Below are 72,089 nucleotides of genomic sequence, written 5' to 3'. Positions count from 1 at the left end.
TGAAGGAAAGAATTGGAAACGGGGTAGAGAAAAAAGGTTCATTTTAAAGAAAAAGAGAGAACAAGATATTGAAGGAAATGAATGTGTTACAATTGTTCCTGAAAAATAGTGCCCAAATCTGTGCAGTATCACATGCTGTGAGCCCAACATACTGGGACTGCATCTTCATGATGTCATAGACTGGGGTGGCCAAACTTACTGTCCTCACAAGACCCTCTCTCCCTGCTGAGCAGAATCCTCTAGCCTCACCACCCTGCTGCAGGGCAGAAGCTTTGAGCCCCCCACCCCAGTCTGGTAGGTGGAGAATTGGGTAGGGTGGAGGGAGCTCCAAAAGATACACTTTAACTGTAAAAGAGCCATATATGGGTCAAAAGTCAGGGTTTGGCCTCCCCTTTGATAGATATTCTTACTCATTCTTCCTCTTGTTCTTTTATGGAAAGTGCTATGGTTTAGTTTAGTTATGTTTAATGTATGGTGCATTGGTTAACAGTTGCTAACTTTCACCCTCAAGGTGGATTAAGTGGTAAGTGGGAATGAAGTTTCAGTCATGGATAAAATGATTCCATATGAATCTTTCAGTTTCACGTCAAATTTGTCTAAGCTTATAAAGATCTCAGGGAGCATTTTGAATGAAAATCGTAAATGTAAGTTATAATAGGGATGTGTGACAAAATAATAACAAAATCACAATCTAAGTTCAAGGTATTTTTGCATTTCATTGCAAACTCAAAGTGGGCTTTGCTTTTTATAGAAAATTTTCATAAGATACATGAATATTTCAAGTAAAAACAAGCTCACTTTCCAGTGAAATTATGATGGGATGTTGTCAAAAACATAAATATTTCTGAGCAAATAAAAAAAGAAAGAAAAAAGAAAAAAAGAAATACTATTCTGGAAGATAGGAATGGCCAGGATGGATCAGACCCAAGGTGAATATGGTCCAGAGTCCTGTCACTGACAGTGGCTAGTATCAGATTTTTCAGAGAAAGGTGTAAGAACCCACACTAGGCACATGAGGGATAATCTGCCCCCATAATCTGTTTTATCCTGCTCTCCGATGGTTAGCAATGTCTTCAGCCCTGATATGCAAGGTTGAATTTCCACAATTTTTGTTGACATTAATTATAATTCTGGATGGTCTTCAAAATTATGGATTAAATCATGTAAAGTATCTAGTTGATATTATGATATAGGTACAGGGCCACCTGCACTTAGATTTAGGCAAAACGAAAGGAAAGCACTATGTACAAGTATATTCCTGTAATAGTTAGGCAGAGATCACAGCTTATCATGCTGATCAGTGTTGTCTCATTGTTTCCTTGTATTCCCCCATCTGTGTGTCTGTATCCATTTGTTTTCTTTTGTCTTATCCTTAAATTGTAAGCTCTGTGAGACAGAGACTGTTTTTATGTTGTGTTTGTGCAGTGCCTAGCACAATGGGATCATGGTCCATGAATAGGGATCCTAGAGGCTATGACAATACAAATAACAATAAATAATAGTTTATAATAAAAAGTCGTAAAAATGATGATTTTTCATGCAAAATTCTGTGAAACAATTTTTTTTAAACTTCTTCTAGGTCTAGTTATTACTTTCAAAGAATGCACAGAAAAACCACAGACCAAGGAAAGAAAATATGGCACTCAAAAATAGTTCTCTTTGCACATTATTTTCTCCATATTTAGCTTAAGTAACTTTTTTAATTGATGAAAATCCTGAACCTTAGTTAGCAGAACTGCCTACAGTTATATATACAATGTGTAACAAATTGCAGTTGCCTATTGTGCAGCATGCATTCAGTATAAGATTCAGCAATTAGAATTGTGAAAAGGAAAACTATGTTATACTGCCAACAGTTAAGCAATTAAAATAACACCTATGTAATGCAAATGGGAATATTTTACATAGGAATGCTCTGACTGGAATAACAAGCTTCCCAAGTAAAGTTCTACTGTACCCTATTGTATCTTAGATACAAAAAGCAGCTTGACGTAGCAGATAAATTGCTGCCACTGAAATAGCAAACTGAACACAATCAATGAACTGAAATGAAGCATTAACCACTATGGCCTACCTGCAAGTGGCCTGATACTAATGTGATATGGCAGCTGAGAGCAGCTTCATACAACTTTCTCAGCCTCCCTAAGTAATTGGTAATCTCTGACCCCATCTCACATGAGTAGCTGGGGAGAACTACTCCCAGTTAAGCAGATAGGTCAAGCCAAATCCTGATTGTCTGAACCTTCAAACATGTGACCTTCTTCCCCAAAACTTTCTTTCTCACACCTAAAGATCATGCCACTGGCCCCTGGCACTGCACTTTGATCAGTGCTCGGAGTCCTTTGTTTACCTTATATATTAGCCCAGTCATATGTGCTTGAACTGTACAGTATCAGTTTTTCACTGGTCCTTTAAGTTTGTGTAAAGAGAAACTAGCCTGATCTTGGCAAACTTCTATCTTGTTTAGCACTGATCTTGGATATATGCAAAACTGACAGCGTTACTAATACAATCCTGATGTTGGCATGTGAGGCGTTATAACGCTTGGAGCGTCCGAATGTAGTTTAACTAAAGTGATTCATTGAACTTTGGGTACCATGAAGAAAGGATTGCCCAGATTTGGGAAGCAGATTAGCTTCAGTGATTTGCTTAGCATATTCAGCCTCCAGATGGAATATGGCAGAATGTATGAGTCATACACTAGTTCTGTGAAAAGCAGAACTATAGTCTAATTAGCCAGTATTCGTTATTACACCATTCAATCACGCGCCCACTGAAGTTTTGCAACCGACTTCGATGAGATCAGGAGCAGGCCTTGGAATTTTAAAGAACACAAAAGGAACATCTACACTGCATCTGGGAGAATGCTTCCCAGCAAAGGTAGACATGGACTAGCTCTGCTCCAGCTTGCACACTAAAAAAAGAAGTGAAGCCATAGCAACACCTGGAGTTAGCTTCCCAAGGACATACCCAGGGGTTTGATGGGTTTATACTCTGGTGGCTAGCCGGAGCTGCTGCCCATGCTGCTGCAGCCAGTGTGTTAACTTGAGCAGAGCTAGCTTATATTTGTCTCCCTAGGATGGGAAGCAGGCTCCCAGTAGCAGTATAGACATACCCTCAAGGTTTTGAAAGATGCCAAGGAAAATGAAGTGCTCAACTCCCATTCAATTCCAAGGGCTCTGGGTGACTTTAGTCTCCTTTGCAAATCCCAGCCAAAAATTCTAGAAGTGATGCAAGAAAGTTTTGCATCTCTCCTCCTTTCGAACATCTCACTATACTTGTGGGTAAGTGCTGGGGAGGAATACTTTGTGAAAATATGATTTAGTCTCTGCTCATGTATCTGCATTTAAAATAAGCTTTCGTTCTGTGGTTTTCTAATGCACACACCCTCTCGTCACTGTGGCTCATATTAAAGAACTAATTTTCTTTAATAATTGAGCAGACATTTTGAAGGTAATTATATTTGCTTCATACCAATAAGAGAAATGGTATTCATCTGCTTTGCCATCATTTACTTCTGCCTTTTTTTCCCTTTTATAAATAGCTCTCAAAGCAGGCCAATGCATTATACTGTTTGCAACGGTGTTAATAATCATTTCTGTTGTTACACACTGGTGAATTTCACATAAGCATTCACTGGTGGGCCTTATCCTCCTACGTAACATACTGCTCCAGTTTAGCACAATTGCTATCATCCTGATTTTACCAGTAAATATGAAACTCAGGACTCCAAAAATTTGATACTCACTTCAACTAGTCAAATCCTTTCATAGTTTAGAAAGCCAGCTGCCTTGCAGAGACCGTCAATTTTATTGTACAAATCAATTTGTCTCCACTGACGGAAAATAATTGCAAAGTAAACAAATTATCCATGGTACATTGAACTCTATTCACTCGGGGACTCTGAGCTTCCAGCTTTAGAAGATTTTTCTCTGCATCTCTCAAAAAATGACCCCTCTATTTAAAAAAAAAATCAAAACTCTTACTTCTGGTAGAGACCCTCAAGATTTTTTATCCCTGCTTAGTTTTAGACTATTTGACTAGGTATAAAGGTACCATCCAATACAACTAATCTAGATATATTAGATCCCAAATCTGCAGCTTTGTCTACTAGAAGTTTAGTAAAAACAAAGAAAACTGTAGGTAGAAATGAAGAAGCCACATGAAGGGTGAATGTTTGAAAGGCCTCTCCCAACCTTATGGATAAATATGATCCACAGTCTACATATATAGTACCTAACCTTGATTGATATAGGTGCATAAATATGAGTTTAGGTACCTAACTTTATGGGCCTGGGTTTGAACATTTTGGTCTTATAACCTATCTTTGATTGCTGAGAAGCACCACTGCTCAAGGCACTTCAGTTTCCAGCATGAAGTCTTTAGCTCCACCACTCAGATTTCAATTGGTGGAGGTGAACTCATTCCTGGCTGAATGGGCAGGTCACTTCCTGATATCAGCTGTGGGGATCTGTTTACTTCTAACCAACACCAAATGGAGTGGTAGAGGGAAACATATGGCATGCAGGGTGCTCTCTGACATCAGTTAATTAGAAGAGAACGTTAAAGGGGCAGTGCCTTAAAATATATATATTTCAGAAAAGAAAAAAAATGCAAACACCATCTCTTCATTTCCTCTCTCTGCAATATACAGATCCAGTCCCGCCATTCCTTTATTACAGCAGCAGTCTTTACTATCTATTGTGAGACTTCTCCCCTGTGTAAGGACTACTCACAGGAGAGCTACAGAAAAACCTTTTCTTTTGTACTTAAAACTGAATTTTTGGGTGCAGCTTACTTTGAGCATCAGTGCTACTTTTAAAAAAAGTGGCTCCAAAAGCACCTTTAACCAGCTGTCTATTTAAAGTTACAAATAAAGTAACAGTATTTTATTTACCATTTCCCCTTTTATTGGAGGAAGTGTGGTCTAGTGAGTAGCATGCGAGCTTTGGAGCCAGGATTTCTAGACAGACTCCCATGGGCATGGGAGCCAGGGCCTGAATGCTATAACAGACTCTGTCACTGACTCTCTGTGTGACCTTAGGCTATTGGAAAATGGATACAATAATAGAGGTATTATGATGATGTTAATAATAATTAATACTTACCCATTTTGCTCTGCGTTGTCTTAATTTGGGCCAATTAATTACGGACACATTTTGTTCTCTGCTATATCAATGTGAATTGAGCATAATTCCATTGAAATCAGTAGAGCTACTCCAGATTTAGACTGATATAACTAAAAAGAGAAACAAAGTAGGTGAGGTAATACCTTTTACTGGACCAACTTATAAAAGATATTACATCACCTACTTTGTCTCTCTCATATCCTGGGACCAACAGGGCTACAACAACACTGAAAAGAAATTACAAGAGAGTTTGGTTCTTGCTGATTGTAAAGTGCTTTCAGATGCTGAAATGGAAGACACTGTAGAAATACAAAATATTAATAATAAACATCTTATTTCTAGTCATTCCCTAAATAACATGAAATATTGCTATAAACCTTCATAATATACTACTATTCACTTTCTCTTGATTTAAGTGATAACAATTAAGGTGCTGGGAATTTACTGGAAATTGGTGACTGGCATAGAAGAGTGGATGGACAAACAGGTAGCCAAAAGACATTAATTTCCTCCAGTCATTAATTCCAGGAGAGGCCATTCACTGACCTTATTCGTGTTGTAAATTGATAATACTAAATATAGATATATAGGTTTAAGAATATTTTAAGTGTAATGGAATTAACTCTGATCTATATGGAACATTTCTAAATAATGAATGGTCATATATTAGATTATTAGGCATTTTTATCCATCTTCCACCATTCAAATTAGCTGATAAACACTGAAAATGTTAATTATGTGATGATCATCACAGATAACCTGACACCATTATGTAAAGGAACCAAAAGGTGTCTACTTCTAAACTCAGATATGTATAAAGTGAATGAACCACAAACTGGCAGATGGTACATTAGGGACCTGATTCTCCTGTGTGTAATCATTTACTGCTTTAAGCCAAAAAAAAAAAAAAAAAAAGCCAATCTCCACCCAGCCTTTGTCACTGTCCTGGGTTAACTAAATCAGTTTAAAACAGCACCTTGATTTAAACAGGTATGAATACATGGTGATTGGCCTGCCTGTTGTGCTCTCATCAGAATGTGCTGGGCATGATTCTCCGCTGATTTACAGCAGATTAACATCAGCATAACACCATTAACTTCAGTGTAGTTACTCCTCATTTACACCTGCAAGAGTGAAAGGATAATGAAGCCCATTGCGCTCATTTGAAATTCATGTTTATTTTATGAATTGGAGTTTTTAAAAACTCATTGCAGAGGAAACACTTAATTAAGGTAGTTTTGACTCATTTAACCAGCACAAAATTAACAAGAGGTCACACAATTACAAAGTTAGTCAAAGTTAGTGCTAGAAACCACCAGTTCATGGCGGTTTATTGTGAATAGCCTACAGGCTACTCCAGGAATGACATTTAAATAGACTTGTCCATTGTTTAGTGTCATTGGTTTCCCTCGTATTGGTTTTTACCCTAGGCAATAATCATAATTAATTGGGCGTACCATTTATCATGGACTAATTAAATAGCTTCTACTGTATTTGTCATTGCCAGCAAACTAAAAGAGCTCATTTCAGCTTTGTAAATGTTTATCACGGGCAAGTAATTTAAAACAAATAGCTTCACAATATCGAGACAAAAGACATGTTAAACTCCCAGCAACAACCCATGCCAATAGCAGAGGATGATGGTTCATTCCGATGGTCTGGATCTGAGTTATTTGCATTGCAAACTCATTTTTACAGCAGCACAACTTTCTGCAGCAGAAGGATTCACTCACAGGGTGCTGCTGTTGGAATTTTTCCCTGAATTCTCTGGTGTCTCATAGTTGCAAAGTTACAGGAGGAGATAATAATAACTACATGAGAAATCCCTACAGGTGACCCAGACCCATGCCTTACAGCCATATCACTTAAACTCATGGAAGGCTAGTGGTAGCTGCTGCTACTGCTATTATTCCTTTGAAGTCATGACAAGGCAATGTTGTTTCTAAGGGCTTGTCTACACTAGAAAGTTTTATCCACAAAAGTTCTGCAAGCATACTGCTGTCGACGTGGCTATTTAACATTTTGCTGCCTTTGGCCATGCAGTATATACCTTCTCATAGCACTAGGTTGCATCAATGAAAGACACTGTGGGGAGACATCCCAGTGCTCCTAATGCACCATTTGATAACTACCTTTTGGGAAATGTTTGCAGTGTATTATGAGATAACATCACTCCTCTCAGGAACTGTGGGAGAGTGGAGTCAAAATTCCCGCAATTCTCTCTGTTCCCTACTCCTTTTTTACACTGTTTTTTAAAGATTCCCACATTTCCTTCCCATAAGCCACTTTTTTTTTTTTTTTTTTTTTATGTTTTCAACCTCTCTGGCATCTCACTGCCAAAGACTGGGTGCTGCCCAGATCAGAGGAGCTCTCTTGTCTATTTTAAGGCTCCGCCAAACGATTCTTTTTTATTTTCAGAACCACAGCAACTGTGGGCAAAGAAAATGAATCTTCATTTTCAGAAAATACAATATGATTATGCAATAATAAACAATAAACAGACTACTAATAAAGAGCGTGCAAGGTACCGGCTGCTCAGAGCTGCAGCACAGATCAGGGTAGATGTATTCAGATAGTTTTCCTTATTGTCATGGGGATTGAGTGGAAGGCACACTGCTGCAGGGTTCATTGGTGTCTTGAGCAGTGGAGGTGTCTGGCCTCGGGAAGAAGGAATGGTTGTTCATGCAGGGTGGGAGTTGCTAGGGGGTTGCCCTTTCAGAGCTAGCTCCATGGTGTGTTTGAGCATCTGTGTTTGTAGTTTGTGGAGCTGCAGAATGGCGTGGTGCACCTCTCAGTCCTTCTGCCTTTCACCTCAATTCTTTCGTCTTTCATCCAACATATGGTCCCATCTCTCCCATCTGGGTCTCATAGGCTCTGGACTTGGCAGTCTTGCCCAGTTCAGAAAACATGTCTTCCCTTTTCCATTTCTTTTTCCTCCTTATCATGGTTTGTTTCTCAGTAGGTGTAGAAGAGCCAGGCTTCAAGAATACCTCAGCCAAAGTAACTGATAAGCAGTACCATCCCCCTAGTGTGGACACAGTTATACTAGTATCAATGTACTCATACGGGTATATATTTTCCCAAGAGACATAGGAACATAGCAAAAGCCAGACTGGATAAGACAAGGGGTCCATCCAAGCCCGTACCCTTTCCCCTACAGTGGCCAGTACCAGATTCTTCAGAGGATGGTGCAAGGGCCCTGCCATAGGCAGATGTGGGATAATCTGCCGCCCACAGAGGTCTCATCCTGAGCTCTAATAGTCAGAAACTGGCTTAAATCCAGAAGTCTAACGCCAAGTATGTGACCCCATAGTAATATCTGAGCACCTCACAATCTACTGTGTATTTGTCCTCACAGCAGCCCTGAGAGGTAAGGAAGTGCTATTATCCCCATTGTACAGACAGTGAAATGAGGCACAAAGAAGCTCAGGCCTGGATTTTTAAAGGTATTTAGGTGCCTAACTCCTATCAAACTTAATGAGAGTTAGGTGCCTAAATGCCTTTAAAAACCTGGCCCTAAGTGACTTGCTCAAGTTCCCATAGGCCTCCCACATCCTAGGCTAATGGCCTAATTACTGATCCATCCTTCTTTATACAGGTTACTCTGACCTTTGATCTGGGAACATAGGGTGAAGTGAGCATTGGACAGGAAATGGGTGGAAGATTGCTGGGAGGCAGCAGATTGCTATCTGCTACAGAAAAAGGAAGAGCAGGGAAAGAAGTGTGGCTTTTGGAGCCATGGTCTCTTCTCTGCGATATTCTAAGGGAGACACAGCAATTTGCTGTCCCAAAGGGCTGTGTCCTTGTTGCAACGTTTAGCCCAATGGAACAATTCAGGGTGCAAGGGCCTACATAAGGTGAGTAAGAGTAGCAGAATTTGGGTATACATGATTAGTGGTCAAGTTTAATGGGTTGTCATTTGCTTGATGTGATTTGTTTGGTTTTTGGGCATTCTGGACGAGAAGAATTAGGTAGGTCAGATATTTTGGCCAATTTTTAATACATCTTGGAAGTATTTCTCAGTATTTTCCCACAACAGGGCTGGACAGTCTTTTCTCTTGTCCAAGTTTTTTCCATTTTAAATTTGGCTGCAGCTGTTCATGCAAGCGAGATCCATGGTATGTTCTCAGTGAGGAGCATTAACCATCTGATCTTCAGCTCCTCCCCCACCCCTACCCCATTTGATTTTCAGTGCTGTTCTCAGCAACTTAACCCCCATGTTTTGTTTTTATAAACTAGTTCTGGTGAAAATAAGCAGGACTGCACGGCTCTCTTGTGCTTTTTAATATGGACAAAATAGAGAAAGACCACACTATGCCAATTTCAAAACCCTGCATTTAACTGACTTACCCAGTGCTTCTCTCCCATTTAAAATGGATTTTTAATTATTATCAAAGCTGGCTGACTGACAGACTTAAAGACCCTTGTTCTCACTTTATCAGCAGGGCAGGAGCACCATGGGGAGCAGCAGCGTGGTGCTCCTCAGCTTATTTCATCTGTGGTGCCTCAAGATATGGCCTTAGAGTAACCACTTCTCACAGCAGAGGAACTTCTGAGCAATATATACAGTGGTCCTTCTGCTCCAATATTCTTTCCTTGGCCCATATTCAGTTATTCATTCTTATTCAGCAAAGCATTTAAGCACATGCTTAGTTTTAGGCACATGTTAAAATTCCACTGATTTCACTGCAACCTGCCAATTCCCAAAGGACAAATTGCTGAATCACAAAAACTGTGGCTCTCAGTAGTCTCAGTAGGGAGGCCAAGCACTGATTAGGCAGGTGTCTATGTTATGGTCTCACCCCAACAAGGTTAAAAGGAAATATGTTTTTATCAGTGCTTAATTAACTTGTGGAACTCATTGCCACAAGAGATAATTGAGTCAAAAAGCTTAATAAGATTAAAAAATAATTTAGTGGAATTAGACATTTATGTGGAGAGTGAAAATGTTCACAACTATATCAAATATGATTAAAAACAGTATAAATGTTATAAATCTTTATGATTCAGAAGATAATCCTATTACTAAAAAATAGAAATTAGGAAGAATCTTCTCCTAAAGGCTGTTATTCCATAATTGTCCATTACTGGATTTCTTGCACCTTCTGTTGAAACAACTGGGACTTGTCCCTGTAATGAACAATTAAAGAATACCCTCTTATTAGAAGTGTCTTTTTGTGTAAATGAGATCAGAATCAGGCTCCTAGTGTTTCAAGGAAAAGAGAAAGTAGAGGAGTTTGGTGAAAAAGCAGGGAAGTGGGGAATAAGACAAATGTGAAACAGGGTGATGTTCTATGTTCTGTGTTATGCAGGAGGTCAGAGTAGATAATCATAATTGTCCCTTCTGGTCTTAGAATTTTTGAAAAAGTGTTAGGCTGGACCAGATGGTCCTTTCTGTTCGCATTTTTTTTCCACAATCTGTGATGCCCATATTGATATTATAGAATAATGTTTAATAGCTAAACCTGTATTCTAAAGTGTGCTTAATACCTCCAAGAAGTGTAACTATAGCAACAACCCTACTCCAAATGAAATTAAAGTGCATGTTTATGTACATTGCTCAGAGTGAAAAGAACAATGCTCAAAGCTCCTTCCTTGTGTCTTCTCAGTATTCTCAGATTTGCCAGCAGTGAGAGCAAAGACCACTTGCAGCCTTTGCCAATGTGCTTCTTCAGTCCAGACAATCAGAGTATGCATGAGAAATTATTAAACACATTCTGTGACATGTAAAAAATTCTGGACTGTGGACTCTGATACTATGCCAATATGTGTTCATGGAAAATAGTGCACACACACATACACATATTTATGCAAACTAAAAGGGGTCTATCTAGTTTACATGTAGATATAGATGTAAAAATTTGATCAGCAGCAAACTAACCAATGCAAAGCATCTATCTATCTATCTAATTTAAAATAATGATCAAAATGTCTTTTTTTCCAGTTGATTATACATCCGTTGGGTACCACAAGAAAATTCGAGTATTATGCTTGCTGCAGAATAACGTCTCATTTCAGGTTACCACACCTTTTTTCTGACACAGCAACTCTGCCTACCCTGAACAGCCTCCTACACTGAAGAAATTTCTCAGTATAACTTAGGCCCTGTCATGTTATTTCTATGCTCTTATCATCCACGGTTACAATTCTAACTGCCTGGGATTATGAAGAACAATTCTTTAGGGATAGAATATTCCATATTTGTCCATTGTGAGGTTTCTCATTCCTTCCCCTGAAGCATCCAGTACTGGTTACTGTCAGTGACAAGGTGCTACTGGACCAGGTGGACCCCATGTCTGATCCAGCATAGCATTTCCTGTGTTCCTATGCTATTCCTTTCAAGTGCACACCCAGGCATAGTGATGACATCATAATAGCGGGCTATCTGCAATGTGCTTAGCATTCTCTGATGTTTAAATATCTGTTCCTAAAGCCTGGTCTACATTTGAAAGTTATACCAGTATCATTATTTCTTAGAGGTGTGATTTTTTAATGAAATAGTTATACCAGTGAATGTTCTAGTGTGGAAATAGCTATATCAGTATAAAGATGACTTATACTGGAATGTTATTGCTCTTCAGAAACAGGAATAGCTATACCAGTATAAAGCACCTTTATATTGATATAACTACCTCCACACTAGAGGGCTGGTGCAGTTTTAATTATATTTGTATAGTTAAAGTAGCAAAATTTTCTACTATTGACAAGGCCTCAATCACAGTTTCTTCAGTTCTCCTGTGCTGTATATTTAAGGCTAGAATAGCCATCCTTTACTCACCTTGGACTACTTGGGAGTGTATGTGTTCTCTATGGTGAATAATAGTTGCATATTCTGGTCCTTTAATAATTAACTCATGATTTAAAAAAAAACTTTTTTTCTCCATTTTTTTCATATACTACATGTGCCACCTGCAGTTCTTTCTTTGTGTGTGTTTGATTCTATTTATTAGCAATTTACTCTTCCAATAGATTCAAGATGTTATGTTTACAGACAAATTTTATGAATTATCCCTCAACTGGGTTTTGAATGTGTGACGTAAGAGGTGATTGAGCCAACCAAAATGCAATTTTAGAAAATTTATTTGAATATTGGACACTTTAATGTTAAAATAAATATTTTGTTTTAATATCATTACAGCCACCTTCTAGTAGCATAACCTCTACAGTATATGATTTTTGTTTTAGTTGGAGATACTTGCGGCTTGCTATATACTATGAAAATTTGATTGTGATTTTATCTAAGCAGTTTTATCTTCTGCTGACAAAAGTTATCTTTATTTCCAATTAAAGATGAATAAAGTAAACTGTGAGTACTGAAGTCATTTTTTATTACTCTAACTTATGTAGGTTTTATCAGTATCCTCCTCATCAATCATATATTATTGGGGTCGTCTGCAGTCACTGTTATACGTTTAGCTGGAATATAAATGATCATTTCTTAAATTACCTTAAAAATGTAATTATTGTTATTGGACCTAAATTTAATATTGTTTTGAACATTTGGGCATCAGTCTGAAGTAAACATTGGTTGCACTGGGCTAATTGCATCTTCTTTTCTCTATGCAGCAGAATGGAGATAAGCAGAAGGGTAACTTCTGGGCTGTGTTAGCTAACTAATCAGTTATCAGTTGGTTACCAGTTAGACAAAATCATTGATGGAAGTACCTAATGGGTGAAATCCGGGGTATTTTGCCATTTACATCAATAGGGCAAGAATTTCATCCAGTAAATTAGAACACAAACTCAGAGTTCATATAGTGGACTGAGCATGGAAAGAGATGCCAGAAACTCCCAAATTTTAATTCTGGCTCTAACACCGACTTACTATGTATGGCCTCAAACATGTCATTTAGATTTATCACAAGAAAACTCATTGGAAGGATTCCCACAAATCAGGGGAAGTAGTTTCAGCGTGTGACGCTGGCAGAGCAGGTGTCAGTTCATTATTGAGGTCCCCATTTCTCAAATGAACACTGACAACTACATAGCTGGAATTGGTCTAGCTCACCTGTGTGTTAGTAGAGTTAAACAGATACTAGAATTATAAGAATGTGTTTAGTGTTTGAATTCTATTGAACGCTTGTGAGTTGCTGCATGCATTAATCTCACTTATAATATCTGTATCTTGTATTGTAAGGTAATATTTGAGCGGTTGTATTGTGAACCTCTGTGACTATGTAAATCACCAGCCAGGAGAGAGACATTAATTAAGGGATGAGCTTCAACAAAAAGTGTGTTGCCCTTCCCAAAAGGAGGGGGTCTATCAATACCACATGGACTATTGTGGGATGTTACAACTGGAATTTCCTAGTTACAGTCAACCAGAGGACAAAAGTCTTTTTTTATTCTGCCCTCCTTCCTGTGAAGATGAGTCATGCAAGTGGATGCTTCCCATCAGCTGAGCTTGTAGCTCAGAGAACATGGCAGGAGGGGAATAAAACCCTAACAAGGCGGCACTGATTATCTCTATGCCGCTTGGCCTCAGGGGGCGAAGTGTTTCTAGGCAGGAAAGAGAGCTGGGTTAGTCCTAAAGGACATGTAGAGCTTGTTTATTATAGACACTTCTATTACCTTTTGAAATTTAAGATTATAGATCATTTGTATGTGTGTTTATCTGCTTTAACCGTGTAAATAGCTCTCTGGTGTTCTTTTACTATTTAATAAATCTTTATGTAGTTCATTATAAGATTGGCAACAAGCACTGTCTTTGGTGTGAAATCTAAGGTGAAATTGACCTGCGGTAAGTGACTGGTCCTTTGGAAGTGGGAGTAACCTGAATATTGCTGTGATTCTATCAAAAAGGTGTGCTCATCTGGGTGGTAACAGATCAGAGTACCCAAGGGGACTGTCTGTGATTCCATCTTAAGACTGTTATAGTACCTAAGGAGTTTCCCCTTGACAATTGATTTGGTGAAATCTAAGTATAGAACTCACAATAAATTTGGGGTTTGTGCTTTGGTTCCTACCAGTCTTCCCTGACACAGGTACTCATGCTGTTGAGTCACTGCAGGTAGCGATACGCAGGGCCTTAACTTCTCTCAGTTAAATACATGTATCAAATATGTATATGTTGACTAAGACTTCCCCTCTTTTGAAGTTAGGGCCCATACACCTAATTACAGTTGCCTTTCAAATATATACTGTGTTATGTTACATCCCCTTCAATAATTCATATTTTCAATCATATACTGCAGTGATGTGTGCCCATAAGTAAAATCAATAGTGTATCAGATTTTCTTTATTTCAAAATGTTGTTTCCCTGTTCAAATACTTTTGCATACATTTCTAATAACTGGCCTTTGCAAATTAACCCTTTGGGTACTTCCATGCTTTATGAAATTCAATATCTTTTAAAAGCCAAAGGTATGGCTGTGAAAAAGTCAGCCAGGCACAGGAAAATATGGAGATAATTCCTCTGTTTGCCTGCAGTCAGCAAGGAGATTTGTAAAAGAAAAAGATATTTTAAGCAATAAACAGCTCCCCCCTTCTCATCCCCCCCCCCCCCTCCGGCAAAGGAGGTAGAAAAGTGTTCTTTTTATCTTTCAGAACCACCGGAAAAGCTGGTGCCAGTGAAACAGCTAAAGAACAAAACCATGGATCTACTGTTACAACAAAGATTGCATTTTGTGTCTTATGTTTTGTGTTGTTTGTCTTGTTACTAACATTGTTATGTATGGTATTGGTTTAAAAAAAAAAAAATCAGGGGAGGTACTGCATGAAGCAGAAAAGAATCAAGAAGCATTGTAACTGTATTTACAAAAACATCCTCTATTAAGTAGAAAAAAGGAAAAATAAAGGGTAATCAAAATCAATAAATCTAGAAGGAAAAAGGGTCCTGAAAATAGATGTTTTGTAGTAATATAGTGATTGGGGGATGTGATTTTGAATTTCAAGTGTCTGAACTTAGATATAACCAGTTAAAAGTGATGTATACTTTTTATTCTGCTGTAAAACCTGTACTACTTGGAATGAATTTAACTCTTTTACAAAAGTGCTTGTACATCCTAATTTGTAGAACTAGCTGTACTGTCAAACAGGAAGGGCACAGAGTCATGGTTATTGTACCTCAGAATGTCAAAATAGGTATTTGCAAGAATTGCCCACCAGCAATCTATGGAGGTAAAATTATGGAAGGAAGCAAAAGTAACCCAGTTCCTGCGGCAAACAAAGCAAGATGCTGGAAAAAAGGACTATTCAAATTTCACATTCTAATGGGGAAATTATTAAAATTGCTAAAGCAGAAAAAAAAACTTACTGCAAATCATTGGTATGATGTTTTTGCTAGATGGTCCCCCACCTCTACAGGGATGTCTGTTATATTACACCCATTGTTAATTGTTTTAGTATTAAGTTGTATTTGTTTAATTAGTATGTGTGCCATGTGTTGTTGGATAAAAAGAATGCATGCTAAGTTAGGGCCACAATTCCACATTTCAACGTCAGTTAGCTAGCTTTTATAAGGAAATTCGTTATACATGTAATGAGCTTTGTTTTGATGGGAAAGCACATCCTTCATTAGCACAGGCAGAATCCTTACTTGTTCTTGTTTTTGTCAACTTCCACGATATGGAGTTCAATTGATAGATATGAGTATGACACCTATTGATTGCAATAATATGTATTGTGTTACGCCAAACACCTGTAAAGATGCTGAATTCAAATCCAACGAAATGGGAATATTTGAATTAGTTGGAATAGGCTTGCAGATAAAAACAGAATCTCTATTATGTACATCTAGAGAAATAAAGGGATTAATAGTGTTATGTGAAGGCAGATGATGGCTTAGCAAAAATGGCACAAACATCACTAGCATCTTCCTGCCTCCAGGAACATATCAGCTAAACAGAACCAAATGTAAAAATTTTACAGGCATTTTTGACAAAGAAGGCCAGAGATGGCATGGACTTGATCAATTTAGGTATAAAACAAGCAATGTTATTCGATATATAGATGGTTTCGGTATTTGGAGTAAAGAACATCACATACATGTAAGAATTTCCACTAGGGGAACTGAAACATAAGCAGCAGTAATAGAAACAGGAAGAATATTTGGAAAATTTGCAACACTCACAACATATCAATTCTTAGAAAATGAAAAGAAGCTAATAGAGCTTTATAAAAACATTTTAGCCTTGCAAAATAGAAAACAGAAAAACCAGGCATGGGAAAATTTCAAAGAGCTCTTAAATGACATATATCAGGGTGTGACTGGGGCTGCTAATTGGACCGCGAACCAAGCACACAGAGCTCTTGAAACAATAACGGAACCATTTTGGCTCATAGTAATAGCAGCCACTATAGGAGGCATGGTAGTTCTAGTGGTATTAGTCTTAGGATACTGTCACCTAGCAAAAAATCAGTATCAACCCCTGAAAAACAAGGAATGGTAATGTTAATATTAAGCTCAAAATTGCTTATGTTTATCTACTTACTTATTTTTTTAAAAATTACTTAGGCTTATTTATTGCTTCAACAATCTATATGTAACTTAATATTATTGTAATTTTAAAGTTTCTATCTTAAAGCAAGGGGGCACGTAGAATATAGAAAGAATAGTTCATGGGTTTTGTGCTTTAAGGTAGAATAGTAAAGTATATAGCTTGGGAAAAGGACTGGAAGGACCTGATAAGGGCAGTCCGGATGCTAGCACAGCACAAATAGAAGGCGAAAATAAGAATGGATGAGCTGACAGCAACTGACTGCAGCTGATTGGGTAAAAACAGGAAGTGCCAACCTGGTCACTGTGAACATGTCACATGACGTAACCACACTGACCACAAAAGTGACACTGTTCACTAGTTGGTTACATACTGATCAAGGAGGGTAAAAACAGGAAGTGCCAACCTGGTCACTGTGAACGTCACATGACGTAACCACACTGACCGCAAAAGTGACACTGTTCACTGGTTGGTTACATACTGATCAAGGAGTGTAGGGACCATGGCTGTGGCCACCTCCTGCACAGGGGAAATAAAAGGAAGGTGTTTCTGCCTGCTTTCCCCCATCACATTGGTGCAAGGGGCTTCTATAATCTGACCAAGACTTTCTTTAGAATAATAGGAATTTTCACAGTTCTTGTAAGTATGAATTAACTTTCCTTTTCCCCTGGCATTTTTCTTATTCTAAATTTTTTTTATTGCATAATTGAAAGAGAAACTTCAAATATAACATTAGAAAACACTTCTCCCTGTTCTCCATCTTTTTAAAGCCTGTTAATTACATCTATATACCGTGCATCCATTGAGGAGTTTCTGCACTGGAATATTAATGATGAAGCTCTCTGAAGAGTGTTCCTAAACCTTTAGCAGTTCCAAATGCCTGTTAATGAAAAAAGCTTTCTGCATGGCAGAGATGATCCTGCTTGAAATGAACAAAGACAACAATGGAGACTGGGAAATTAATTATTAAGGAGGATGCTACAAAAACGTAAGTCAATAATGTTCAATATGTGGTTGGGAGGTAATTGAAAAAAATATAAGCTTTGACTTAAAAGGAGAGGGAGTCTCACTAGCATGTGCTGTAATTCACATATAAAATGAGCTATCTTTGGGTGTGCGGTTTAGATTGATTTTAAAGTCCCTTTGGGAAACATGTCACACTCCAAAGTAGTTCTAACATGCTGAAAAAGAGACTAGCCAAGTATAATGACATGGTTTGAGCATGATGGAGGCTGTCAGGTAACTTTCATTACTTTTAATTTCTTTTCTATGTTCCTAAAGCTTAGGGCTGCATGAGGCCCCAATTCAGCAAAGCACTTAAACACGTACGTAAATCCATTTCTGACAGAAAAGCACATAAGCAAGTGGGAATGTAGCATGTCCTTAAAGTTAAACACACGTGTAGGGCTTTCCCAAATTGGGGTATGAGGCTGCTTTTCATTGTGACCATTCTCATTCATTTATTTGTAGTAGTGCCTGAAGTGCCAAGAAATCAGTGTCCCATACACTGTGAGCTAGAGATGTGATTTCCCTGCTTGTGTACACATACACACGTGCTCATCGAGCTAGCCTGAGTATAAATAGCAACAGAGTCACAGTAGTATAGGTAAAGGCAGCAGAAACATGGATATGTACTTGGGAACCACACCCCTATCTCACAGTGTAGACATAGCCATAGTAGGAGGTAGTCCCAACCCCATACAGTTTGCACTAAATAGATAAGACAGACCCAGGGTGGAAAATATCATTACTACCACTTACCAGCTAAGATTAAGATCCCAGTTCTTCAAGGCACTTAAACATATGCTTAAATCCATCCCTAGTCAGCAATCCTTTTAAGCACATGCTTATGTGTTTTGTTGAATCTAGGACTAAGGGCATGTCTACATTGCAAAAAAAAAAAAAAAAAAAGTTAAGAACATACTTGGATTAGGTAACTTGGGTTAAAATAGCAGTGAAGAGGACAATTTGGCTTTTAATGTGGCTTAGCAGTTCGAGTTCAACCTCAGGCTTTCCTATGGGCTTCAAACTTGAATTGCTAACCCAAATTAAAAGCCAAGTTGTCAGATCTTCACTGCTATTTTAACCCCAGTTAGTTGACCTGAATTAAGAGCACACCTTTTTTTGCATTGTAACTAAGTGTTTTGCCCAAGGATTCACAAGAAGTCCGTTATAGAGCCGTGAACTGAATTCAGATCTCCATAGTCTCAGTCCATAACCATAAAGAGAAGACTCTCCTTCTTCCCTTAGTTAAGTCTAGTGCTGAATCTGCATTGATCTTAAATAAAAATATAAAGGTGATATTGCATTTAATTGTATTTAACTTTACCACTTGACTGTTTTTCTTTTGTTTTCTCTCTAACACACCAATAAAGATTTCTTGAATCTAATCTGAAATAGATTTTTAACTGTCAGAAGGGGAAATTACCAGTTACTATTCTCAAATGAAACAGACCTCTTTTCTCTCAACAAAGGCAGAAAAAAATCAGCATGGCACCCATTTCTAGCATCAAAGTCTTCTACCAAATAGTATCGAAAGAGGACTTGTACATGTCATTATGGGCATAAGAAGAATAAATAAAATAGTGGGTACTAGGGACTACAATAATTTTTAACATCTAACTGGTAATGCTCTGAGCCAAGTCATTTGCTCACTCAGATAAGTAAGTTTGATATCCCCTCATCTCTACATTTAAGCCTGCTACTTGTAACATGTCCACTTGTAATTGTCAGAGAAAAATAGCTCTTCACAGATTTAAGGTTATTGAATGTTTTCTATTTGTGGTCCTAAAGGAAAATCCTTTTTTGCTTGTTTATTTAATGTGGAAGCTATTGCATTCTCAACAAGGCAAGTCTATTCTTCTTGATTTTAAAAAATACTTTGAAAATTATTTTTTCCCAGAAAATTGTTGCAACTGAAAAATGAAATGTTTATCTTCTGGAGAATGAAATAATTTAGGGAGGCTGAGGTACCTTTTCCCAAGATTCTACCTGTTGTTTCCTGCTAGCGTACTAGAATCCAACCATTGTATTTGGATTACCATACATGAAACCCATCAGCACTTCAGTCCAACTGAAAACTCCTGATTTTGGCCTGGACAGACATAGCACAGGGAAGGTTAGCCTCACTCTATTTCACACTTAGTTCAAATTAGGAAACACTTAAAATCTCACACACAAAAAAAGCTTCTTTGCAATATTTCCAGTCAAATTGTCTTGTTACATTTTTTGTTGCTGTTTGCCATTTCAGGGGAGGATTTAAGGAAGGAAGTGGATTTTCTGACATGGTCATGCTACTTTCAGGTTTTCTATGATAGCTTCCAAAAGTCTAAGTAGCCCTGTGAGATTTTGGGGAATACTAAAATAGCATATGAGGGATTGCTATAGAGAAAGCGAGCAGCTAAAAATAAGCAGTTCTGTATGAGTTCTGACTTTGTCAGTTCTACACTTCCTCGATAAGACATTGGCTTTGAAAACTCTATTATAGTATATTACATTATAGTAAAAACTCAGTTCTAATGGGAGAAAAACTTTTTGTCCACTATAGGGAGACATCAGAATATTTTTGGTTTACAGACAGAAACTCTTGTTTGCTTAGTTTTGTTACATTTATGTTTTGGTGATTCCTCTTTTCTCTCCCTTAGCTAATCATGGGCATAACAGTGATTTATATGGACTGCAGTGTGCTTCAATGTTCACCATATACAGGTCAATATGTTCTTTCTTGTTAACACTGTAAAGTTGTGTTCTTTCCTTTTATCTTAGAACCCTGAAAACACTTAAGCACATGAGTAATTTAACTCATGAGAGCAGATGACTTAATAATGTCAACTGGATTACTCGAGTGAGTAAAGGTATGCAGGACTGGGGCCATGAAAGCATCTCTCTGTATCTCTCTTAGATAATCAAGTCATGAGATGTGTGTGCATGTACCATCCATCATGAAACATACAGCATAAGCATCATTGGCATAGATGAAGAAACCAGGCGTTAGAGATGACAGGGTGATCTTGAGTCCGGTTAGTAGAGCAGTGTCTGCATGAAGTACAGCAATTCCAAACAATCAGCTTTTTAAGAAACCATGATACTGGGCTAGATCCACAGGTGGTGTCAATTGGTGTAGTTCCACTGACACCAGTTGATGCCATCTGAAGGTCTGGACCTACTTGTTTCATCCAAATTAAAGGTATTTTAATAATTCCAAATAAGATTGTTACATCAGCATGTTTTATAAAAGATTAGATCTCGCAAGCCCATTATTCACCCAGCTTTTCTTGTGACTCCTTTGAACAGAAGTTTTATCAGATGATCTTGTAGATTCCTTTGAAGTTTACTAAGTTCCATTAACAAGTATGTTGAATCCAGATGCACTTCCACACCTAAACCATTGATTATCCTTACATGACATATGTCACATTTGAACCTAGTTTCCTCATGAATTAGGTCATTTACTCGTCACCTCATACTAATTTTTAATAACGAATGTTTTCAGAAATACAAGTATATTTTATTATTAAAATTCAAGTAAGGTGAAATACTCTTATTCCCATGAGTAGTAACATAGTCTCCAAGTATTTCCATTGACTTCAGTTGGTCTACTCATGATGTAAGGCACTATGCAACAGATGGGAGGATATACAATCTGGTCGTTATCACTTTTACTTTTATTTTTTTTTTAATTGCCTGGGTCCTTTTCAAGCATTACCTGATGGAAACTGAATGAGAATTTCTCAAATAGAATTTTGTAAAATGACTTTTTAGATATGTTTTTTTATTAAGAATTGACTCTTTCAGAAGCTCATCCTACTGCAAATTTTCCTAATTCAAAAACACAGATTTCTTCTTTCCATATTTCTCATTTCTAGCGATTTTTTTTTTCTGAAAATCAGTGCTGAGATCAAATGAAAGGCTTTTTTTCTAAAATCATTTTAATCTATGTTGGAAGGTTTAATGTACTAAACTTAATATGCAGACATAGTGTACAAAGAAGAAAAGGCTTTTCCAAATTTTCCTAAAGGGTGTTTTCACTTTGCAATAATTAATGTGTTAAGACATGTATGAAAATGCATTAAAAGATCAGGAAGATTCCTCTGCAGGTACTTTAGAATCTAATAAATAATAAATCTGATGATTAAGTGCATGAGCATAAGAAAAGCACATTACTAGGAAACTGAATAGAACCTGGCCTTTGAATAAATGCATACTAATTTTTTAATATATAAAAGTACTAGAATATAGTCAATTCTGTGCAAAGAGAAAATAAAAGAAATACAGAAAGTGATATTGAATTAACACTGTATTTTCAAATTAAAGAGATTTAAATATTTCCATTAACAATCAGGGTATTAGGATTTTGATGGAACAGTGTCATAATAAGATGAGCGAAACAATGATATGACTTAACGCTGTTTGAGCAGCCACAGTGGCTTATGTTGGCCTAGAGAGCTGAAGTAAGACCACCACCAAGGCTTCTCGCTGTGCCGTGTAGGCTGCCTTCTTTCTTCTGTTGGTTCAGGATGTGCATGCTGGGCATGAGGATCAAAATGTTCCAATGGGTCATATCGCTCATATATGTCTTCCGTGGGCCTCCGGCGAAGATGTTTAGGCCAAGTATCTAGAGCTCGAAGGACAAAATCTACCCTCCCAGCTCTTTTCATCTTGGCAGGCAGAGTGACCCTCTTCATCACCTTGCTATATCCGATAGCATGAGCACTGATTATGTAAGTTCCAGGAGGTAGGAGTCTCCAGTAGTCTCCGTCAGCAGCTAAAGAAAACAGGTACCTCAGTCGTTTGTCCAGTGACGTTCCTACTTTCCATATATGCATGCATACACACATCCATACACAGATCAGCACTGGACATATAGGGGCAGATTTTCAAAAGAGCTCAGTGCCCACAGTCCAGGGCCAGATTCAGAAAAGAGCTCAGCACATTGGGTGTTCCCTCTGGCCATAAGTGTCACAATGGGAGCTACTGGGTGTTGAGCACTTTTGAAAATCGGGCTCTTAGTAAATAACAGAGTAAGCTTCAAATACTGTATTTCTGATCTTGTAAATTGTATTAATATCAGGTTAGATGCAGTGTACGTAATACACAGTAGTACACCATGGCAAAAAGAAGGGTACCTGGTTCTCCTCTTGCTTGCAATTGTATAAATAAGTATCTGTAGTGAAGTCAATGGACTTACACCAGTCTGTAACTGATGTAAGTGAAAGAAGAATCAAGCCTATATATATAATGTCTGAGGGTATAAGAAATTCCTATTTGTAATATATAAAACACATGAGACACGGGGCCAGATCCTCAGCTGGTGTAAGTAGTTTGTCTCTGCTGCTGTGGTGAAAATGACTAATGAAACCTTATGAAGGGGCCACCCTGAAAACCTGCATATTGCACCCTGAAAACCTGCACCCTGAAAACCTGCATAACTCGACCAAATTCTTCCAGCTGAGGATCAGGTCAGTATTTTAATGCATATGCAGAAGGCAGAAGTGCAAACAATGAGTATTTTTCCATAACTTTATATTTTCTGGTTTTTTAACATTTATCAACTCAACTAACATTGTATCCATGCTATTTTTTCATAGCATTTCAACGTCTGCTGGTTTTTTTTTAATGAAAATAAAAGAAGAGGAGGGGAAGGAGAAGGGAAAAAATCAGAGTTATTCAGCTCCTGGCACTCATAATTTCCTTCATTTTCAATATTTCGGCTTTGCAACTGTTGGACATATTCTCTCTTAACTAAAGCCCGGTCACCATGAAATTTCAGCTATACCAAATGCCTGATCAGTCTGAAATGAAACCTAACATCTCTTTTTCCTTCATATGGGCACAATATTTATTGGTTAATTCTTTAAGGGCCTTATCCAAAGCCCATTGATGATAATGGCAAATCATTGTCACGAAGGAGTTTGAAACCGGTCCTAAATCATGCCCCAATTTCAGCTTAAAAATTTTTTGTCCAGTTTTGTGTCCCATCAAATTGTAGGTTTACTCACACTTAAAGTAGTGCAGTATCCACTACATTATAAGCCACTCTGGCTTTTCAAGCTGATATAACAGCCACCACCAGTGCAAAATTTTACCGCACAGGTGACACTACATGCTTCTGGGGCTCAATCCTATTCCCATTGAAATCAATAGCAAAACTCCCATTGATTTCAGTGGGAGCAAGACTGAGCCCTAAATTCTCAGAGCTTTAAAACTGTTGAAAATTGACACTTGTGTATGTTATTGATTGGTTAATGCAATGTACATAGTATGTAACTCAGTACTCCACTCTTTTTGCCTCTGACCTATGTACGTTCAATAATTCATATATATGTCTAACATATTATTCACCTGTGTACAGAAAAACTAAAATTATACAGAGACCAAAATATTGCTTTGTATGAAGAAAATTTCAGTTTATTTAGTCTAGCAAAAAAATTAACATGAAATTAGAGAGATTCTGCAAAAAATTCTGGGTAAAATTTTGCATTCAGTTACACTCATGCAACTTCATTGGCACTGATAATAGGGGTGTGTGTGTGTATGTGTATCAGATTTTGACCTATGGTTTTTAACATAATTCCAGAAACAAACTCACACAGCTAAATGCTGCAATCCTCTGCAGGCAAAATGCCCATTGAATGTAATGGAACTTTTTCCTGAGTGAGGACTACAGTTTTTGTCTTATAGTGCATACCACCATTATCATATGAGAAAGAGCCAACCAAAAAAGCATTACCTGTGATAACGTCATGTCGGATCCCTTTGACTGAAATTCGGGCATTTTTTATTGGGTTACCAAATTTATCCATTACAATTCCCTTTATCCCACGGTGTATCTAACAAAGAAATGATGAGTTACACCAAATGAAAACATTTTTATGTCCGATCATCTTTTCCTGCAAGAAAACCCATAGGAAGAATAAGAACCTCTAGGACTAGAACCTGGGGGTTTTGGGCTGCTGCCACCACTACATTACCACAGGAAACTTAAGGTAGCCTCTTCTGGAAGGACCCTGTGAGGCAGGGTTCAGTAGGAAGTACCGCCCAGCAGGACCTGAGTGGCAGCTCCTCGCTACCCATTGATTGGTTGGCACCAGTACTTAAACCAGGAAGCCATGACAGGAAGTTGTCTGAGCAACAACACAAACTGCCTGCCCTTGCCTTAGGCCTATGGGCAAGTGATTCCAGACTCTGGCTTCTGACTCTGCTTGTCTCCTGACTTCTGGCTCTTGGTTTGTCCTCTGGCCTGTCTTGGACTCTGACCTCATGGTAACTGACTCTCCCACTTTCTTGATGCCTGGCTCTAGGTTTGTCTTCAGGTGTGTCTTGGACTCTGGTATTCTAGTGCCTGACTCCTGTTCTGATCACTAGGTCTGACTGCCCGTGTTCTGGTTGTGACAGGAAGCAATCACCATGAGATTCTCCTCAAAATGAGTCACCATCCTTCCCATTGAGAAGGGTGGTTTGCCTCCTAGGGCAACAATTTAGAGGCCTGTGCATAATCTCAGATCACTCTCCCCACTCATGGATCTCCAATCTATGAGGAACTCTCTATAGGGTGTGGAGGAAAAGGGAGATGTGGAAACAGATCATCCCCCTTTGATGATGGAATGTGATCTATGCATGGAGGGTCCCTCCTGAGTATAGATCGTGGGGGCGTGACCATATAACCATTATATTCAGTTAATATTTTAAAATGTGTGACTTAAACGCAACACAGAAAAGAAGTTCAGAGTTAAGGTTTTGAAAAATTACCTGATTCTCCCTATGTAAAGGAAAAAACACTCTTTCATAAACTATGGAGTGAATGAGGCCAGTTGTACATAAACTGAGGATTTAATCCTGTAATTTACTAATTGCATTTACTTAAGAAAAAGTTCAGCATTAAAGGAAATATTAAAATATAACTAACAATCAAACAGTATGCTGCCAGCTTGACAGTACAACCAATTAATGCAGCTAACTGCTATGCATATTTGCATAAGAAACTCCAGAAGCATTACAACTTGTTTGTTTATTATTATTATTGCAACATTTTTCAGTTATGCACTACCTCATATTCAAGGACCTCAAAGTGCTGTAAACTGTGCATTAATTAACTGAACCCCTCAGCAATCCTGTGAGGTAGGTATGCATAATTACTATGTTAAAATCTCTCCCTGTCAGGGAGTGATAGAGATATGTTCATAAAAAAATAAAAAAATCCTGATGTGAATTCTCCAATTCTGAAAACCCAGGGTTCTATCGGTTGAAGTAAAGGGAAATGCCCCAATCTGTAGAGCCCTGCATGGATATAAAATTTGTATTCACATCCGATCCACAAACATGGTCTGGAGATATCTGCTGATATTAAGCCAATATCCGCAGATTTGCAGGGCTCTACCTATCTGCTAGCAAGACAAAGCCAGTTCTGCACAGCAGATCAGTTTTACACAAGAGGGCAGTGGTTCAGATAAAAAACTGCCAGTACATTACAATAGGAGCTGGTCAAATGTGGAAAAACAATTTCAATTTTTTTAAAGTTTCAGTCATTTTTGTTCTGCAGGCTTAAAAAATTAATAGTTTTTTTTATTAGAAATTTTTCATGAAAATATTTATTGAAAAATTTCAATGTTTTTGGAAAGTTTTCATTTTTCTGGCTTTTCTATTTTGTAGTCTTCCTCTTTTCCTCTCCTTTTTCCCTTTCCCCTTCATTGTTTTTCCTTTTCTCCTCTTATACCTCATTTTGCCCCTGGAAAAGGGGAGACAAAGCCTTAAAAAAAGATTAAATTTTGTTTTTCAATTGAATTAAATGGAAATTTTAAAAAAATCATTAACATATCCAATTTTTTAAAGGCCGTTTTTTTAATGAAAAGCTTTTTAATCTAAAAATGTTGACCTGTTCTAATTACAACATTTACTAATTTAGGACCAGATTTTGCTGCTCCCACTCATGTTGAGCAGTACCTTACCCTTTACACAGTGTAATTTATTTGAATGGGACAACTCAAGGAGTAAGGTTCTACTGAACAGAAGGAACCAGAATCTGTCTCTTGAGAATTATTACTGCAGATTGGTGCAGTTTTCTTTCCATTCATCCTTTCCACTCATCCTGCAGCATCTAAGTATGGAAAATCTTAAATCAGCATGAGGTGTTACAAATAGCGGGCTTTTCTCTCCACTAATTGGTACTGTCATCATTATACTTGTCCAAAGTGAATGGGAAACACTCCCAAATCAGAAGGACAAAATTTCACTCTGAGAAGCTATAAATTTTCTACACACAGTACAAGGAAGTGGAAAATCTGCCCCATAATGCAGCAATTCTATTTCAACTATATTTTCCTTTGCTTTGCTGGGTTTAGGTCAGATTCTGATTTAAGTCCTATTTCTGACATGACTTCAATAATTACTATGCACTGCAGGTAAGAGTGACAGAATTGGGCCCTTAATTACTTTATTGCCATTGGTTTTATTTCGCTTCCATGAATACAGACCTGATCATGCATTAAAATCAATGGGAGTTTTGTAACCACTTTCAATGGGAGAAGGATTAGCACATATATACATTTAACTTTTGCTAGTTAAACCTAGTAGATTCATGCACACACCAAATAATCTGTCAAATATCAAATGAGAAAAGTTTGAATTGGTTATGGCAGACTTAATCCTTATCAGGAGTAATTCAGTCAGTCTTATCTAGAGAGTTTTCACTTACTGTTCTGTGTTGACTCAAAAGGCTTGTCCAGCATAGACTTCTACAGTATCTCACACTATAAAAATCTTTACATCTTGAAGGCTTCAAGTGCAATATATATGGATTTAATCCAGTCCCATTTGGACTCACTAAAACTCATTTTCATCAGACAGCTGTAAAATGAAATGAGTTTGGTGGTCTGGATTGTAGTCTTTATCGAATGATGATACTTACCACAAGTAGCAAGAGGTTGCTTAAAAAGGCCATAAAAAAAAGCTAACACGCTCCTAACAACTTTAAATTACTCATAGTCTATCAAAATAAGGCATGACAGAAAGCTGATCTGCTAATGGCTGAGAGAAAGATGTCTGCCCTGAGTCTCTCTGATCAGTTACTTGTTATTAGCAAAGCATTTGTTACTGCTGAGTGAAGCTACATACATTTGGTTCAGTTGCTCCTCCATAAGTTCAGGGGCCAGACGTTTATCCTAACAGCTTTTGTTCAGAAACTGAGCTGATATATCATAGGAACAGGATTTCCAGTGAAATTTTCAATATTTCCTTGTTCCATCTGGGTCAAAAACACTTAAAAGGTTTGTGTTACAGAATAGTGGAACTTAAGACCAAAAACACGGAATCGGAGAAACATGTAAAAGTGAAAAGTTACCTAAACTTTACATAAATTTAAATTGTTTGGTTTAGTTCTTTGAGAAAGAGGTTGAGTCTATCTCAAGTTGGTCTGAGTTGAGTTGCTCTGTCTCTAGTATTGGATTTTGAATAGTTGCTTCATAACCCACCCAAACTATTTATAGACATTTCTACAGTGCTATTTTGTGATGTAATTACGCAAATCTCAATCCTCAATTGACCCGCATTTGAGTTAGGGAAATATCCACATTCTTAGACAGATGAACTGAGCACAGAGACTGGTGTGGGAATATCTGAAGTTGATCAAATGTTGTCAGAAGCATCTTCAGCAGGGAAATATTAATAATGGAATCCCATCAAAGAATGGAGACGGGAAAACCTCAAACACTAAAGGAATGTATATAAAAATAGAACTCTACCATTTCCATAAAACTCAAAAGGGATTCTTTGTTTTCATGCCAGACAGAATATAGTTCCTCCTCCAAAGGAAACTTTTCACATCCCAACTCCAAGGTGATTTCAAAACAGTTTGTGTGAAGGTAATTAAAATCTGCCATTCCTAAATTCATAGAAAGGGAAAAAGGAAGAATATGAACAATCCATTTCACATTTAATTAGAACTTTGCTGCTGAAATTAGTTGATGACCAAATGCAGCCCTGTGGACAATGGTATATCTGTTGTGAAGAACGCATGCACCCACCATATACATAATTTTCAGCATCTGTGGAGCTTTACAAGCATTATTTTAAACATCAGTTAACTAATTAATGCTCACAACACCTCCTTGAGGCGGGTAAGCACTATTATTATTAAAAGGCATTTACATTTGTAGAAGCTAAGGCAAAGAGTTGTGCATGATCAGCTCTATACCAGAAGCAACTGCCCAAGGTCAAAGAGGAAATCAAGGTCAGAGTTGGGATTAGAACTCTGGAATCGACTTCCAGGCCCATGGTCAGAGAATGAGACTTGTTCTTGGACTGGGGAAGAAAGAAAACTTGTTTGCTGGCTTATGGTATCTTCTGCATTTTATCACACCATCTAGCACATCAGCAGTTCCCTTTGGGAGTAGCAAACTTCTAAGAGAAGCTAACATGAAAACATGACATTATTATGTACTAAACTGTTAACACACCATAGATAATGGGTACAGTTTTCAAAATTATTAATCACTTAGAAGTCTAAGTCCCATCTAAGTCACTTTTGAAAATAGGATGTAGGTGCTTTTGAAAATTATACCCACTATCAATAATTGAACAATCCTGAAAAGAGCATTGGAAAACTTGAACACCAATGAACTGGATATCAGTTATGTCATTGTTGCTTATCATGACTATTACTAATAATCAATTATAGTTTAGTCGATGCAGATCCAAATATTAGCACACTTCTGTATATATTCAATATATGGGAAATATATAAAACTCAGCATTATGGATCTGACCTCTAAATTCATGTGGCTCTTGTGGCATTACTCTTTCATTCCTATCTGCTAGAAAAATTCAGATTTTAACACCAGAAAGCATTTTATAAATACACGAAGTCAAATTCATCCCTGGCATAACTCCATTGACTACACTGAAGTTACACCAGGGCTGAATTTGGTCTGCTGTATTTGAATATGGACTTTGCCATTTAAAACCCCTTATGAGATTCTTGTGCATTGGGGCAAAGTCTGATCCAAAGCCCCACTGAAATGAATTAGTCTTTCCATTTTGTTCAGTTGGCCTTGGATCAGGCCCTTACTTGTCTCTCTTAAGGGTCTAACTCAGGTTTTACCTCACAGGTTATAATGGCAAAAAGATTTACCTCCAGTAAAGCTGTACCACTCCGCACCATTTATAATGCCTCCTCGTTTTACAAAGTTTCCACCACAACGGACTTCTGATTTGTCTGAGATGATTGGATGTGCATTGGCATATGCTTTAGACAGCAATCTGAACATCTGAAATGAAGGGTTTTGAAATATATTTACTACTTCTGAGAAATGTAAGCACTTCTTCCACCTATCTTCACCTCACTAAGATCCACTCCAACAACATCTGTTCATGCTTGCCAGATTGTGTCCTCTAGATCTATGTGCACCGAGGGAACCTCTCTACGAAGATTTCCCTCTTTCAGAATGGAGGCTTTGCCACCTCCACAGCATTGTCTACCTCTTTGAGGAGATTCTGTGCAGTCTAGTTGGTTCATGCTGAGGATGGATATGGATGCTGGGTAGGCATCAAACTTTGAGGTTGTTTGGATCCAGAACTCTAGATCCAGATCTTTTTTCTGTGTTTTGGATCCAATCGGATAACCCATAAAAGGCTGATTTCTATGTCCTATGCTTGAAAGCAGAAATTAGGTCCATCCTCATGACCCTCCTTTTTGTCAGGTCGTCCACTTGCTACTTCTAATTTCCAGAAGAGAGGGCCTACAGGACAGGCCTCTCCATCAGTCTCAATCCAATGGGAACTACACAGGATCTTCAGGTATCTGTAACAGAGAGTGCTGCTTTACAGTGTCCTTATCACTCCCCCCAGATCAACTACCCTATTCAATTTGAAGGGCGAGTCCTTGACATGATACCATCTCTAAAGAGGCAATAGGGTGAGGGAGAAGACAATCAATGATTTCCTTAAAGAGAATGAGAGTTGATGAAGGCCTGTGGGTCCCTACTCAGAAAAGGACAGCAGTGATGGGAGTAGGGATGGAGGAAGAAATAACATAGGAAAAGAGCAGTTCTCAAGAGATTTCTGCTATATTTTGTTTGGATGCCTGTTCCAAATTGGTATCTAAACCTCAGATTTTTATCTGAACCCTGTTGTCTACCTTTGGCAGATTCCAGATCCAACCAGGTCAGCTTTTCACTTGTTATGGGTTTTGTTAAAAAAATTGCACAAAGTCCAAAGGAAAATTTTCAAACACTCCTAAGTGACATAGGATCCTAATACCCATTTTCCAATGTGACACAGGAAATTAGGAAGTACCTCAAAAGTAACACAGGCACAGTAGATAAAATTTACAAAAGTTCCTAAGTCTCCTACGAATCTAAATCATGAGACATAGGCTCCTAAGTCACCTGAGCACTTTTAAAAATGTATTCATTATCTGCAATGCAATTACAAAGGATCTTAAGTCACATAGACACTTTTACCCTAGTCTTCACCCAACTGTGATTTCAGGAATAAATAACAATAGCAACCTGTTTTCACTTTATCAAAGGTGCCATGTGTTCTGCGGTCTAAACAGTTTATTTCACGATGCCTGTAACTCGAGGTAACTAATGTAAGTTACATGTCTCCTGGCACAAACTAAAATTGTTCATAACACCTCTAGCTTGGTTTCATTAATACTAGGTTGCATCTATGCCTCTGACAGAGACTGAAAAAGTGTTACAGAAAGACACTCAGCAGTGCTCGTGCCCAGGTAGAAGACGCTGATAGTGAAGTGTCTCCTTGAAGGAACTCAGCCAACACTATAGGCTGGAGTGGCCAAACTGTGGCTTGTGAGCCGCATGCGGCTTTTTTACAGTAAAAGTGCGGCTTGCGGAGCTCCCTCTCCCCTCTCTCCAATTCTCTACCTACTGGACTGGGGTGGGGAACTCGGAGCTTCTGCCCTGCAGCACGGTGGTGGGGCTAGAAGATTCTGCTCAGTGGGGAGGGAGGTTTCAGGGGGTCAGTAAGTTTGGCCACCCCTGTTATAGGCCCATAAGGGAGTGTATGTGCCATAGAGATTAAGCTGTAGAGACAGCAAGTCTATGAGTACACGTGACTGAGTCAAGAGCCAGTCTGCAGCTTGGAAGGCGACTGCAAAGAGAGGACAGACTGCAGCAAGGAAAGAAGAGGTTAGCCTGCGGCTTACAGGGGACCCTTTTTGTGACCATTCATGCTAGGTGAGGGGAGTCAATTGGCCCTGTGGGTGAGAACTTGGGGCTTGATTCACAAAGGCACTTGGATGCCTCACTGACTCTTTAGGTGCTTAAGGCTAACGATGAGGCACCACTGACGTTTTCAAAACCACTGCTCAGGTGCAGCCTAACCCTGCAGGTTCCTTCCGGTAGACGTGTGCAAAGCCACATAAGTCCTGCTGTCACCCCACAGCTAACGAGCTGGTGGGAGCCTAGCGCAAACTGAATCCCATCCGGGCTCTCAGACTAGGGGTTCCTCTGCCTACCTTGCCGGTGGGGTTCAATCCATTAGGTGTGCTCAGAGTAGCTAATGCGGGGCTGAGAATTCACCCTGCTAGCTGGCAGGGTGCCTAGAAGCCAGGTGTTACAATGCTTAAAGTCCCCTTTGTGAATCTAACCCTTGGATCCTCAGCCTCAATGGAATAAACAAGGGGGACAACAGGCAAATCAGGTGAAATGCAGACTGCAAAAGCCTGTCCACTAAGCCACTAAAAGGAATTGGGTTTCACAATGGCTAGGCAGAAGAAGGTAATTGTCCTGGTTTATCATCTCAGAGATCATTGCTTGGGACAGAGAACCAAGAACATTCTAATCAATGGCAAACAGAAAGCCAAGCATGGGACGGAAGTGACAGATCATCTGTAGAAAAATGTGGGAACTTAGGGGTCCAGAAAAGCACTTTTAATGTATTTAGAATAACGTAGTTATCCACAAGGTTTGGAGTGGGATTTTCAAAAGCTCTCAGCACTGACCTGACTTCACCCACTAAAATGAGAGTTTTACCACTGATTTGGATGGAGGCAGAATCAAGTCAATGCTGAACATTTCTGAAAATCTCACCCATGATACCTCATTGTGGCCAAACTGAATGAGCTAAGGGTTTGGATTTGCTATTTGTTAGTATTTCTGTTAAGCACATATCCGTGTTGGCTATGGGACAAGCTAGCTAATTGTTGAATGAAGACAAATGCGTATTTATGTAAAATTTGAAGAAAGTTCATCTCACTGTTTCTGAGTTACAGAACATGAAAAACTATCCCCATTTCAACATATCAGATAAAATGTTTTTGAGTCTCTCTCAAGCTTCAGTGTGGTTTATTGCTACCCTGCTCACCTTCACAGATAGTTAAATCTCCTTCATATTCAAGGCTCTGATGGAAGAAAATAGACAGCAGTTAAGTACGTTTACAAACAATATCTGTTGTGGATAGTTTGATATCCAATCCTGAGCCTAACTAACTTCTACTAAGGGATTTATGGGCTCAGTCCTGCTCCTACTGATATCATTGGAGATTTGGGGTAAACATTTTTAAAGTGCCTAAGTGCTTCTCTATACTGTACTGTAGTTTGGACTGTGGGGGTGTAAATAGCAGTGCGCACCACAGTGCTACACTGTAACTCCCCTGTGTGGACCCTGTGGCCATGAACCAAAAGGTTCCTACTTCACATTAATGTAGTACTCAGACTAGGAACTTTTTGTGCCTACAGAATTCACATGGGGAAGTTACAGAGCAGCACTTTGGTGCGTACTGATCCTCTCATCTCTGCAGTCTGAACTGTGGGGTAGTGTAGACATAGCCAAGTCACTGAGGTGCTTTTGAAAATTGTACCCTGTGCAAGTAATCAGTGGGAGCAGGACTGGTTAATATATGCTTGTGAGAGGATACTGGTGTAAATTGGCTGGCTGGAGTTTAGGAAGAGTAGAACTGCTCCTTCAGCTCAAGTGGGCCAAGCCTGTGTTTTTTGACATGGAGTACCAAGATTCTGTTCTGATTAGTTCTGGCTCTAATCATAACGAGGAGGTGGGAGAGTTTCCAACGCGATGTTGTGCACCCTTGTAATGTCAAAGCAAAGAAGACAAATTTTCATAGTGTCAAGTTTTAGGGTTAAGTTTCACTGACAACTAGAATATGTTGAAAAAATTTTGGTTACATTTGGCAAGTTCTTTTTTTAGACTAAAAGACTAAAAAATGGTCCCTTTATGAAAATTTTGTAGAAGTTTCTTTGTGCCCTTCTATCATCCTAATGAAACTCCCTTACTTCCTACAGCTCAAAGCATGAGCAGATATTACTGATAGACCACAGGCAGCCACTGTGTTGGTTTACAATCCATGTACCAGAGCCTAGATGCCACAGTGCCTTATAAATGTTGATTGATCGATTGGACAAGATTTTGATATGGGGTCATGCAACAGGCAATTTTCTAAGGCAGGAATAGTAAAATGTTTTTAAATGGTCGTTATTTGATAACTAGACAGAGGATATACTAAACGATGGTTCCTGTTGATTTAAATTGTTTCAACCACCAAAACTGAGAAGCTGGGACACAGTGTATGCTACGCCGTATGCACTTTCCACAAACTTTATGATCTTTCTGCTGCAGTCCCACAATAATTAGAGAACTATGGGTTTTGTTTGTTCAGTACTGCAAGCAAAAGATGGAAAAAAGCAAGTGGGTAATTCCAAAACCAAGCCACTTTGTTTTAAAAACCAGTGAAGCTTGTTGAGTGACAGTGTTTACTTATCACATTATTTACAAAACCCCATATTCTTAAAAGCCAGGAGATGAATGGTTAAGGACCCCATAAACCTTGCATAACCCACAGAGTACAGAGAAATACATATTTTAGCACAACACTGTTGGCCAGGAAGAAGAAAGGAAGAGAATTCTTATGCATGTGGAAGGAGTAGCTTCATCTGGTAAAATAGGATAAGTTCTGTGACCTCAGCATCTGATAATGCCAATGGATTTGTCCCTACTGAGGTCAGTTTTTCCCAGGGTTTTGTCATTTACTTACACGTGTTGAAAGAAAGAAAGAAAGAAAGAAAATACCTTTTCATGTAAAATTCTGCTCTCATTGCCACCAGTGCAATAGCATTGACTTCACTGGGGCTGCTTGGGTGTCAGTGAGAGTGGTATTAGATCCTGTGCCCTGGAAACACTGGATTTGGTGAGTTCTTAGATTCGAAGGCCAGAAAGGACCACTGCAATCATCTAGTCTGATCTCCTGTATAACACAGGCCCTACAACTTCCCCAAAACACTTCTGTTTAAACTGAAGCCTGCCTGTTAGACAAATATACAGTCTTGATTAAGAAATGGCCAGTGATAGAGAATCCACCACGAGCCTTGTAAATTGTTCCAATGGTTAATTACCCTCACTGCTAAAAAATGTAAGTTTTGTTTCTAGTCTGAATTTGCCTAGTTTCAGCTTCCAGTCCTTGACTTTTGTTTTACCTTTGTCTGCTAGACTGAAGGGCCCATTATCAAATATTTGTTCCCTGTGTAGGTACTTCTAGGCTGTAACCTTAACCTCCTCTTTGTTAAACGAAATAGATTAAACTCCTTGAGTCCATGAGGGTGGAGGCTTTAGGCCAACTTTATGGCTCCTTAATTATGGGGCTGACAGATCCCTGCCAGTAGCTGGCACTAGATAAAGCAGCCTGAGGGCTGCTCTATCACCAGCTGCAAAGAGGCTCCATGAGACGTTCTGGCAGCTGGGTCTAACCTGGATGCAGGGCCAGCCCTAAATCAAATGGTGCCCCCAGTGAGAAGCGTCTTCGGTGCCCCTCTCACCTCCCCACTCCTTTTCTTAAACTTTTGAAATACTTTATTTGTTAATGCATTTATAGCCCATGTCACAGCTTTGCTGCGCAGTTTGCATGCGTGATTTATCCCTGTCACATAAGATGATAAATGTGCACACTAGGATCTGTAAATCTGTATTTACAAAAACAGCACCGTGAGCCCGGCACCCGCCAAGCCTGGCACCTCAGGTGGTCGCCTAGGTCACCTGCCCCTAAATCCAGCTCTGACCAGATGCAGCAGTGTTCCCCATCCCCAACAGCAGTGGAATCAGGAAGGGGTAACACAGGGGCCACGATGCCACCAGAGAATACATTTCCATAGGGGGAAGTATCACTGGCTATTTAAGTCTGTTTCAAGTGCATTTTACCGCATTGACGCAGCCTAAAGAACACTCAACAGGCTGGAGAACCTGAGGCTTCAATTTTAGCTTCAGCAGTGCTGTGGCGCTTTACTTTTGCTGCAGCCAGATTTGCCCCTTGCACAGGTGAATTCCACCGGGTCAGCAGTCAGAACAGAGGTTATAGCTAACAGAACAGCATCGAAAACAGAGCAACAATATTTCAGGACGTGGGTCCCCTGACAACAGCAGCTGCAGATGAGATTAGTTAAATACAGGTCACTTAACAGGTGTGGTTTTATAACTCTCTGGGCAACATTTAAAGGTACACTGCAAACATTTTGGGGGCTCCCACAGTGGCTTACTTTAAAAGATTATTTTAATGGGAGGGAGATCACACGTGTACTCTCCTCCCCTGATCTATTTTAACCTTGTAACGTTTCAGTTTTCCAGGCCTTGCAGCAACGGGGTATCTAGCAAACCCTGCTCTCGAGCATAGGATTTAAACAAGACTCTGCGTGCACAGTCCGTCACAGAGAAAAGGCACAACGATTACTGTAAGATTCTGCGGGCCTGATTCTCTTCTCCGTCACCTGAGTGGAAGTCAGGTGTATCTCCCGTGCAATCTGTGGAGTCCAATAGATGGAGAGCTGGTATGTGAGGAGAAGGAAGCTCACGAACAACTAGTCACAGGTTATTGTTTATTTTTGGGGGTGTTAAATATTTCACCATGGCAAGTATTGGTCAGTAGAGTCCTGATCTGCTCCTTTGGAAGCTGATTGCAGAAGAGGGATATTAGGGTAATTTTGACCTAGATCTGAGCCTGGAAGGGGCTCAGAGTGTGTCTACACAGGAAAGAAAAACCCACGGTTGGCTTATGGGGCTGTTTCATTGCTGTGTAGACTTCCAGGGTCAGGATGAAGCCCAAGCTTTTAGACTGGGACCCTCCCACCTCAGAGTCCTAGAGCCTGGACTTCAGCTCAAGTCTGACCCCAGATGTCTACACAGCAGTCAAACAGCCCTACAGCCCAGCCCCCCACAAGCCCAAGTTAGCTGGCAGAAGCCAGCTGTGGGTATCTAGTTGCTGTGCAGACATACCCTCAGAGACCCAGGATGTCACTGAGACTTGAAATAACCAGTCCCTAGGCAGGAGGCATTCAGCACCTGGCCGTCTTGAAAGGGCTGTGACACTGTAGCTCAGGTGGTGTGCTACCTTATTCCACACAGCAGTCCCTCACTGCCAAGGATAGCAAGGCAGGGGACTAAACATCTCAGTGGTGATCTTACAATTCCAGTCACTAAAACCTCAGCTCTTTTCTGTTCTCTAGTGACCTTTCTGTGGCTGCTACGCTCACCCTTGATTGAAAGCGATTCGCAGAACATGCAGCTAGGTGCTAAGTTTAGGAGCCTTTACCATATATCAGTGATTTAACATAGAGAGAGAGCCAATAAAATCCCCCAAGTTCACTGGCTATAAACCTTACCAGCTCATTACCAGCTAAAGAATGGATTTCCCCTCTTCTTCATAACATAATTCAGTAAACCTATTTGTCACATGCTATGTATTTCTCACTGTTCAGCGTGACTACTTTGCGTGCTTTCCCCTGCTAAGTATTTCAGAGTATCCAAAGACATTATGCAGCTCAAAACAAAACATTTAAAACCAGTTTCCTAAATGCAGATCTATGGTGAGTCCAGAGTCCCCAGCTTGTATAAGGAATCAGCCCACTCCTGCGCTCCTTAACACAAGGAAAAGTGGTTTCTTTGTTTCTTTGCAGCATTTGTTTGCTAAGGAAAGTGGTGATTTTTAAGGCTGCCATGCATTTTTAATATGTCATTAAAAAAGGTCAAACTTCTCATAACTTCTGTCAAAGATGAAGAGTACTTTTAGGAAATCAAAAAGAAATAGATAAGAGGGCTGAAAATTGTGCAGCATATTTAAAGCGCCCAAAATGAAGAATACTCCAAGTCAAAGACTGGAAACACAAATATTCACTAATGCATTTTAACCTGGAATAAATATTACAATACTGCCCCCTTCTGGCATCCTTTTATGTTTACGGAGCAGACAGTTCTTTCAGATCACCTTTGGTAGATTAGAACTGTGTGTTCAGGACCTGCACCTTGTGAAGCCAATGGGAATTATATTGGGCCCTTAACTCTTTAAATATTAAGGGGCAGATTCTCTGTTGCCCTGCACCTGCTGGAGTTATTTACACCAGTGCAAAGCGCGTATAAAATGCTACCAAGTGAGAACTGTAAATGTGTCTATGACTCCAGAAGGTGCAGGACAATGGAGACTCAGGCCCTCCTGTGCTGTTACTGAAATGTTACAGTTATTGCTTTGGCTACAGGAAGTCAACTTTCCTATGAGTAGATTTGTAAATAGTTTAACTTTCCAAGTCGTATTCTTTATTCCCCCTGGCAATATGAGCACGCAGCATTAGCCTAACTCTGGAGCTTTAGAAACCAATTGGTGCCATGTCTACACTATGGGTCCTACAGCTACAGTAGCAGCTCTGGTGCTGGAGCGCTATAATGTAGATGCTTCCTATATCGATGGAAGAGGTTTTTCCTTCAATGTAGGTAATCCATCTCCCCAAGCAGCGGTAGCTAGGTCAATGGAAAAATTCTTCCATCGACCTAACCATGTCTAGACCAGGAGATAAGTCAGCTTAATTTACAGGGAATGAATTTTTCAGACCCCTGGTAACGTAGACAGACCGACCTAAATTTTAAGTGTAACTAGGTATGAAAATGAAGTTAGACAAATAGCAAGTGCTTTTGCAATTCCCACCCGTAGAGTGTAATGATGCCAGAGTTATGTTTACCCTTTCATGACATATATAGAGATATTGTTGCAAGCCAGGCATTCAAAAATCCACATCAGCTCAGAGTTAAATGTATTACTCATTAAAATGATAGATTCCAAGTAGTTCCAGATCTGGAGATGTGCTAGTTTATGTAGCCAAGTGAAAGAAGTATTACCTTCTCATCAGGTGTAGGGGAGAACATTTTCTCTTCCAGTGGATGCCTTGAGAAGTCATAAGGATATGTAACAACTAATTCACCTCCATGGAGACTGGCAGATAATACAAATGGTATGACCCTCATCCACTTCATAATTGCTTTTGTCTCTGGTGCTACCTGAAGAGTAGAAAGAAAAATCACTGTTTGGAATGGATTCACTTAAAACAACAATTTGGGACCAGCATGACCTTTACCATAGAAACTGGTTTGCAGCTGGAAATCTGTTGGGGAAGAAAATGGTGTGTGATTCCCTGATGTCCCATTGGGGATGGGGGGAGGGGTTGTTCACCCCGTGTAACAACCATGGAGTTTGGACCTCAAAATCCAGGGATCTTCCCTCCCCCCGAGACTAGAAAAGTTGTTATAACAAAATCGAAAGTCAGATTCACAATTCCTAGCTACCAATAAACTAGAGGCACTTGCCATTTTTGGAAAAACCAATACAACAATGAGAAAAGACCAGTATGGATCATCTTTTTGTTCTTTATTTATAAAGCAACTAGCACAATAGAGTACTGGCCCATGGCTGGTGCTCCTAGGTGCTACGGTAAGCCAAATAAATAATAATAACCTATGATTTAAACTTAAATTCAATTGCAACAAGATTAAGGGCCATATATTGGTCCCATTTTAATGAAAAAATAACGTGTTGCTTTCAAAATTTTCCCTGACCTGCTAAGCTGGGACTCAGCTGCAAAATCCTGTTTGTGTGTTCACTGCTTGGTGAAGGACAAAGTAGAAAACAACTTTACACGACACAAGTAAAATAATACATCCTTGGGTCTGTACATCTGAAAATAGGTGGAGAAGGGTCTCCACCTCTGTGTTATGCACTGGTACATCCATGTGTTGAAACTATGCCATCGAACTCTCCGGGTTGCCATTTCATGCTATGAAGTAAACAGTTTCCTGCTGAAGCCGTGAGGAACTTGTCAGGCCTCAGTATTTACTGAGGAATCATTTCATTCAGCACTACTTGGTAATTAGCTAGTCCTTAAATGCAACAATGACACCTGGTGGCCAGTTAGGGTAATCCTCGAAATACAGACATCAGAGCGTTATCCGTTCCAGGGAGGGATTCTCCTTCCATTTGCACTTTGTGTGGTCATTGACAGCTGTGGAAAGTGAGTGCAAAGTGCCTGTAAAATGCCGCCAAATGAGCCCAGCAATGTGTTACACCCACTTTGCACAAATGTGAAAGACTACACGAGGTGTAAGGCAAAGGAGGGTCAGGCTCTCTTACTTTGGGCCCAGTACTGCCTGGGTTGATGCAGGGCTGCCAGAGCCATCTGTCACCTCATGCTTAAATCCCGGCAGCTATCAGAAAATAATCATGGTCGGGTGATGACCATCCCTGGGTCAGATGATCAGTTGCATGAGTTACTTTCTAAGTGCACCTCTGTAAGTACTGCAGGAAATGTGTTGGCAGTTCAGTAAAGTGAGTGGCATTCTTATCCAGGGAATACAGACGGCCATTGTGAAATACTAGTACACCATTTAACGTGCAGCAGGTGCTGGGTAACTGAGGAAGGTATCTGAAGCAGTATTGGGCTTTAGCTCCACTGTAGACCAGCCGTTGGTATGGGTGCTTATAACATTTTTTAGCAGGGCTGATATTTTGTTTAGTAAAAGGCAGTGTGCACAAACCAGTACAGAACAACCTGAAAACACCTTTTTCTGGCAATAGCCAGGGCAATGGTTTCCCAGGGCCCATATGAATGGTCCTACGTTGATGCCAGTTGCTGATTAGGGCTCTAATCTAGCAGAGCACATAACCATTGGCAGAGAGTGGAGCTTCATTTATTTTGGGTCAGTAGTTTGCCAGGTGGTACTTCTGGTATGGCAGGGTGCCAAACCCAGATGAAACGACTGGATTAATTGACATCAGTCAGATCTACCCAATCTCTGGCTGTATGATTTAGTAATGCCTATTCTGGGCATATACACCAACCAGCAAGGTTGCTGTCAGCAAGCTTGAAACACTAGGAAAAGTCACTAAAGCCCACATTTAGGTGTTGTGGTGCTCACTGTTACAAAGCCTAAGTGATTTAAGAGCTTAAATCTTATTTCCAAGACTGATTTAGGCACTTTGCCTAAATCCCATCTACTGTCAATGGGATTTGGTTTCCTAAGAGCCTAAATTCCTTTGAAAATGAAATTTAAGATCCTAAATGAGTTAGGCACTGCAGTGTGGAGTGCCACAACACCTAAATACCTTTTTTAAAGGATTTAAGTGAAACAAAGGCTGTAGTGCTGGTTCTAGGTAGCTACACTGAGAAATCTGTCTGATTGTTTACTTCACAGTGCATGTGTATCAAAACAGTGAGGTGTATTTTTCATAATGCACTGCATAAAAAGGGATTAGGGAACATTTTATAGACCCTGGACATTGCAGGACAGGAAGCCATGTAGTAAGAACTGGGGGAGGGATACAGGTGGGCAGAATAATAACACTCCAGGAATCACAAATTATTATTTTGTTCCTTTATTGTTGTTAGCATTTAGGTGGCAGGAGTACTGTGGGACTGGCAATTAAGTAAAAACACTAAAAGGAAAAATGGAAGCAGGAATGTGTGCATTCCTGTCTGCTCTATGGTTTGGAAGTGGGTCTTACAGAGATGGAAGAAAAGAAGATATAGCTAATGGCAAATAATATACTGAGAAGAATGACAGGCGAATGGAGGATAGACAGAGTGCTCATAGAAGAAATGAGGGAGAAAATGAACTTGGGACTCAGGTAACAAGTGTTATTCTTAATGATAGGCTGGAGAGCACATTTTTGAGGTGGGATGAACATGTGATAAGATGGGAGAAGAATGACCAGCAAAGAAAGCATGGGAGGAAGAAATAGCAAAAAAAGGACATGGAAGACCAAGGATATGATAGACTCTGTCAAGAGAAGTTTGAAGAGAAAAGGACTGGAACTCCAAGCTCTCTGAACCTGTGCTGAGGACCAGAAGGAGTGGTGAAGAATCGTGGGCACCTCTGACCCTTTTTGTTCAGTCTGTACACTGCCTAAGACAATTTTATCTTGGTCCATTACTAGAGCTCCTAGGTGCTACTGGCTGAGGGGAAAACGGAAAGTCCTGCTGTTTATTGAGCTGGTCCATTGTAACAAGCATACATGTGCTGTTGGGCCTGTAGAGTTTGCGGGATACTAGGACCATGCTTTGTCTACAGTAAACCTGACCTGGTGCCTTCATTGCTGAAACGATCTGTGGTCTTATTGAATAATTTGATCATTGAGTGGTTTCTCGGTTATCTGCGCAGAGCTGGGGCAGCACGCACATTGGAAGAACACACACGCAGCCAACAGCTGACAACAATACACACCAAAGGTGGGGGAGAGAAAATTGCTCAGGAAGTGTTGTGAGAATGGACTTGGGGAGTGTCAGAGGAATGCTCCCTTCACGGTTTGCAGTGAGAGTGGACTTTACACATGGAATCTAGGACCTGCTTCCATGAATCCCATGGAATCAGTAAGAAGAGTCAGACCCTTCCAGGCTGATTCCTGGGCCTCCTTCCCAAGCCTTGGCTCCCTTTGACTCCATTCCTTCTAAGAAGCAGGAACTGAAGAAAGAATTTAATACAGCCTGGAGCACAACTGATGCCCTTCTTGGTTTCCTCTTGGGAATCAGCTAAGTGGCCAAGAGACCATGCTGTGACAATTCTGATGCCTCCCCACTCCGTCAGTGCCCACGCAAAAGCTGTTCGGTAGGCTGTTAAATAAGTGGAAAGCCTGCTGTAGAAGACACTCAATTCCTCTTCCCTGGCTTCAGAACACAAGGCTGTCTTCTCCTTTGCCCCTCTCTGCCACAGCGAATAGAAGTGAGCACGGAACCTGTCATATTCTTGTGGAAATAGGCACTCTCAGGTTTCAGTAAAAGTCTTTTAATTTAACTGTTATATCAATAATTTCCAGGACAAACCCAGATTAAATGTCCTCTTCAGAGAACTTCAAAACTCAACCTCTCTCCATGTCTTGCTCTAGCCTACTTGCTTGTTAGAGACCTATATACTCCACAAGATGGAGAGCCCATTTGTGATGTTGGCAGACTAGCTGACAGCCCATGCCACGGTCCATGTGTCTCAACTGAATACTGACATTTAGCTAGCTGGAATCAGTCTGGCTCACTTCTTTGTTAGCACTGGTAAAATAGGTATTAGAATTACAAGACTGTGTTTATTACTAAGACTTCTTGGATGCCGGTGAATTGCTGCATGCATTAATTTCACTTATAGCATCTGTATCCTATACTCTAAGGTAATATTTAAGCATCTGTATTGTAAGCCTCTGAGCCATTGTAAAGTGTCAGACAGGAGAGAGACATTAACTAGTGTGAAGTGCTGATCTCCAACAGAAGCTGTTACATCCTTGTCAACAAGGACGGCCCATTGACACCAGAAGGACTATTGTGGGACATTAAAGAGGACAAAAAACATTGTTGCTCTGCTCTTTTGCTCCACCTCCCATGAAAAGGAGACATGCAAGTTAATTTCAAGTATCAGCCGAGTTCACAGCTTAGAGAACATGGGGGGAAGGGAATAAAAACCCCTAACAAGAAGGAACTGTATTTGTATGTCACCTGGACTCTGAGTGGCATGGTTTCTAGACATAAGCAGGGGAGCATGAGCTTCTTAGCCTGGGTTAGCCCTATAGGACATATAGAGCTTTCTTCTCATAGAAGATTCTATTACCTTTTGAAACATAAGATTGTGACGCATTTGTGTATGTGTGTGTTTACCTGCTTTAACCTTTTAAATAACTCTATTTCCTTTTCCTAGTTAATAAATCTTTAGATAATGTATTATAGGATTGGCTGCAAGCACTGCCTTTGGTATGAGATCTAAAGTGCAATTAACCTGGGGTAAATGACTGGTCCTTTGGGACAGGCAGTAATCTGAAAATTACTGTGATCATTGGTTTAAGGGACCATTTATCACAAACGTAGGTTCACCTGTGGAGCAAGACAGTTTGGAGTATCCAAGGGCACTGTCTGTGACTCCAGGGTTAGGCTGTTATAGTGCCTAAGGAGTTTCCACTTGATAATTGGTTTGGTGAAATCTAAGCATAGAATGCACAACCAATTTGGGGTTAGTGCCGTGTTTCCTAACAGTCTGCCCTGAGGTTGGTACTCAAGCTCTTGAGTCACTGCAGGACAGCTTGACACCATTATTATTTTATTGCTGCAAATTTTGTGGAAAACAATTAGGCTTTGCAACCCATATAAGCAACAAAAATTAGCTTTAAAGAAACAGTATTTTTAAATCTACATGCTTCTGGTTGAGCTCCATCCAATGGTATCAGACTGTACCCTGTGACTATTCAGAGATTTTTACTTTAATGTGTCTTATTAATTCACCAAAAGTCCTTTGTTTTTCAGTCACAGACAATCATTCGTAAATTATCCATTTTGCAAGAGCAATTTACGATACAATTAGAAAGAAACTAGATAATTAGGCCATAAATACAGTGAATGGCCATTACCCTTTTTAAACCTGATTCCCATTTCTGTCAATTATATCACATTTAGCCACTGTCTCCAGGGTCTTTTAGAAACAACTGGGCTAGATTTCCTAAAGTTTATGCCAGCCTCCACTATAAACCCCCAAATCCTGTATGAAGCAAGGCAAATTAATTTACTTAATCTCTGATAATGTTTCTCAATTTCAACTCTCAGACCATTTATTACAATAATTGGTAATAACAGAGAACAAAGCTTGTTGTAAAGGTTAGGATTATGAAAAGGGCGAGGGTTTGTCTGAGTTTATGTGACTGGCAAAGAGCTAAAGAGCTTGCTTTCAATTTTCCGGTCTCCTTGTGGTGCTTTGGAATACCTGTATAATTACTTTAATAAGCCAGGTAATAAACACTATTAAGTAAATGACAGTTGAAAGGCTGGCTTTGAAACAGACATACTAATGCTTTTACATGCACAAAGCTGAGTTCCATAATAGTGTCCCCTCACCAAGGTAAATGGTTCATATACCTAGCAAAATTGATGCTCATTACATCAACAACTCATTGGACTCTCCTGTGCCCACTGCTGTAAGGGTAGGTTAACTCAGGACTGAGGAGATTCAAACAGCTAAGTGAAATTGTAGTTGTCAAGGAGGCTTTGCGTGTGCCCCCATGGTCAGAAGACAACAGGTTCTCCCATTCTCTCTCTACAGTGCACACATCAGAAGGTACTTTTCCCATTGTTTAGCTGATTATTTCAGAGGGAACATTATGATTCCTTAGTCATTTCTGAGTTCTGTGTGTGTTTGTGGTGTGTTAAATAATCACTTCCTTCATGGCTAATTCCTCTGTGGAATGCAGTGAAAGGTCTGCAGTAGAAAGGTTGTCTCCCCTGGTACGCTGAAACGCCCAAGTAATTTTGTTCCTGTTTGGGGCAGGTTTAGACAACAGAGGGTTAAAATGCTAGTGGCTACTTATGCCTTTTCTGCACTGGAGTGCTCATGTTCTGTGCCACTGGTGGAGCTGAACTTGTGGTAGCAATGGTTGGAAATTTGGGACAAAAAGCCTAGGGAAAAATTCTGACACCCACCCAGGCTTCTACATGCTCCTGTGAAGGCATATAGGGGCTAGGGAAGAATCTGACTAGTGCAGGGCTTCTGTAAATCATGTATAAGGGGCATGCCACAGTTGTGATGGGGATAAACTAGGAGCAAGAGAAAGAAAGCCAGCAGTGCCTAGTGTTAGAGAGATTCTGAACTGGGCTGCAGTCCATAGGCAGCCTGGGATGGGCTGCTATAAGTCAGAATGGCCAGGGGCTGCTTCAGCTTATGCTGGTGGCCACATCAGTCCTCAGAGTAGCCCAGAATATGGGCATAATCTGTCTTTGTCCCCACTCTTCCTGGGCTCTGACTTCAGTCCTGGAATTGTAGACAAGTCAGGAAAGATGACCTGGGCCCTGCCTTGGAAGGCCTCCAACCCAATCATAATGCAGATGCGTGCAGCCCAGTACAATAGTACAGTGGGAAAAACTTCCAAATAGGTCCAGATAAAACTGGTGACATTTCTTCCCTGACTTTCCCCAGGCATGTTTGCACACACATGGCATATTACACAGCACAGAGCTCTGGAGGTGACAGAGTCCAGTTCAGAGTTCCTTAGCCAAATGGCACCAGCAGTGAGCTCACCTGATTCTGCAAAGAGCTCTGCATAGCAGACCCCTGCCCCTGCTTGGAGCCACATTCAAAATAATGAGGGTCTGTGCTGGAAGCAGGGTTTGCCCTTGTCGAGTCATTTGCATAGTCAGGGCCCAAGACTGCTTTCCAGGCCCTTCTCAGGCCTCCAGAGACATTACTCAATGCAATGACAATGCATGATCTTTACATTTAAATAATGTAAATGACTATGCATTATTGGGATTAACAGGAAAAAAAGATGCCCAGCTCTTAGGGCAGCAGAGTTCTGCTTTGTTTGGAACCTCACTCTCCTATATTTAATTTTTCTCTTATATTCGCTCTTGGGATCTCTCTACTAGGCCTCCAACTCTGCCTCAAATGCTCTAAGGCTGGAGCTGAGTGAATAAATGAGTTCTGGGTTCAATGGCAAACTTCTGGGGGAAAAATCATTTTGGGTCACCCCAAAACAACAATTTTTCTGTTTCTCACAACAACCACCTGCAAATTTAGTTTCAAGTTGAATGAAATGTTCTGTTTATTTTGGGGTGTTTTTCAGCCTTTTGTTTTTGTGGGATTTTTTTTTCTTTAGTTAAATCTAGCTACATTTCTAAACAAAACATCAGTTCTAATGAAAACTCAAATGTTTCACTTAGAAAATGTCAAAACAAAATGTTTAGACTTTTTTTCTAGACAAAGCTATTCGCTGTGCTTGACCTGAGTTTATGAAGTGTTTCAGTCTATCTGAAATTGCTTTTTTGGGGTGGGGAAGGGGGAAGTGAATAAAATTTAATCAAAGACATTTTGCCTAGCTCTATCTAAGGCCCTTTTTTCTCTTCTGAGGCTGCCTCAATCTGTGGTCTGAGGCTCTTTATTCTGCTTGCGGGTTGCTGTGTTTCACAAGCTCCCTATCTGCCATCCACCATCTCCCGTTATGAGTTCATTTGAAAGCTGAAAATCATCAAGGCCCTGATCCTCCAAGATGTTCCCCCCAGGGGCTTCTGTGCCCATGCAGAGCCCAAGAAAGGCCAGCTGGGCTCAGGAGTCCAGCTATACGGAGTAGCTTGCAGGATCAGAGCATAACCAGCATTTTCATCACAGCTGTCACTGGAGTTGTGGGTTTGTATGGAGCAATGCACACTCTGTAATGTATTGACTCTCACAACATCCCTATGAGGTAAGTAAGTGCTATTATCCACACAGATGGGGAACTGAAGCAGAGAGAGACTACATGACTTGTCCACGTGGAAAAGCAGGGACACTCCAGGGTCCCCTGCTAGCATCCTAATTACTGAATCATCCATCCTATCCAGGACTGTGTACATTTGGGATGGCATGCTAGCAAACAACAGAACCAATTTCACTGAGAAACCATCAAGATTAAAAGCAGGGTTGGATGGGGAATTGAAGAGAGAGCAGGAGCTCCCAGAATCAGGGCTAGTGCTTTGCTCACATTCACAATAGAAAATGGATTCTGTGATTCTTCCGTTTGGTGGTGGGAGGATAAATTGCAAGTGCAGCCACTGGAGCTGGGGGATACTGCCTCCGGCCATATGACAGGGATATAACCTTTGGTATGCCTGACTTTATGTCATGTGACTCGGGCTAGGAACTAAAACACTCCTGAGTATTACACTCTTACTGTGTGAGCACATGCTTTACTCAGCTTGTTGATGATGAACTTCAGGCCCAGTGCTGCTTCTGCTGCTCCCAATATCTGGGAGGAGAGATAGCAGCTGCTTTCTCTCACCCATCGTCCAGTACTGCTGCTGCTGAGGGGTGGGGGGCTGAGCTGGCAGGCCTTGAGACAACAGCTTCAATTACTTGAGCTATTTGTTAAAATATCTGCTTGATCCTTTACGGCTTGATTTCTGAGAAAGGCAGAGCATGCCTAACTCCCAATGAAGTCACTGTGAGCTCCATGGGGCAGGGACCGGCTTAGTGTTTCGTGTCTGAACAGCACCTAGCACAACGGGATCCTGGGCTCTGACTGGGGCTCATAGGAGCTACTGCAATACAAATAATAAATGTAATAACAATACTAATATTAATACTAAAGTCAATATGAACTGTGGGTGCTCAGGACGTCTAAAAAATCAGAGCCTCCCAAATTGTGTCTATTGTACAATAGCGTATAGTTTAATTAAAATACTGGACCCTGTGATTTGTGACTTTTTTTGCTGTCCATTTGAGAATTTTGCCTCTTCTGCTGTGACCAGCCCATGACTTTTCGTACAAATCCTATGCACATCAACTAGTCCTACTTATAAATAAGAAGAATGATAGCAGTAAGCTAAAAAAAGCACCAAGGAAAACTTCATACTGATTTTTTTATATTTATAATTATCTAAGCTTTTATGCAATATATTCGATAAAACATCTGTAATTCATACCTTACCCCCCCAGTAGGATTCTGGAATGGGAATGTGGTCTGTGTGTGCCCATCGGAGGCTGGCTCTGTTGTAAGCTTCAGATGTCAAGTCAGGGAAGTTTCTGTTAAGATCAAGGTTCTGAGCAGTTTGACGTCCATTAATCCATCCATTGTAACCAGCTCCCTAATTTGCAGTAAAGAAAGAAGCCAATTAAATAGATCCAATCCTTCCTGTCTCATAATGTTTGGGGTTTTTTAAATGTTCTTTGCTAATGACCAAATGGAAGTTTTAAATGCCAACAAGACAGCAGAGATTTGTTAAAAGTGTCCAGATAGTGGAAATAATATATTTATTTATAGAACACCTTTTATCCCAAGGGATTTCAAAAGCACTTGTGAGACCATCGATGTGACTCTAAAGTGGAACACAGCAGCTGTTAAACAGGGTTTAAATCAGGGTTCAGCAAGCATAATAAATATTAACATTTAATTACATCTGATCTTTTATCTGAGGAAGAAAATATATTAAACTACAAGTTTGTATAAAATAAAAGGATCAACTTCAGTAATCAAAATTGGGTCAGTGGACATTTTGCTCAAATAGGGCAGGCTACTGAATGTACAAAAAAGGATTTTCGCCTGTATCAAACCTCCAGTGTGCAAGATGGAAGAATTGAAAATCTGGTCCCAATTACCTGTTCGTTCTGTTAATCTGTGCAGTATAGAGCAGCATCAAATCAGATGGGCTTAAATCTGTTAGTCAAAACCCAAATTGCCCCAGATTTTCCCTTCTCTTTTGCAGGGAATTTTATAACATATCACACTTGATTGAAAAAATTATTTTACCTCTTCTGCAGCAAGTTCATACCCATCTGGGTTCAGTGAAGGCAGAAGGTGAATTCTAGTGTTGTTTATCAAAGTCTGGATCCTGGGGTTCCCAAGGAGATATTCAGAGCACAAGTATTGTGCAAGGTATATTAACAGTTCTTTCCCAACAACTTCATTTCCATGCATGTTGCCAATGTACTTAAATTCTGGCTTCACTGTGAAAAGATGTAGCAATGAGATGATTTGTTATAATTCTGAGCCTTCCCAAAGCAGTGCAACACAGATAGCTGACACATGAGTCAGTGAGTTTTATTTACAAGTAATTTAACATGCATATTCCTGTAAGCTTCATGTCAATTCCAGAGCCATTTTCAAGTCAGTTAACAAATTAAACATATTTTCTTTATACAATAAAATGAACTATTTGTTTAGAATTCACAAAATGTTAGGAAACAATCACGGCAGTTAGTTTTAGCTGTTCTCGTCATTAACTGTAAATCAGAGTATTTTCAGAGGACTGCGAACAAAAACATCTAGGAAAAGAATAATCGTCTAAAACATCAGCTAGACTACACTGAGATGAGATCTAGCAGGCCTTCTCTACCCTCTACTTGGGGCATCAGTGCCCTGACACTTTCTGCCCAAGGAAAATCCACCTAGATTAGGTGACCAACACGACATTCCAGCAGAGGCCTAGAAGGGCCAGGAGGAGATATTGACCAATCAAGAATCAGCAGGCCAGTTAAGAGGTAATTTGCCTCAAGGGCAAAGCTGTGTGAGACTGGAACACAGGAGAAGCACCTCATGGCTATCCCAGAGTCCAGGCCAGGGCCTTTCTGTAAGCCCTGCAAGTAAGCGCTGGCATTCTGAAGGGTTTTTTTCTTCTTTGTTTGAGCTGCTATTTTTCTTTGGAGATTGATGCTCAGTTTACAACACAAGTTACCCTACCCCAAGCAGGTGACCAAACTTTGCAGACTAAGATGGGGAGTGGCTGTAATACCATGTGTGGCCCTGAAGGGAGCGCCACTGAGTCACCCTGCCTGCCACATGCACACATCACCATAGCTTTTGAAAACAACAGCACAGCAAGGAAACAGTATTATGGCCCTGATTTTCTGTTATACCATCCCTGCGATTGGAGCAGAAACTAGGTTAGGGGGCAAATGTGGCTTTAAATTGTATTCTGGGCCAGTCAGGGGCCTTTTGGGCCACTGGTGTAAGTTAGGGCAGCCTCAGGACTCCCCTATGTTACACTCTGCATCCCAAGGTTCCCTATGGGTCATGGAAACTAGAGAATAGCCATAGTGCAGTACATTCCAGCCACGCCCTTTCCCTGTTCCCAGTCTGCATTCTCATCCTTCTCTCTAACCCTAACAAACCCTGTATGCCTGGGGCAGGTAGGAGGGCTGGAGTAACCCTCCTGCTCTGGGGGTTATTTTCACCCTCTTTAAAGGCCTGTTTTGCTGGTCAGAGTAGTGTAATTGCTTGTTAAAGTACCAATTTTTTTTTAATGATAAAACACGTTGAATTATAGTTTTATTTTAAAACATGATTATTTACTGGTTTATAGGCTACCTAACCGCTCCACTGGCCAATGGAACATTACATTATTAAGGACAGTGCTACCACTTTTCCTGTAACTGGAGGTTAAGGATGGCCTAGTGGTTAGGGGTCTAACAGGGGACTTGAAAGACTCAGAGCCCTGCTCTGCCTGTGTGACCTTGGGTAAGTCACTTACAGTAGATTTTTCAAAAGTGTCTAAGTGTACATCTACACTGGAAAAAAAGCACACAGTAGCAAGATGCAGAGTCCAGGTCAACTGACTCAGGCTTGTGGAGCTTCAGCTACAGAGCTAAAAACAGCATTGTAGACGTTCCCACTTAGACTGGAGCCAGTCAACTGAGTCAGTTGACCCGCACTTTGAGTCTTGCTGCTGTATTTTTGATGTTCTGTTTTGTTTCCAGTGTAGACATAATCAATGGGGTTTATGCTGCTGAGCAGAGCTGTGCAGTTAATGGATTTTTCTGTTTACTGGCAGTTTGGAAAAGCTGGGGGGGAATTGTTCAGATCAAAATGAAAATAATTGAACTTTTTTGCACATTGAAAAGTTGAAAATATTTGTGCTTTGGATGGCATAAATTGCTTTTGTTTTTTAAAAATGGAAACAGTCTATTTCAACTACTTAACATGTAAAATTAAAGGAATGTTTTAAATGAAAATTGTTCCAAACCTAAAAATCAAAATGTTTCCCTTGGATAGCATCAAAATAAAATGTTTCAAATTTTTGGATTGTTGGTGGGTTCCTCCACCAACCCCAAAAACCAAAATATTCGGTGAAACCAACGTGAATTTGTGAAATATTTTGGTGTCACTGCATGTGCTTTTTTTTTTTTTTTCCAGGAAAAAATTCAGCCAAAACATTTTGCCCAGCCCTACTCCTGTGTGCCTAAATCACTTTTGAAAGAGGGACACAGGCATTGTTAAAAATTGTATCCTGAGCCTGTCTGTGAGGTGGTCAGATTCTACAGCAATGGGGGACACAAGTACCTGACAGTAAATTTACTGCTATACTGAAATCAAATGTTTTTCCCTGAAACACTGTTCAAAGTATTTATTTTGACTACTATGCTACCATTTTGGATGATTATATCTGTCTCTATCTGAGGTCACTCACTGGTTCTCAAAATGTTGTGATGTGGACTAATGAAAGATTAAGAACAGTGACTCGTACGATTGTAGGTAGCAATTAGGATGCTGCAGTTATAATGACAGCTAAGACTAGAGGAAATAACGAAGGGGACAAGTCAATGATACAGAGTGATCTAGATTGCTTGGTAAGCTGGGTGCAAGCAAACAATATGGTTTCCATATGGCCAAGTAGAAAGTCATACATCTAGGAAAAAAGGGCTAGATCCACATAGGGATTTAGGGGCATAGCTGCTACTTTAGGCACCACTGAAATCCTCAAAATACTTGAAGTCTTTAGGCATCTATGTTTCTATCAGTAAAGTCCCTGAGGCCCCTACATCTCTGCCTGTAGGCATGCACAAAACTGCATAGGTCCTGGTGCTGCAGGCTTCACAGACTAGGTGCTCCCCAGCCTATCTCACTTGTTGAGTCTGATGCGGGAGGCATGATCAGAGCATGCCTAGCCTGTGGAGGATGAGGTGCTGGTGGTAACTTATATTCAGTAGCCCAATGGTTAGAGTACTCCCCTGGGCTGTGGAAGAGCTAGGTTTGAATCTCTCCTTTAGCAGCTTCCAGCTCACTTAGCCTGCTTCTGTGAATCCCATTCTAAGTGCCTAGCTCTCCCCATGTACTGTGTAGGAAGCCTGGGTACCTAACTTGTGGCTGTGAATTCCACCAGGTGGCAGGGTGCCTAAATATTAAGTATGGCAATGCCTGAGTCCCTTTGTGGATCTAGTCCAAAGAACACAGGCTATTCTTACAGGGTGGGGGACTCTATGCTGGGAAGCAGTGACTCTGAAAAAGACTAGGAGGTCCTGGTGGATAATCAGCCAAACATGAGCTCCCAGTACAACCCTGTGGCTTAAATGGCTAATGCTATCCTATATAAACAGGTAAATATTGATAGGAGGAGGGAGGCTATATTACATCTATATTTGGCACTGGTGCAACCGCTATGGGAATGCTGTGTCCGGTTCTGGTGCCCACAATTTAAGATGAATGCTGAAAAATTGGAGGAGGTTCAAAATAGAGCCACAAGAATTATTAAAGGAAAACATGCTTTATAGTGATAGACTCAAGGAACTCTGTCAAATTGGCTTATCTAAGGAAAAGTAAAGGGGTGATCACAGTTCATAAGTACCAACATGGGAAACATAAATTTAATAACAGAGGGCTCTTCAGTCTATCAGAGTAAGGTATAACAAGATTCAATGGCTGGAAGTTGAAACTAGACAAATTCACACTAGAAATAGGGTACAAATATTGGGGGGGGGGGCGGTAATTAACCATTGGATCAATTTACCAAGAGTTGTGGTGGATTCTCCATCACTGGAAATTTTAAAATCAGGATTGAATGTTTTTCGAAAAGATATGCTCTCGTTCAACAACAGCTATTGGACTTGAAGTAGAAATTAATCCAGGGAGGTCTTATGCAGACTAGATGATCATAATGGTCCTTTCTGGCCTTAAAATCTAAGAATCTATATAGTATATGATAGAAGTGCACCATATCTCACCCTAACAGGCTAACGTGAGAGTTATGTCTACACTGCAGCTGGGAGCATTATTACTTACTCAGTTCATGGTGTCCAGGATTGGTTGAAAACTCAATCACAAAAAGGTCTCTCCCTTCAAAGCTACGACCAATGCTGTAAGTTCTTGCAATGTGGGAGCATCTGGAAGCAGTCTTCTTCAAAATGCTCACCATTTTGGAATACGAATGATGGGTGAACTGAATTAGAGTTGTAGGTACCTCTGCAAGTAAATCTTCCTCAGCAAATTCTGGCTCCCCTGAAGAGAAAAATTGTAAGTGCAACTAAGTGAGCTCCAAAAGTTTGTGCCTAGAGTGGAATTATCACGTTACAATGAATGAACGCCTGCCCCTCTGTTCATAAAACACCCATTTCCAATAGTAGAAGTATAGAAATTAGAAATGAGCCTGAATCAAAATGTTAGATCTGAACAAGAATCTCCTTTATTTGCTCCTCTGTGTGAGACATGCTAGCCCAAGTCTCCAAAACCAACTACTGCACTTGCACAATTTTATGATTTTAAGATGTGCAGCCATGTTTGCTATGGGCTTCACTAACTAAAATCTGGCCTTTGGTATACTGATAAACTTCAGCCTTCCGTGTAGAGACTGGTCCTTTAAATCTATTGGATCAAATTCATCCTTGGTGTAACTCAACTGACTTCACTCACCTGCACTATATAACTGTAAATAAAAAAATATAACTTTCACAAATGCAGTTTACCTTCCCTGAGTTAGTTAGTATTGTGCATTTCCTGTTGTTCTAAACTTTCAGTTGAGACTTTAAGATATAATACAAAATCTTTAGGTATATTATAGCGATCATGGATAGTTTATTATGATGTGCCTGTATAGCTTCAATTCTTACCTCGTAACTTTGCCAGTGGATCAAAACATCCTTCTTCTTCACCAGCAAAGAAGCGATCACAGTCTAAGAAGTAGGGCCAAGCCATGTCTATTGTGTCAAATGCAGGAAGGCAATTTTTTCTGAGGTTTTCACAGATGTGCCTGCAGGGCTTTATAATTTTGTCTTTTTCACACTGTGGGGCCAGTATCGAGCAGCTCAGCAGTCTCAGATCAGGATTACATTCTCCCTGAAGCAAGTTGTGTAGCACACTCATGAGAATATATTCAGAGCTGAATTCAACCACTTCTCTGGACTTCTGATCCAGCAAATTAGGATACATTGTTTTGGTGTAGGGAACATCAGCACAAGAGCCTAAGGTGATGTCCATGCATTTTGCTATGAGAAATGATAAGATGAACATGTGAAAAATACCTTACTCAGTAATCACACTGAATTCAATACAGCTGCTCAAGTGATATGTAACAAATAATAGGTTCAATTAATTTAATCTCTTTTGCTGTTCACAGATTGTCTGGCACAATATTCTCAGATGTACTTATTGTTTGAAACTATCTTCTGATGATTCTTAGTCTGTAGTATTTTTCTGAGCAGTTCATTGCAAGTGGCCAGTATTCAAAATTTCAGTTAGATTTTCAATTTTTGTTGGACACATGGTAATATTTCTGTCCTCAGATTGGATGAGCCTAACTCTTCAAATCAGATTTCTGGTGTATTTACAAATTCAAATAGTTCAATGGACATATTCTGTCCACCACAGTGGGCGCTTTGCGAGTCTGGATGCCTGTCATGTGGAATTCCCATGTGGCCAGAATAGGCAGCATAGCAAGGGAAAACATTAAGATGGGCAACTGGTGGAAGTTAGAGCAACCCCAAGATGGCTGTATATCACTCCAGAGACAAGAGCTTGTGCATGCCAGCCCCAGCCTGGTGGAGCTAAAAAGGTGGCTGACATCTGCCTTCTTCCACCATACATTCCCACTGGAGGATCTGGGCTAAAGCAGATTCCTTTAAAAAATTCTAGCAAATAGAAATGTTTTTGCAGCTTTTAACCAGTTCAAGAAACAAAAGGATGAACTGGGATTTATCACTTTTGGTAGTTATTGGATAGTACAACACTGGGCACCTTGGATGTCCAAGTCTGGATCTTGCACCAGCTCCCAGGCTGGTTAAGAGATGATATCAGTGTAGTGGCAGCAAAATCTTGCCCTGGGAGAGAGAGAACATCTCCCATTGCTCTCTAGTAGCTCACTAGGGCCAATGCATGGAGCAGTATTGACAGGGTTCAGGGACAGCTGCATGCAGCGGGAAGAAAGAATAACAAGGAAATACTCATGGTGCTGAAAGCCCCGGGGGAGAGGGGCAGGGAGAGAGGGAGAGAAAAGCCACACCATACCTTTTTCTTCTGTTTGGCATTGTCCTGCAAATAAAGAGAAGATACACAGGGATTAGCATCAATGAATAGGAGAAAATGGCTGCTGCAGTATCCCTAGTACCTTGTCGCTTCTCAAATGTTCGAACTCAAAGTTAAACAAAGTGAAGAGACTTTTTACAGAAGCAAACAAAGATAAGTGGCAATCAGTTAGTGGGGCTTGAGTACCAAAGGGAAATGCAATGTAATATTACTATGGCTTGGGGGAAAGGAAGGGAAAAGTTCCGTGTGATGTCAAAACCTCAGATTTCCTGTATCCCACTGACATCACTGAAGTTCCTGCCAGGAAGAATATGGTCATTATTGTCAGAAGTATCCATCTAATCTAGTCTAATCTCAGCATTCATATCACGCTCATCACTGTAGTAACTGCACTCCTAACAAGTTTATTAACACCCTTATATACAGGCCCGCACATGATTAATGTCCCTTTCTCTCTAAAGCAGTTAGAGGATTTAAAAACCTTCTAACCTTTTCTAACTTTGGCAACTGAGGCAAAATGATGCTACTAAAATAAGAATCAAACTGTTTTTATTCCCCATTGGAAGTACTGTAGCAGTTATGTGCAAGTCTCAGAAACATCAAAGGGTATGTTTTCACGGGCGTATACTGGGGAATCTAGCCATATGGCTATTTGAAACTACTGTCAGTGGGAGGCCGGCAGCTAGCTCTTTGTGTTTGCTCTTATCAAACCAAATGTATTATGTCTACTAAAAAAAGTCTGAATTACTACTCCCAGCATACTTAATAGTTATTATTATCTGAATTCACTCTGTTAATCACTGTCTGGAAACCAACTAATTTATCACTCTCTGGAAACCAAAGCAAAATCATTAATATGAAAACAAAATTAGCTCTGGCATTGGATCTTGACGGTAGGGTAATATGGAAAATGAGTCTGGTTATGTATCCTGAATGATCATCAATTAATATTACTCTGTAAAACATTTCTTGGGCTCTGTGCTATCATAAATATTTTATTTTTGACACCAGTAATTAGTGGTAACCAATAATCTTGTGGTAACTTTTTGAATATATACTATTCATATAGGCTTTTTTTTCCTGGCTTGGTTCATAACGGTAATAACAATAAACATTACTTACTGCATCTATATAGTGCCTTCCATCAGGGGATTAAAGTGTGCTTTCATTAACTCAGCCCCACAATCTCCCTGTGTGGTAGTTATTATTAACTCTAGTTATACAGATGAAGAAGTTAAAAGAAAAGAGAGACCCATTTCCTAGTTTTTTTGTTTTTGTTTTAACAGCCTCAGATCTGCCTCTTGCATCCACAGTTTTATCCTCGACATAACAGTGGGTTCATTTTGTAGCATGTAGAATGGAAAGGAGCAATCAGGTGGTCAGATATTTCCGACTACAGAATGCATCAGCAATTATTTCTGCCTACATACTCAGAGGACACTCTTCAAAATCAAGCCTTAAGAGGCTGTCTGCACTCACAGCATGACCCATTTCTCACAGAAATTATTAGCAACAGGTCCCTTTGTTTCATGGGTTACCTGCTAGGGTGGATGAGACAAATACTATTTCCAGAAAATGATTGTTCCCTGTCCACTTTAGCAGATCAATCGGGTTCAGCACCAGTGCAGAGGGACCTGCTACTGACAGCCATTTGTGAGTGTAGATGGGGTTTCTGTGACTTGCCCAAGTTCATGGTCTTCACTGGTTTTGGACCATAACCACAAATCCCCTGTGATGGGGAGTACCTGGCCCTTTGTGGTACCCTACTAAAGGCCCTGCAGACCTACTACACCCCACCCAGGAAGGAACAGCGAAGGTAGGTCATCCAGGCCTGCTTAAAAAGGCGTATGGAAGCAGCCCATCCCAGCACCCCGCAGGCTCCACTAAAAGGTGGTGCAGGGCCTTAGTAGGTCATTTCCTGACTGGGACAAGAAGGGTGAGGAAGGGTACTGTACTCTGGCCACAGGAGCTCATCTGGCTGCATTTACTGGAGCTGGGGGAGAAAGGACTCAAGAACTGTAACCCCCGGGTAATGACAGGAGGTAAAGGGATGAGGTGGGAAGAGGCCCAGGGAATGCAGTAGTAGCTAGTTGAAGGAAGCAGTACATGGCTGCTGTTTATAGGGTCCCTGAGTGGGGACCCAGAGATGTGGGCAGGCCAGGATTGTCCCACCGGCCACTGGGAAAGTGACCTAAACCTTGAAAAGGGAACAAGGCTTGTTTAGAAGTGAAAGGCTGGATTTAAAGAGCCCAGAGCCTGGGCTGAAGACCCTGGTGAGGACTGACAGTTTGTTGAACTCTTTGCTACCCTGGAATGAGTTATTCATTTTTGACTGTATGACTTGGCTGGAGGGCTGAGTCAGCAAAGTCCCACCTAGTGAGGTTGGCAAGCTACAGGGGTCCAGGAGTAGTAAAAAATATTAAAGCACCACACCCAACCGATAAGAAGAATTCATGAGAGGCGAGTGTCCCTTATCACACCCTCCTTGTGTTTTTCTTGCGAACATATCTTGATCAATTAATTAATGAATTAACCAATCAATTAAACTCGATCAATGAAACAGCTGGGCATGCACACTTTTCCAAATTCTATTCCGTTACTTACCAGGAAGGTTACACACATCAGTAAGTGCGATATATGGCATAAAACTAGTCTCAGTGAAAACTCAATATTCTGCCCACTCAGCTGCAGTAAAAGGTATTCTAGCAGCAGCTGGGGACAAGTGAAGAAACCCCACGAGAAAAACACAGCAAGCAGAAACTGCCATAATATTGCTGATTCCTGCCTCCCTGGCCATCCAAGAAGCAGCAGACTTGCAAGATTTAGCAGATACCTAATCTCTGCCCTGCTGGTCAGAAGGAAAGTTGCCATGATGGCAATTGATGGAAAAGAGATGGAAACACTCACCAAGTCATATACTGTGACTGGATTCACACAAGGCCCAGATAATTTTGGGAGCAGTCATATATGTAATTATACATTTTATGAGAGGGGTAAACTAGTCTTGTGTTTCAAGGCACAAGCTGGTCATCTTCAGAAGTCAGGAGGGCTTTCCTCCCCCATTATATACAACACCGAATGTTTGCTAGATGCTTTATGGGTTGGTTTTTGACTTTTTTTCTTAGACTTATAGACTTAAGGTCAGAAGGGACCATTATGATCATGTAGTCTGAACTCCTGCACAATGCAGGCCACAGAACTTCACCCACCCACTCCTGTAATAGATCCCTAACCTAAGATTGAGTTACTGAAGTCCTCAAATAATGATTTAAAGACTTCAAGGCACAGAGAATCCACCAGTAAGTGACCCATGCCCCATGCTGCAGAGGAAGGCGAAAAACCTGCAGGGCCTATGTCAATCTGCCCTGGGGGAAAATTCCTTCCCGACTCCAAATATGGCGATCACTTAAACCCTGAGCATGTGGGCAAGACTCATCAGGCAGACACCCAGAAAGAATTCTCTGTAGTAACTCAGAACCCACCCCATCTAACATTCCATCACAGGCCATTGCACATATTTACTGCTAGTAGTCAAAGATCAGCCAATTGCCAAATTAGGCTGTCCCATCATATCATCCTTTCCATAAACTTATCAAGCTCAGTCTTGAAGCCAGATAGGTTTCTTGCCCCCATTGCTCTCCTGGGAAGGCTGTTCCAGAACTTCACTCTTTACCTGAAGCTTCACTTACTGACTAGAGTTGGTCAGAAAACAAACTTTCTGCCCCATGAACAATGTTGAAATTTTGGGAAGGAAAGCATCCCACATCAGGATGAAAAGCCAAAATTTTGAAATTTTTCACAGAACAAAATTCTCTTTTTTTTCCCCTCAGGTCAATCAAAAACTTTTGCTTTGATAAATTTGAACTGTTTCATTTCAATTTCAACTCTTTTTAATTTTTAATATAAAATAAAGTACATTTTCAAAAATTTTTGCTCTGAAAATATTGAGAGAGAACATTATAAAGTTTTCAAAATGCTTTTTCCATTTTCTTCTAACAATTTCATCAGACAATACAATTTCTCAAAAAGAATCAGTTTTGTTCAAAAGTTTCCAACCAGTTCTAATATTGACCAGTGTTCTGGAAGATTCACAGACTTCTTGTTCCAGTAATATGATGTGCTACAATAAATTCTGTGGCCTATTCCCATGCAAAATGAGCTAATTAGGCAGATTAGATTAGGAAAGTTAGTTTTCATTCTGTCAGTTGGACAGTGTAGAGACGACAAATGTGTTGTGTCTCCATCATTTTCTGTCCTGTTCCAGAAAGAGCACATTATGGGATAGAATGCTTGTGAGAGACAAGTGTCTGTTGACATCATCCTGTCATTGTGTTTTAAATCTTCGAGGAGTCTTTTTCCATCCTGTTTTCAATGGGTCAAAGTTAAAGATGATTCTGACAGGGTAGTTGGTAGGCATTCAGAGCAAATGACCATACCGCCTTAGAGAGCGTTGGGTGACCATTTGAGAGAGCAAGACCTGATTAGTTCAAAAATGGATCTCTTGATTCTATTTGAGTTCAGACCATCTGATGAGTCATCTGAATGGTGTCCAAATTCTTTTCAGTCTTGACAGTGAGGGGCCTTTTTCATTCCCATCAGTCAGAATACTGACCACCAAAGCATTATATATCCTCAGCTTCATCTCTCTACTTCTCAGGGTGTTCGGTTTGCAAAAGACATTATTAATGAGGCACACCATTACAGACAACACTCTTACACTCTTCAAGTTTTTTCTCGGTGCTGCCCATGCTGTTAATAGTAGAGTGGACATAGGTGATATCACCATGAGACCTGCTCCTAGCTATCCCATCCTTTAAAGATTTTGAGCAGGAACTTCCATAGAGTGGATGCTACAGAGACATTGCTCCCTTTCATGTCAGTTTCCCCAGTTTTAGATCCTTCCACAAACAGAACTGGATGGATACAAAGACCCCTTTATCTTCCAGATCCAGCAGTCCCTGCATGTGTTGTTTTTATTGTTATCCCTGGCTGCTCCACAGAAGGCACAATGATGTTTGGGACAGTACATCTTCTATTAAAAAATATGGATAAACTCCACTTTTAACGAGCTGTTTGGAGCTGCCTGAATGCTTTCTATAATACACCCTTCTGCTTTCAATTTGCAAAGGCACACTTGAAAATCTAGAATGCAGCACATACACATTCTAGTGCCAAACTTGCATTTTTTCCCCTCTCAAATGATTCAGTGATGAAAGACTCAGGCTGTTAGGATTAACCCTCATCCAGCCAATGTGACTCTATAGATATTTCCAGTGTCGTGATTTAGTTCATAGTGGATTTTAATACAGTCAGCAGTGAAGTCAATAGGCATCTTGTATGAAGAAGGGTTGCAGGTTCAGTCCCAGAGCTGTTAATGAATCTAGACCTTCAAAGTATCTCAGCAAGACAATGCAAGGGTGTTGTGTTATGGTTTATAGAATGAGCCAGATTAGATCATTTGTGTTGTCATGATCAACGCATCCACCTCTTAGTTCACTGAGTTTCTTTGTGAGTATGAGTTAAAAATCCTGGGCTATTTTTGTTGGAAATACTCATTCCTTTCCTAGAAGGGTTTAGAGACAAAACAGCTGCTTTTCAGAATCTATGCAAAGCATTTCAAATTCCATGGATATTAGTTTTATTATTTTTTTGCCAGACTGCATGATTTAACCAACTCAGTTTTCACGATGAAAGTTTGCCTTGCAACATTATCTAGACAAAGGCTGCTATTAAGCAATAAAACACAACAGAACAAATACTGTTGCGTAATTATGCTTTGCAAAGGAGAGCACGGAACAGCAGCTGGAAACAAGCAGAAGCCTGCCTAGCTGCTCTATGTGGCCACTGAATAAAGCTACGAGTTGGTCATGGAGGTCACAGATTCCGTGATTTTACGTGACCTCCAAGATTTCAGTCCAGGGCAGCAGGGCTCCAGCTGTCAGTCCTGGGCGGCGGAGACTGGGCTTCTGTGATTTATTCTTTATTGCCTGTGTCCTGTTGGTGACTTTTACTATAAATACCCGTGACAATATCTTAGCCTTAGGGAGAACTGAGGAGACAGGGGCCACTTTCAGGGGCCAGAGCCACCAATGAGAAGGCAGGTGACAGATGACAAAGGGAGAGGAATTTCCAAGAGACAAGGAAATGAGGCAGCTGGGCAGTATGTCCAGGGAGAAAAGGACTAGGTGGCTGAGTAGTGTGTCCAGGGTAGAAGAGAACCAAATGGCAAGACAGCATGTGCGGGGGCAGAGGAGGAGAAAAGCACCAGGAAGCAGATAAATATTTCCTGGGAAATAGGGCGAGAGTGGAACAGAGTGGAAGGAGTGATGAAATGAAGAGCAAAAGCAGACCATATGATTAATTTCTTTCAAAGACGACAAAACATTTAATACATTCAAGACCACAAAAGTACATAAATATGTTCCTACTATTATTCTTCCATGTCAGAAATTGCTGTAGATGTCACAGGGAAGTGATGTGATTGCAGATAGGAAGAGATAGGCAAGATCATGAATGGCACGGGTGTGATCCATGATATAATGTCCTCTCAAGACTTGGTCCACTGTATGAAGGGGTTTGAGAATCTCTGCTATAGATTAATAACTAATCTCCCTTTGCTTTGAAAAATAGTTCATAGCAGTAAGAGTGAAGGAAGTAATGATCTCTCCTCTAAATCATACACATTTGGAAGTTTTCCTCATATTATCCTTTCATTTTGTTGCCATTAATTTTAGGACCCTCTAGAAGATCAAGGACCAAAGATATTGTGGGTTGAAGACATATAATCCACGATAAAATATAGCAGCATTCCCTGGCCATGGGCTCAAGGGGCCAGACTATATCTACCCCAATGCTGTCAAATGATATATCTACCAGGGAGAGAGGAACCAAGGGGGCCCTTTGGATAGGTTTCGGATTCACCAGCTGGAATTTAGGATAAAGTTGCCATAGTCCTTAACCTCTTGCTATATCTCAGGCCCCCCAAAAATGAGCCAATACCCATTCTGGTTTGGTTTGGTTTGTTTGTTTTTATGCCTAAGTAACCAGACCAAGATATTTGTGGGTCAGCCTGCGGAGCTGGGAACCACTAGTTGTGACTGGCATATCCCTGTCTGGGCTTTTTGCCCACCTGAACTGGGCCATCTCCCTCTAGTTCAAAGTGAGAGCACTGTGCATCCCATACCACATCCACCATGTTCCCCGGGTCCTGTTCACCCTGTCCAGATGCCCCTACAAAGGGCTATATACTCCATCAGTTCACTGTTCTTGCACAAAACCACTGGAGTGGGTGAGAGATTAATTTTCCACCATTGGGGACGCTGAAGATGATAAACCTTGTCTGGCTCCGTCAGGGGTGTACAAATTGCTCTGGGTTACTGTGCCCTTCTGTGCTTGTTTCACTGGTTCTGGATCAGGGTGTTTAGGGCCCCTGGCACCCTGAGTGGCCCTAGAGTGTGGTATCTGGGAGTCTGACCTCTGCAGGGTTACCTCCAGGGATTCAAACCACACTGGGTGGCAGAGGGTTTACGGGCCCACCTCCTCAGACCTTACGTGGCAGCTCTCTTCTGGACAAGGCGACATTCTTTATATGTTTTCTGCATGGGGGTAGTAGGTCAGGATCAGCAAAGAGGAAGCTTTTCTCAAGCAGTCATTTCAATCCCCTCCTATGGGCTGGGATCCAGGCAGGATTGGTTTGCCTCCTGTCGCAGGCCCAACCCAGCACCACTGGATATGACAATTATTTTGCCCCAGCCACCACCAACTTCACAGCCCTCCTGTTTATGGGCAGCTTAAGTTGGGGAGCGGGGTAGGATTGGAAATCCCCATAAATACAGCTTATCCGCATCATCCCCCCAACCCTCGGGAAATTGGGTCCTAATAGCTGCTCATGGATAAATGTCTTGCCAGATTGGAGTCAATCAACCCCATTGACTGTAATGAGGAAAACTACAGCACCAGGCTCCCTTAGGTGCGCTGAGGCGTGAAGGAGCAGGCTCTGACATAGTCACATCCCGTAATGAGGCAGGAGCTGTAGTCGTGGCCCTCCTTCCCATAGGTGAAGCAGATCTGGGCTCCTTCCTGCTGCTAGAGTTGTACCAGTGCCCCTCTGATCAGTGTTGGTTGTCAGCAAGGAGACAGCTTCTCCAGCTCTTGTCTGCCCCACTTCTCTCACGAGTCCCTTCAATTCTCACCCAACTGCACCCGTGGGGGACCACGGTCCCAAAGCAGGTGTAATCTCCAGTGGGGCTCTGCCCCAGCCCATGGAACAGTCTTGCCATGATCCTCCCAAATCCCTGCATTGTCTCTTCTTTTCTGAGACCAAACCTTTTCAGGGGGAAGTCAATGGACCCATTTCTCCTGGTTCAGGTCGGGCAGGTGACCCATGGTCTAGTTCAGTCTTCAAAAAGTCCTCAACCAAACACACTGCAGTCTCCAGTTTGGCTGCCCTGTGCCAGTAAATCCACCCCCAGGCTCCCAGTGGCACAATCTGTCAGAGCTGTTTGAGTACCACCAACTAGATGATTTCCCTGGGGAATTGGGCTTCTGGCCTTATCCACTAGCAGCAAAAGTCTCAGAGGCATTGTGCCACAGCCCTGGGGTGAAGTAATCCTCCACGGTAATCGTGACAGTAATCCTCCACAATGAGACTCCGATGGTTCAAAATAGTAGCCTTAAGGGCTCCATAATCCCTGACGCCAGTGTTAAGGCCCTATGTGCTGCCTGAGCCTCCTGTCAGACGGGGCCGACTGGAGGACCCACTACTCCCAGGGCCACTGGTGTGCCTGAGCCAGCCACTAAAATGTCTCTGACTACCCCTCCTGATCATCTTCCGGCTCCATTGTGGTCAGGGCCTCTTCCCCACTCAGGTCTGCAGAGACAATGCATCCACCTCTGCTCCCTGGACTCCAAGGGGTCCCTGGTTCACAAAACAGAGGAGGATCCGCTGCTGTTGGTCCATAAATTGCTGGAACTAGATTTGCTGCTGCTGCTCCGCAAGTCATTGGTGAAGGGATTCCTTTTCCATCTTGGCAGCTCTGGTGCTCAGTTTCAGGCCAGATCAGCTGCTCACATTCTCTACCACATGTGACCTGGTGACCTGTTTTCCCAGCCCAAATAAATAGTCAGATGGCTAGTCAGTCAGTCCTGGTCCTTTCTCCTCAAGGGCCCCTTTATGGGAACTTATAAATAGTCCAAAGACAGTCCAAGATAGTAGTGGCAAACAAGGCAACAGTCACATTCAGTGTTCAACAGCCCCCCAGCTCTACACATGTGGGGGCAGGGCTGCAGCTCACACCCAGCTGTTTTCCCCCTTGCTGCCTCTCAGCCAGCCCTTTACATCTCTTTGCCTCCTCTAACAAGTCAGGCTGCTGTCTGCTTCCCTTACGTTTTAGAATCTGGGCTAAGGAATGCTCTTGTACTGGGTCACAATGCATAATTCAAAAATGCCTGAACCAACTTCAGATAAACATTCAGGGGAAAACGTTGTCACTGGACTGAAATCATACTTGAAAAATTTCAGCAGAAAAGTTTCTGTTCAGAAATTAAGATTTCACCATAAAGCCAATTTCCTCATATAGTTAGTAGTTTCTATTTCTACTTGCCTTGTGAAATGTAAACCATAATATATTACCATTTATATTATTTAATCTATACCAGACATTGTATGGGATGTCCACTGTGACTGAGATAATATTGATGTAGAACTATTAGGCCAAATTCTCCTCTCAATTATAGTGGTATAAATCCAGCAGAACTCAAATGACTCAATGAAAAAACTCCAAATATGAACATATGTAACCAATTTGGCCCATTAATTTTTAAATATGTTTTATTGCATAACCTTAGTGTTGCATTAGCCTTTGTTTTGGCATGATTTCATGTGTGTGTAGATACAGACACCAAGGGAAAAGTAGTTTTAGAAATATTTAAGGCAGATAAATCACTATTCACATGTACTATACGCATGTTAATTCACACACAAAGATAGCGGCCTTTTCCAAAGCCTGTGGAAGGCAATGATTCTCTCGGGCTTTGGATTAGGCCCATACATAAATATATGTGTTGAAAACATTTTTATTGTGAATGTGAATGTTCTGGCACAGGCAACCAAGTTTTGCTTAACCATGCTGGACAAGGGTATCTGTTGGATGTATCTGGCATGTTGTTAATAGTAAGATACCTGAATATGGATTTTTGGGGGAGATTTTAATTGAAAGTCAGTGGGATCTGGATGCCTCAGTGTTCTTTGTGCCTTTGGAAATCTCCACCTTAGGTGCCTAACAACTTTAGGAATTTTAAGTCACAAATTGTGATAACAATACCTAACATAATTCTGCCCTTTAGCCACTAGGTGGCACCACAGACAGCAACAGAGAGAGCCGTTACATTTTCATCAACTGCACATACCCATTGGGAAAGATTTCTACCCGCCTAAATATTTTATATATCCTCAGCACTAGCAGCATTAGTTATTTGGAGGCGTGATGTGATTTGGCATAGGTAAACTGCAAAATGTGCACCCCTTGCAGCTCACCTGCTCTCATACAATAAACATTTAGGACAGGATTTGCAGAAGCGTTCAGCATTGTCCTTACTCTGTTCCCACTGAAGTAGCTGTTAAAACTCCCATTTACTTCATTGGGAGCAGAGTTAGGACAATGCTGAGAACTTTAGAACATCCCATTCTTAGCAAACATTATCTTCATTAATTTGCTCCCCAAGGTTCATTGCCTATAGTGTCTCAATAGTAGAGCTGGCCCAGTCTAAGAGGAAACCATCTGCTCTTAGTATTTCAAGCCATGCTTTGTTTTTATTTTTACTGACATTGATGATAAAGTGATGTATTCCAGTTACCACTGAAATATGCCATTTAGCTAGGGCGTCATTCATGACCCTCCAGGATAGAGCTGTGTACCGGGATGGAAGCCCATCCTCTCAACTCCCTGTCTAGTTCTTTGTCTGGATTACAATAATAATACTCTTATATAGGTCAGTATCATTATCCCCATTTTACAGATGGGGAAATGTAGGCACAGAGAGGCATAGTGACTTGACCAAAATCACACAAAATGCCAGGGGTAGAGCCAGGAATGGTACCCAGGTCTTGGGAATCCCAGGCTAATGTTCAAGCCACTAGACAACACTCCTTTGCCAGTAGAAGCTGCAACTGCCTCACACTCCCTCCACAGGGAAATGAAAACATCTTATTTTGGACCCGTTGTTCAGTTCCTTTTCTATCTCTAACACCCTTCTGCATTATCCTATTCAGGGCTGCTGCGGACTAGAGCCCAGATCTCCGCATGCAAGGGGTGCATAATCTGCCAGCCTGAGCATCAATTCCACAACTACCTTCCCCTTCTATTCAGAAAGGTGGCAGTTGTGTTGTACTGGAGGCATTTTGCAGTATCTGCCCTGCAAGTTAAATTTCCCCTTTATGTATTGTGCTTGCCCACACTGAGGTCAATGGGAAAGCTCCAAGTGACTTTAATTGGAGCAGAATCAGGTCCTACAAGGAAACTGTATACTGCACCCGATATAGTCTCTTCCTGTAATTAGCTATGAGTATTCTGTGATACTTTCCTTTGAGCAACATTATACAAAAATAAACCTCTTCAGTCTATGGTAGACCTCATTTTAAGGTTTGTGGGAGCTGCACTGTCAGACTGTATGTAGCATTGCCCATGAATTGTACTGTTTGCATTTCAGCCTCAAAATGGAACCTATGGGTTATATTTAAAAACTTAAATTATAGTTACACTTTTGTGGGTAACATTTAGGTTAATTTCAGGTTAACTTCCCTCCTCCCCTGCCAATTTCCATTTATAAAGCAAAATATAATATCTTTTATAAACAATTTTAAATTGGAACCTACTGGACCATCATCTTCCTCTCCCTTATCTTTGGACTTTTTTTGGTGTAACTCTTGGTTCCATTACAATTACTCTGTATTTATGCCCATGTAATGAAATCAGAATTAAGCTCACTTTAAAAAAAACAGAACAAAACAGTATATATATTAGAGGCTACTGAAACTTTTCAGCACTGGTCAGCTTTAAGTGTAACTTTAGTAACTGAAATAAAAGGTTTCACCTCATTTTAACGAAGTGCTTTTATATAAATCTAGCCTTCATTCCAGTGTGTGTAAATGTGTCTCTCTAATCAATCTATCCAAACTTTGTATAGTTTATAACATGCGAAAATCTACAGCTATCCAGCATGCTTAGCTCCTAATAAAATTCCTCACACTTTGGACTTAATAACTAACCAAAAAGTAAATGTGAGAAGATTTTCTTAAGCAAAAAAACAAACCAGGTTGAAAGTTCATGTTCCAACAATTTGCTGATCACTTTCTTAGAAAGAAAGACCAGAGAGAGGGAGAATCTACTTTGTTCCCCAAATCAGGAATTAGAAGGTCCTACATGGGGTGACCAGACGTTCCAATGTTAGAGGCTTTGTCTTATATATGTAACTATAACCCTCCGTCCCCCCCGCTCCAAAAAAAAAAAAGTTCCCCGATTTTTCACCCTTGCCAATCCTATAGTTTCTAACTTTGCACGTACTTCAACAAAGAGACATAACCAGACATGCTCTATAATATGCTGATGGGAAAACATTTTACATCCACAGACATCATATATTTGTTCCTCTATTACAAAGCCACACAGTTGTCTTTCTTCTCACTCATGCTTAGACCATAAACTCGTTACTAGCATTGGCGGTTTGTACGTTCTTCCAAAGAGCACAGCCGAGCTCCACATCTGGAGGGGGGGGGGGGGGATGTTACTCATTTCTCCCCCTCCCTCAGCCTGAAGTTTGGTCCTTTTCTGTTTACCACCAGAAGCAGAGCTGAGGGGAAGGAAAGAGCGGGGAAGGGGGGCATTTTTTTTAGTTTTTAGCCTTACCTAAGGTTTCCTGGCCAGGTTCACAGCGTGGGGCAGGCTCAGTGACCCTAACCAGGCCACCAAGAAACAGCAAGAGCTTCAGAAGCATGCTGGAGCTGCTTTGTGTGCAGTCAGAGCAGTGATGTGGCACAGGCTGCTGGAGGAGTTCCTCTGCTTTGAAAGCCTCCACACCACGCTCTCTCACTCCCTCTCCAAGCTGCAAAGGAAATTAGTGCAATGCAAGTGCATGCCCAACTTTTACAGGATATACGGTTGAGGAAGCATAGTACAATTGGCCTTAGTGTTTGGAAAGCAAAAGATTTTAAGACAGAAGGAGGGAGAAACCCCTCCCCCTTGTAATCTTGGTGTAGGCTGGCATTTGATTTTGTTAAAAGCTTCAGGGGGGCTCACCCAGGAATCCAGCTGCCTGCTCTTTCAGTCAGTAGTCCAGCATGATGCTTGCTCTTTGTATTGCAGAGATCCCAAGGGAAAAGAGAACTTCCTTAAAGTGTGTCTCAGATTAGAGCTCGCTGAAACTTACTGTAACTGCCTGGGAAGGCACGCATTAAAACAGAGAGGAAACACTTTCAACTCCTGTCCTGTAACTTTCTTCCTACAAATGATATTTCATTTGCTAGACTAATTACACATTTAAAATAGAATGCAGATTAAACAATGCAGAGCCTTGAAGTGGTTACCTATAAGAACGGCCATACTGGATCAGACCAATGGTCCATCTAGCCCAGTATCCTGTCTTCTGACAGTGGCTCATGCCAGACGCTTCAGAGGGAATGAACTGAACAGGGCAACTACCAAGCGAGCCATCTCCTGTAGCTTAGTCCTAGGTGCTGGAAATCAGTAGTTTAAGGACACCCAGAGCATACGGTTGTGTCTGTGGCTATCTTGCCTAATAGGCTTCGATGGACCTATCTGCCATAAATATATCAAATTATTTTTTTAACCCGTTTATACTTTTGGCCTTCACAACATCCATGGCAATGAGTTCCACATGTTGACTGTTATATGAAGAGGTGCTTCCTTATGTTCGTTTTAAAGCTGCTCCTCATTAATTTTATTTGGTGACCCCTAGCTCTTGTGTTATGTGAAGGAATAAAAACCACTGCCTTATTCACTTTCACCACACCATTTCTTCAATGCAGCTAGAATGCAAAGGTATAAAATAGTGACTAACTTCACTCTACGCACATCCCTCCTGTGTATTCAGTTTTACTTAAACAAGATAAAGCCCAGTTTGCATTTTTTTTTTAAAAAGTCGATGGATGTTTAATAGGAATATTTCATGTTTATTTTTCCCAGAAGCTCAACAAAATCCAGGAAAAAATATGTTTTAATTGTTGTGTAGCTCTGTAGTAATTTCCCTTTAAAATCATTTTGAGCGCAAATTTAATTTAAAATTCAGAAAATACCTTAGGTATTTTACCCTGACAGGAGTAAGGTAAGCTGGGAACTAGAAGAAGGTTTCTAACCATTAGTGGTGTGAAGTTCTGGCACAGCCTTCCTGTAGGAGGAGTGGCGGCAAACAACCTAAAATGGAGCTTGATATGTTTATGGACAGGATTATATGATGGGGTAGCCTATGATAGCAGGGGACTGAACTCAGTGACCTAGGAAGGCCCTTCCTGTCTATGTTCCTATCTTCCTATGTTAAAAAGTTTACATTAGAAAAATATGTAGAGCCATAGTCTCAGCTGGTGAAAAGCAGTGTTGTGTCATCCAAGTGGAATGGACCACCTCCAATTTACATCAGCCAATAGCTTCAATGGAAATTATAGAGCAATTACTGAATGAGATTTTGTTGGCTTAAATTAGGCTATATGGGCTAAAGGGTTAACGTAACCCAGTCACTATTCAACATTAAAGTGTTAAACAATGTCCAGGGTTTGGTATACAGAGACCTCAGCCTGTTTACTACCATGGCAAATACACCATTAAAATCCTTTTCACCTTTTATTACAGATACAGAAAGGAAAAGAAAACAGTTAAAACATTTGAAATGTAAAGTATTAAGTAAGGCTTTCATTTTAACAACACCCCTTGTTCCCTTTCCCTTTCGCTGGACAGAGTTTTAGCAGGAACAATCCCTTGACAGTCTCAGAGATGGTTTTGAAGAGGGTAATAACTGCCCTTTTGGGTAAAAGACAAGAAATTAGTTGAGATGGGCTGGAGCTGTTGCTGCTGCTTTTGTTAAAGTCTGATCCTGTTTTATCCCAGATGGTGTTTGGGATTTAGCTGGAGACAATAGGGGTGCCGATGTTTTCTGGGTTCCTCTCTCTGGCCCAGTCAGGTCTGGACATTCCTCAGGATTAGGACAAAAAAGCTCCAGAGCCCCAGGAGACAATGGGGGTAGCAGCCATAATAGTGAAGTGTTCTGGTAGCCTCTGTCTGTTCTTCCAGTTGTTCTCAAAGTCTCTCTTTAAGGACCCACAAAGGTAATGGTGGGTGGAATAGCCCAGCCCCTTGTTATTTAGCCTACTCTTTAGGTCTAATATTTTATTAAAGATAATGTTTAAAAAAATGGTCAGATACAGAGTTTAAATAGAAGAGTTCCTGGACATCCAGGCATAATGTACAGATTATCAGCGGGTACAGAGTTTGGTTGAGAGTCAGGGAGTACAATGAAAGCATAATCTGTGGTATGCTGGATGGGGGGTAATAGGTATGATGGTTAACAGTACAAGCAATCAGTAATTCGGGAATATCACTTATTGCAGGGGTTATATAGGATGTGGTTAATGGGGAGTAGGTATGTCCATAATAGTGGATTGTCCCTCATTGAGTCAGTTATGTGCTGAAGATAGCCCTTTAATCTATAAATTCTTTGCAGTGGCGCTCCGGTTTACTCATCCCAGTACTGTCTGTGTCTGGTGATGTGCTCGATGTAAATGTCTCTCAACCACCGAATGGTGTCAGACACCATGAGGCGCCACATCAGCTGGGCGTAGCGCCGACTGACACCAATTTTGGTTCATTAATTTCCAGTTCCATATCTTCTGTTTTTACCAAGCATGATTTTAACACAGTTCTTTAGTTATACCAGTGGGCATTTTGTTTAGACTAATTCACTTTTTCTGTCTCCTTTTTTCATACCTTTTCCCACTAACATTTATTATTATATGTTATTGTGACATTTTATGAACTTTCACATACTTTTTACAGTTGAACTTACAAGTAGGGCTAATTTGTCAGCCTAATTCTCAAACCAGTTCTATGGCTTTTGTTCTGCAGGGGATCAGACATGATGATCAGAATGGTCCCTTCTGTCCTTAGAATCTAATAATCTGTAATTTCTACAATAACTTCCCTGATACTGTAATAAAAGGAAGGCAAGCTAATCATCTGCTCAAAATTAAATGATACATTTATCTGCATATTTCTGAGCAAACCCTTGGACAATTGAGGCCAGTATAACATGGTGAGTTACAGTCAGCTATTTGATATGAATAGTTACAGTCAGTAATATGACTGAGTAGTTAATTATGGATAGTTAGTTGCAGTTAGAATATACACCCAAAATAATAATAATAATAATTAATAAAGAAACAAAAAACAAAGTGGGACTAATTATTCTGTGAGCACCCTGACCATGTCTTACTCCCTCACTTTTTGTCTTTCACCTTGTAAAGTCTCTGGG

At 40.5% G+C, this 72,089-nt stretch overlaps 1 protein-coding gene across 1 annotated transcript; it reads right to left on the bottom strand.

Moving 5' to 3' along the window:
• Positions 1-21,658: 21,658 nt before the first annotated feature.
• On the bottom strand, positions 21,659-68,546 carry CPZ (carboxypeptidase Z). The gene is made up of 11 exons (XM_067558858.1): positions 68,459-68,546; positions 55,539-55,562; positions 54,146-54,520; positions 53,322-53,537; positions 49,077-49,273; positions 48,253-48,414; positions 38,687-38,845; positions 29,691-29,826; positions 28,303-28,442; positions 24,297-24,396; positions 21,659-22,331 (listed from the first exon to the last, which is right to left on the bottom strand). Exons 1-11 carry the CDS (start codon positions 68,544-68,546, stop codon positions 21,967-21,969), a joined length of 1,962 nt encoding a protein of 653 aa, XP_067414959.1. The 3' UTR covers positions 21,659-21,966.
• Between the last annotated feature and the right edge of the window lie 3,543 nt (positions 68,547-72,089).

This window comes from Emydura macquarii, unplaced genomic scaffold, assembly GCF_026122565.2.
Source record: "Emydura macquarii macquarii isolate MOO-44397 ecotype Brisbane River unplaced genomic scaffold, CSIRO-AGI_Emac_v2 contig_2199, whole genome shotgun sequence".
NCBI lineage: Eukaryota > Metazoa > Chordata > Testudines > Chelidae > Emydura > Emydura macquarii.
This window is presented reverse-complemented; position numbering and strand designations above follow the sequence as displayed.

Bases quoted from the DNA above. Each gene is read 5' to 3' on its own strand.
- CPZ (XM_067558858.1), bottom strand. From the start codon at position 68,546: ATGCTTCTGAAGCTCTTGCTGTTTCTTGGTGGCCTGGTTAGGGTCACT. The intron at 53,538-54,145 runs GTAAGAATTGAA...TTTTCTCTTCAG, and splicing joins TCCACTGGCAAAGTTACGAG to GGGAGCCAGAATTTGCTGAG. The intron at 22,332-24,296 runs GTAATGCTTTTT...TGTTTTCTTTAG, and splicing joins CCGACATGACGTTATCACAG to CTGCTGACGGAGACTACTGG.